This window comes from Perna viridis, chromosome 10 (assembly GCF_037379345.1).
Source record: "Perna viridis isolate PV_CMFRI_1.1 ecotype Kerala chromosome 10, ASM3737934v1, whole genome shotgun sequence".
NCBI classification, from domain to species: Eukaryota; Metazoa; Mollusca; class Bivalvia; order Mytilida; family Mytilidae; genus Perna; species Perna viridis.
The window spans coordinates 21,669,492-21,733,412 of NC_142454.1; the positions used below are offsets into that span (position 1 = coordinate 21,669,492).

The 63,921-nt window shown below is 32.7% G+C and overlaps 3 protein-coding genes and 1 long non-coding RNA gene across 7 annotated transcripts in view; all 4 read left to right on the plus strand.

Annotated features, from left to right (window-relative positions):
- The window catches only part of LOC148604951 (uncharacterized), a 3,912-nt gene extending 1,480 nt beyond the window's left edge, over positions 1 to 2,432 (plus strand). The window contains exons 2-3 of the mRNA XM_088549255.1: positions 418 to 741; positions 1,894 to 2,432. Coding sequence (XP_088405381.1) covers positions 437 to 741; positions 1,894 to 1,951 — 363 coding nt within the window. The 5' untranslated portion in view covers positions 418 to 436 and the 3' untranslated portion in view covers positions 1,952 to 2,432. The remainder of the gene's footprint in view (positions 1 to 417; positions 742 to 1,893) is intronic.
- A 126-nt stretch (positions 2,433 to 2,558) lies between these two features.
- LOC148604952 (uncharacterized) lies at positions 2,559 to 6,127 on the plus strand. Of its 2 annotated transcripts, none has more exons than XR_015916082.1 (2): positions 2,559 to 3,878; positions 6,038 to 6,127. It is a non-coding gene; the product is annotated as an uncharacterized LOC148604952 (long non-coding RNA). The 2 variants fall into 2 exon arrangements; XR_015916081.1 differs by lacking the exon at positions 2,559 to 3,878 and adding an exon at positions 4,715 to 4,996.
- A 10,524-nt stretch (positions 6,128 to 16,651) lies between these two features.
- Positions 16,652 to 47,164, plus strand: LOC148604953 (uncharacterized). 2 transcript variants are annotated; one of them, XM_088550513.1, is made up of 8 exons: positions 16,652 to 16,817; positions 33,240 to 33,286; positions 35,289 to 35,396; positions 37,471 to 37,569; positions 43,214 to 43,318; positions 45,273 to 45,431; positions 46,310 to 46,414; positions 46,795 to 47,164. In XM_088550513.1, exons 1-8 carry the CDS (start codon positions 16,797 to 16,799, stop codon positions 47,147 to 47,149), a joined length of 999 nt encoding a protein of 332 aa, XP_088406639.1. In that variant the 5' UTR covers positions 16,652 to 16,796; the 3' UTR covers positions 47,150 to 47,164. The 2 variants fall into 2 exon arrangements, with proteins under 2 accessions (XP_088406639.1, XP_088406638.1); XM_088550512.1 differs by lacking the exon at positions 16,652 to 16,817 and adding an exon at positions 30,335 to 30,466.
- A 1,175-nt stretch (positions 47,165 to 48,339) lies between these two features.
- On the plus strand, positions 48,340 to 60,324 carry LOC148604954 (uncharacterized). 2 transcript variants are annotated; one of them, XM_088550518.1, is made up of 12 exons: positions 48,340 to 48,432; positions 48,994 to 49,245; positions 49,771 to 49,863; positions 52,477 to 52,566; positions 53,530 to 53,640; positions 54,136 to 54,396; positions 55,393 to 55,506; positions 55,836 to 56,132; positions 57,768 to 57,875; positions 59,394 to 59,574; positions 59,817 to 59,903; positions 60,224 to 60,324. In XM_088550518.1, the coding sequence occupies exons 1-12, from the start codon at positions 48,350 to 48,352 to the stop codon at positions 60,305 to 60,307; spliced, it is 1,761 nt and encodes a 586-aa protein (XP_088406644.1). In that variant the 5' UTR covers positions 48,340 to 48,349; the 3' UTR covers positions 60,308 to 60,324. The 2 variants fall into 2 exon arrangements, with proteins under 2 accessions (XP_088406644.1, XP_088406645.1); XM_088550519.1 differs by lacking the exons at positions 53,530 to 53,640; positions 54,136 to 54,396.
- Positions 60,325 to 63,921: the final 3,597 nt, after the last annotated feature.

Sequence of the window (63,921 nt, forward strand, 5' to 3'; positions counted from 1 at the left end):
GATATGAAATAACTTATTTGCTTAAATATTCGACGGATAAGGCCTACTAAAGTCCGGCGTGTTATAAAAGTCGTAGGATAACTCATTGTTATATTTATTGCAATTGAAGGCCAAAATTTGGTGACAATCCGGCTCCTGAGAGCCTATTGTTAGTGGATACTTAAGAAAATTATGACAAATAATGAAAGTTCACTCCCACCCTCCTAAAACGTAATATTTAAGATCTGTAAACAACACACTTCTTAGGGCAATTTAATATTTAATAGCATTTGTTTTAAAGCATTAACATACATGTTTCAAGTAGAACCTTAGTAACTTCCGTCCTGTATTTTACTAATACACCACTTGCTACAATAACACTGTATTGCATGATCATATTAAATATTATGTTGTGCATGATATTTCAAAAATGAACAGGGCAAGTAAACAAGATGAAATGGTTAAAGATGGAAAAACCACCATTGACTACTACATAGCTGAAACCAAAAAGTACAAGGAATTAAGTGAAAAAGCAATCTCTGACAATCTTCAATTAAAAATGGAAAAAGAGGAATTACAAACGCTTGTCCAAAAACTGAGAGCTACTTCTAAGGATGAGAAGAAGAAAAATCAAAATGAAATCGACTCATATAATATCAAGATAAAAGCATTAGAACAAGAGAAAGACGAAATGGTGAAAACACTTGAGAATCAAACGGCGCAAATATCATTACTGAAGAACAAATATATGAAGGGCACCAGGTATTTATATGAGCTGTTGCAGAGAGGTTTGCTTTACATAATCCTGAACACTTATTCTGACAACAAAATGGCAATATTTTAATCTTTTTGTTTCAATTCATTTGTTTCTTATTTCCCTTGCTCTAAAAGGAGTTTGTATAAAGAGATCGCAATCATAAAATTTTCTAAAAGCGGAAGATTTGCTTATGTTTTGTTTTCTCGGCAAATTTGACGTTTGAACTAGAATCTAATTTCATTAGGAAAACTTCTGATGACATCGAATTCCATGAAAGATGACACAGAATGTTTTCCTATATAAGACCTAAAAATACATAAAAGATATGTCAACATCGTATGTGATATCAATCCCAATTAAGTTCTTGCGATATTTCAAAAGTGTGACCGCGATGTCCTAAATATGAAGGGGGTCTAAAACATGGATGATGTACATTATTTGAGCGTGTTTATTTTATTTTTTTTAATATTTGATATAATACCCGTTGGTCGAGACATCGCAATTAACAAAACTGCCGTGCTTCATCAATGAAGTTGTTGTGAGTATAAATTGTCAATCACAAGACTTGAATTAACAGAACTTCAGAAACACCTCTCTATTTGTTCTCAATTTCCTTCCTAAAATTGATGATTTTAAGAATTAATCAATGTTGCTGAAAAGATAAAAAAGCACTACTTTTAATGAACCCGTCACTATAAATTTGTGCTATTTAAAGAATTATATATTTTTCACTTTTATTAAATTTTTATATATTAAAACAAAACAAATTATTACTGCCGTTGTTTTATGTGTCTTATTTTATTTCATTTGTTCTTGCTCGTGAAATGAGCGAAAATGAATGGTTCAATAATTAAGTTGGCTTACAATACAAAACATGATCTACCTTAAGAGGTAAACAGTTAATGAAATAATAGTTTATGACTTTCAGACGAAAATACTCTGTAATATAACATAATGATAAACTTCAAATATATGTACTTAATTTGGACATTAACGGGTACAGATTGTGCACAATTCAGGATATTTTGCACTTTCGCCCATTTTATATTAACAGATTTTAAAAGATTATTCTGCTTAGTGTGATTTATTTATTTTTATTTTAAAGTGATGCAAATAGTTCAATTTTACTATTGATTTATTTTACAATGTTATTTCAGACTAGATGAAATAAAAGCTAGAGGATGCGAGTTATGTATTGAGTTTCACACAAGTTAATGATTACCGAATATGAATTGAAAGACGTTCAGAGAAGGTTTATAGTTTGCTTAAATTAGCCCTGTTTGCAATCCTTGTATTAAATAAATATTTGAAATAAGGCATTTCATAACTATATATTGTTTGAATGATACACTAAAGGATGTTTACATTGTATTTCCTACGATAACAAGGTTTCAGCATTTGTGGCACGTGGTATAGAACAAAGAAGAATCATTTTCTGTTGGATTGTTGGTTGGAAAAATGTATTTTCTATATGATTGTTATTTTTTCTGATTTTGTGTGTGTTAAAATACTTAGACGAAGAGTATCGTGAGTAGGACTGATGTTATTACAATAAGTTCCCTTAATCCAATGGTTAAATGCTAGATCTAATTTGAGTCCGAACATTTGGCATAAAGAACTCATATGAAAATGATTTCATTATGTTAGATTATTGCGTGACGAACCACAAAGTGCTTGAGCGTCGCTTTAAATTTTAAAAAAAAGGGAACCAAAGTTATAGCGGTAATCAAAAGAAAATAAACCAGGGACAAAGACCAGACATGGAAAACATACACAACAAAGTAGAGTAAGCGTCCTCAACTTGTGATGTAAAAGTGTTGTTGTATACCTCTCAACATAAATACTTACGCAACAGACACTTAATGTTGTAAGTCAAAGGATTCCTTTGTCACATAAATAAAGTATGGATCCTTACTTAGTCTATCGGTGTTGTGTAGAAGACATTCAGTTTCAACTTATATCTAAAAAGTCAAATAGACACAATTTACCAATCAGGCTGGCTCCTGCATGACACTCTGTTTCACACTCCTAATTGTCTTTCTTCGTCTGTCCCCTTCCCCTTCGACACTCTCTCCCTCTCTCTTGTATACCATCCCCAACGTCCTTAATCTTGACAACTAGTTAATGTCCGATGAAAAAGTATGATAAAATATGAGGTTGAAAATTGTTAGGGCATCATAACTAAAGCACTAGGAAACCATGTTTGGGGTACTAGAACTAATGAGGCTTAAAACACTAGGGCACAACGATTACGGCCGTAGGGCAATACACATGATCCAGTTCTACGACACATATAATTTAACTTAAACAAAACTGATGAAATCGAGAAATAGAATTAGAACAATGGGATTTTGTATCTAAATGTTCATAGTTATGAACATGAACTCCAAAATATACAAAAGAAAACGATAAAAAAATGCTGAAAATTTTCATTGACAACGTATTTTTCCAGTGTGGGATGGTAAAAGAAAACTCTCGACCAAACTATACGACAATTGCCATGACTTTGCATTCCATATTGTCAACTTTTATTTCATCCTAGTTTTCTTACAATTATGCTTCTGGAACAGGATTATGTCAAGATTAGTCATCGGTACAGAGGTTTTATGGTCGTCTTCATGACTTTGTGGAAATTTACGGTGTATCAGTCTGCACCATGAGAACAGATTTATTCATCGTGTCATTTCCTCTTACGTCTACCCTGGATTTGACTTTTTATGAGCAACTCGGTGGGTGTCTCAAGATATATTTAGTACGCTTACCCTACTGGTAAACGTGCTCCTAGTTTTTAGTGGTGTCCGGGTTGCTCATTTATTACGGTTGCTTTGTATGTATTGTTTAGGTTATTTAAGTTCTTTGTTGTTTGTGTCTATTTTACATATCTGATCTCTGGATTATATTCTCTTGATGTCAGCTAAAATCTTATTTCCCTTGATTGATCTCTCGCGCCACATAAATAAGACAAAATACAAGTACGACATTAAACACTATAACAAAAGAGGGAAATTAATACGAAAATTCACCACAATTGTATATTTATCATTAGGCTATCTGATGAAGAAAGGCGTACATGCATGAAATGCGATGAACTTGAATTGAAGTTGTCCGCAGCATACACAGAAATTCAAGAGTTAAATGATAGGTTTGTTGTCTTTTTTATGATTTCGTCAATTCATATTTGTTTTCATTAGATAAGCAGTGACTTCTTAATTTATAAATACGTTTTGATTGTAAACAACTTACTTCCATATGGGACGATGTTTCGTAACAATAAAAACACTACAAGGCAAAAAGCAAAATAATTACCCTTATTCTTATTAAAAACCGTTTTGACATTTTCCAGCAAAATAGTCGCAGGATATTTCAGGCACTTCAAGTGTATTTTATACAACGCAAAATAACAAAGTCATAAAATGCTACACTGTGATGTGCAATGTTGACGTCAGCGTCTGCAGGCGATTACAATTTTCCATAAACAGACACTTTTCGGAAATACTATCTAGAAACAATGGAAAATAAATAAATAAATAAAGGGTTTAAAGCATCACTTCAGTCTTCAGCTGAAATGTTCTTCAGAAATTTGCTTATTTCCACTTTATACGATTTTAGTAGGCGTGGCCTATTTTCCATATGTGGAAAACGGCGTAGTTTACAAGCTTGAACATCTCACGGAATCCCCTTTTAGTATTCTATACTCGGCGTCACATAAATAACATACTGTTAAAATTTGAATAAAAATATTTTCTACGACTTTATGGACACCTACCGTCGTTTAAATTGTCTTAAATGACTTGCTCATTCGTTTAGCCAAACGGCTTCTCCCTAAACATTGAATCGTTAAATTCCGGTCAGATTTTAACTCTCGGTGCCAATATTTACATTGTAAAAAGTCGGCCATGTTTACAGTGATCGGGTTGCAAGAAGATGTTGTTTACGTTTAAATGGTTTGTACAGAAACCGAAGAATCCAAAATGCATTTCGGCGTTATTTCGGATATCTCGGATTTATTTTACGCGAACAACGTACAATACCGAGAAGTTGATCAAGCAGACGATTGTCACCGGAGTTCGACGGGAACTTACGAACTTCGTTTGTAAACAAATCGTCCCGTAGAAACCAACATGGCGGATATTAGTATGGGATTTTCCCGTAAGGATTTATTACGCATGATTTAAGCTAATAAGCGACTCGTTGGTACTAACACGTCATGCATATTTGCGAACTATCTTCATATCAAATAAAAGAGAGACAACTCTAGCGGTAAGTCCCGACGGTTTAAAAAGTAGAGCTTCAATTCGAAAATGTGTTATATGTGACGTCGAGTATAGTATTTACTCGGTGTTTCATTTCTATGTGAATATTACCCACATGCTCATAATAGTCTATACATTTACAACACTAAGCACACACATGACATTATGGACAACAAGTGTATAAATGCAATAAAATGCATCCCCGTCACAACACATATATCAGTACTATAAATAGATCAATGAAATGTGCAGCACCATGCACACTTGTATATCAAACTTAAAGCATTCAGTGCGATACATTGGATAAGATATGAATGTGCACGGTTATAATAAAGCACACAAGTGAAAGAAACATCGGATATCGTACAACCCACTGTATCGCTTTATCTTGAATTTAAAGATAGATCCTCTGAGCGTTTGTAAACAAACGAGAAACGAAAGTTGGACACGTACTATGTCGGTTTTTCATCTCGCCAGACCGGTTCCACTCAATCGAATTTCTTGTGTCATACATCAATAGCATCGGAATAAAATAGAAAATCTATTTATGTCAACAAATCGTGTTGAATAATGGAACAAAATAATCTTTCGCCGACTTTGACAGATTAACAAATTTCACAATATGATTGACTTCGATATTCTGACGATTCGTTTCTTTTCCCAGCAAAATTAAGGACAAATACATTAATACAAATTATATTGCCAAATTTAAACAAATTTGATTCCGATTTACAGGTCTGGCAAAAGCATTTTATAGTTGAGTTTAAAGAAGTCAGGAAATGATCACGGGATTCACAAGGGAAAATCCCAATAAATCGAAAGTAGAAAAATCAAACAAACCTCATACAAAACAAATAATAGCAATTTTACTCATTTTAAAACAGTTTTTCTTTAGAATGCGACTTTACAGAATTTTGCTTTCATTTCACTTAAAACGGCATTAACCGTCCTGCGGTGTCTTAGATAATTAAAATAACATATCTTACTCTATATAAGTCTATCTGTGTAACAAATTTATTATTAGTACATAGTGTGCTTTCTTTTACAGGATGGACGATAGTATGAACTGTGCACAAGACATTACAACGAGAGATATATATGTTATTAGAGAGCAAATAAATTCAGACCAAATGCCCTAGCTATTTGTATTGTATAAACAGTTATATTGTTTAACACAACAGAGAGCTATAATAATGCAAAAGTCTTTGATAATAATAGATTTGAAGGGTTGATAAATAATGATTAACTGAAATCCAAATTATTAATTGCTTTATCATATGACTAGTCGGTTCTGACACTTTCATCTATCGAAAAACTAACATGCTCAACGGTGAAATTCAATACAGTTTATTATCCAAGTGTAAGCATCTTCGGACATTCCCCAAATACCATAAAATTGTTCATTTCATTTGTTAGATTCTTTTCGGATTGTGAGTTGGTGATTGTGTGTGTTTTGTATTTATTTTGTTCATTTATTTACAATGTACACCTGTTTATTACTCAACCTTTAAACGTACAATCAATTAATCAAATTAATCAAAACTTGATGATATATTTGGATACACGCTGAATCTTTAACAAGTGCTAAAAACCTCGCTCGACACTTTACCCGATTTTAATCAGAACATACAAAGGGCCATAAAGTACCAACATATCCAAATAACATCGTACTTTTAACAATCACATAATAGTATAGACTATTGAATGCTCTCATTGATGAATATAAATTGTTAATGGCAGGGACATTATATGAGAAAATGCTTATAACTTTGTATATTAAAGACGGCTAATAGAGGCATATGAAAATCGTAAATGCTTTTTTGTAAATCATTATGGATTTTAACATGACTTAATATACCATACCAATTCTCAACCCTAAGTCATGATATCAGCCCGGGAGCGCTTAGCTCTCATCGAGGAAAATATTGTCGAAGTTAAAAGATTTGCACAATTTTTAATACTGTGAAAGAATTGTTATTCATGGATACCAACTTTTGTGGATTAGGGATGAAACACAAGTTCGTGGATTCTTGAATTCGTAGTTTTGAGGTTTTTAGAAGACACATCAGTTAAAATCTTCTTTACGTTGGTAACCAAAATAATGTGTGTGTAAGGATTGCAACATTCGTACCGATTAAAGCTGCATTAGCTAGCATTTTCGTATTTTATTTTATTTATTTTTTTTTGCTCTGACTTTGAATTATTTCTATTAATTTGTACTATTCCCATATGATTTCATTTGATATCCACCAAACAAAAATACATTTAATACATGAAATAAATGTCCATACATTTATTGCCTTGCAAGACAAAAAGGCAACCTAGATAAATTCGTATGCATGATATTTCCTTTGACCTCAATCCGCGCATGCTCTGTAAGGGTCGATTAAAAAAAAGATGATTGCAAAGCGATATTGGTCAATCAACGGCAAGGAAGACCGACATGCCCCGACCGTAAAAGAAAAAAAGTTCGAATGTAACGCAATTATCCTTTTGAAATTGACATAATGTGGCACAAATATAGTCAGTGATTGTCATCATTAATTTGAAAACTAATACAAATGAAATGTAAACAAGACACGTGATTAACTGTATACCCATTATTCTCCAAGGTGAAATTGTTTTTAATAATTGTGTTTACCCGTCGGCAATTTTCGGAAGTAATGACAAAAAATAATTCGATCAGAGCTATCGATCTTTTTTATTTAAAAAAACGTTGTTTTCACAATATTCAGTAGGTATTATCGATCGACGTCTATTGTTTCAATTGCATTATTACAAACGTATTTTATTGAACCAGAAAGTCAGTAGAATCATAACTGAAAAAAAATTGAAAGCTAATGCAGCTTTAAGAAATTGCACACCAAGCGATTACGAATCAGGCGTGAGATATAAATCGAAAATATTTGGTCAATCCGGTAGAGTCCATATCAAAAGTCATATCAAAAGATAAATGTGTGTCATTATAGCTATTTTCTACAAGTATATGATGATATAATATAGTAAATATATACCATTGATAATATTTCTCCACCCATCATTTACTAGTTGTATACCAACATTCTCTGGTGAATACTTACAAAAAGAACAGTCATATATCATATATATTATATATCTATGTATTTTGTGCAACTATATAACGATATCGTATACCTAAACAGACAACATACAAAAGCAATGACCCGGAATGACCTACCAATCAATTCAATAAGATATCTTATCATTGAATGTTTACTACATATTGTTTGCACGTGTTCAATTGAAAATAAAGATACAGTTTCAAGAAGTCTCTCCGCCTTAAATATTGTATTGTCATCCTCTTTCTTTCACAGAATATTGAATGTGTTGCGTTAAGTAGCATTGGTATAAACCAACTGACAGTCTGTAACTTACTTAGTTAACAACAACTCCTGGGAGACTGTAAGAGCCACCATCGAAAATGATTTATCAGAAACATTTGTAGTTACTTGAAGGTACAACACCTACAATGAGATTAAATTTCCATATTATTTCTTATGTGTGAATTGTATTTAGACTATTATAAAAACCTATTATTCCTGTAGAAGTAAGCAATAAAAAACAAAAAGATTGGTAAACGGATTCTATTTTTGTTTCTCCTAATTTGATGTCAGAAGCATGAACTTCTTTTGTATGCCTAATTTCTCATTTTTTACCTGTTTATGATACATTCATTGGCATATTACTATTTACAATAGAAACATTACCAAATAATTAATACCAATGCCCAACATTATTGTTGGTTTTAATCAAATGTGGCTCCCAGAGCGCAACATGAACTTCGCTGTTGATTATATGGTGATATGGGTCTTCGCATTTTGTGACTACAAATCCTCAATAACTGCTCAGTAGATTTTTTAATTGAAACTTAAAGAGAATCCAAGTACATGACAAATCATTAATACAGGAAATAGACACTTTCTTCTACCAACACAAGTAAGGTGACTGAAAAAAATATATACAGTTTCAAGTAAAACTACGCAAAACAACTTATGCTTTATGCAGTTTATAGATGCACACATGATTCTACAGTTCAAATCACCATTCCAATTTTTCTAAATCTTAATTTTAATTATTATTCTTCGTCTTCCTATCGATAGATATCGCACTTGTGGAATGCAAGCCCACTCTGCCTGTTACGTATACGCTCTTTAATCAGAAGAGAATGTATACAATACAGCAGGTTTATACTAAAACTGTTTTTTTTAAGGTTTTTCTATGAAAATTCCTATAAATACCATTTGTTAAAAGTTTTTTTTTTTTATTCAGATATATTGCAGAGTAATCGACAGATATCTTGAATTAGAATTTCGTTGGTCTTAATTATTAAAATCGTTCTACAACCCAAGATATTTATATAAGAGAGTAATCAAGGGAACCAAGGTTATAGCGGCAATCAAAAGAATGTAATCCAGGGACAACGACCATACGTGGAAAACAGACATTCACAACAAAGAACATAAAGTAACTAAAATCATACATACAAAGTAACAAAAGTAAATGAGCAACTCGGACTCCACTAAAAACTGGGAGCATGGACCAGGTGCAACGGTAGGGTAAGCGTCCTATACATATAAATACATATAATTAGATATGTATACATAGAATACCTATAAATAGATTTTATTTTTCAATAATCCCATCTCAAAGGATCAAAAGTTGTGCACAATTTGGGCTCAGGAAAGATCTCTTCTGATTTAGACAAGACTTATGCAAATTGATGTTTTAGAGAATAAGTGAAATCGAAGCTCAGAGACATATATACTTAATAAAGTACACTTCTTAGACTAAACATTTGCTTCCACAATTTTCAATTCAATTCCCTTATGGACTTTAGCAGTAGAAGAAGGTCTAAGACTTTGTAACAACATAGTTTGCACAATGGACAAAATCATACTCATTGAAAAAGTATGATATTTGTTTAATAAATGAAGTAACAAACTTTGATGATGTCTTTTTATCATTTAACGTGTCAATGTTATTACATAAATAATAAACTAAACCTTTAAATAGCGCCTTTAACCATTAAAGCAAATTGCATTGGGATATGTTAGTTTCAGATCCGTTAACAATCCAGCGAACTAGAACTACACGTATAACCGGTGAACGATTCAAAACACATGATACTATTTTCGCTTTTACTTCCGTCATATGGCACAAAATATATAGGTTAAATATTGCAATTCAAATCTTTATTAACGAAGTCGTTGATGCCTGTTTGATTTATTAGGATACGTGGTCATATTGTTGTCTAACAACTCTCTTGTCTTCGATTTCTTACATTGTGTGGCCACTGATATATCTTAAGGGCAAGGACAACAAACTTGGAATTGTAGAAAGGAAATATTAGTCAGACACCTCAACCCGTTTTTCAACTATTTGATAGAATTTTGTTAATTGTGTCATTACAAATTATTTATACAATATTACCTAGACATTTGTAAAAAAAAAAAAATCAAGAATTAGAGTAAAATCAACGATTTATTAACCAAAAACAAATATTTTAAAAGTACATTATTGATGTTATAAATTATCAAATCAAAACGGCTATTCCTTATTTCAAATAAGTCGATGTTCATTCTTCTGCTTATTAAGTAATTGCTTTATTCTTAATTTAACCTATTTAAAAAAAAAAGAATATAAAGTAACTAATATAATACATGCAAAAGAACAAAAATAAATGAGCAGCTAAGACTTCATTAAAACTGTGAGCGTGGACGAGGTGCAAGGAAACGGTATTATTGATTGGAAATATTGAGAATTTGAGAATGCAGTCCAACATTAATTCAAATATTTGGGTAATCGTACTGAACGTTCTTGTAAGTCATCGTTTATATTATTACCAATAAGGCGGGAAATGGGTCTTTGACTTTACTCTAATAAGTCAAAGTTGGGAAATGGGTCTTTGACTTTACTTTAATGAGTCATATCTACGTTAACAGTAAAAAATTGGAGTATTCAAATCCTTGACCGAAAACAGTTTGTTTTCTAATCATTCAAGTCAAAGGTACCTTTAGTATCTTTTTGCTATTCCGCCTTACCGGTGTATATTTTTACCTTCTGAAGAGAAGTCAGCGTATACATGATATACTATCATGCAACTTTGTAAATACAATTTATATGTATGCCTTTTGTACACTAATTTCCTTGCTTTATTTCAAATAAGTATATATGTGTTTGCTATTGCAACGCCCTGCACCCTAATTGTTTATTTGTTTTGTTTGAATAAATTTGTTGAGAAGTAAAATTATCTTAACCATAAATTTATCTACATTACAATGTAAATATAAAAATGCGCAAATTTCTGTGCATGAGTTAAGTTTAAGTAGTACTCCAGAAAAGGATCATGCAAAATGTGATTCATGGGTAAAAAGCCTACATATTTTTATTTTTGATATTTTTGTTTGAAATGTCATAGTAAAGAGAAATTAACATGTGGTTTTTCAAATAACCCGTGCTCTTAGGAAATAAAAAGTGTATAGAATGCACTGTAGATTTCATAATTAAGGGAGATAACTCTGTAAATGACGCTCAAATACAATAGAATCTACTGGATTTTCAATGTTGATTATCTCCTAAGAGCAGACAGATTTGAATGAATAATTAAACATTTCATAGTATAGACCCATAAAACAACTAATAACAAAAGTAAAAATATGTAGCCTTTATTGGGGTGTATCACATTTTTCAGATTTTGCATGATTCTTACAAAGACAGCTACTTAATGCGTTCTTAGCACGAGTGTTCATATTTTGGTTATTCACGATGACCAATTGATTATCCTATTTATTATATGGATTTTCTCCATTATTCATTGCTATTTTTAACATAGATGTTAACGTATGTGTACAACAGATTGATATTCGTTCTGTGACATTTTGGCTGGAAAAAGTCTGAGGGTGAAATTACCGAATTTATTTCACAAAGTGAATTATCGAATTTTATTACACTGTGAACAGTCGATAAAACACTGAGATCAAAATAATGAATAGTATTAATGTATTGCCTTTTCCATATTCTCCAGTAACATGCCCAATCAATCAAATAGGCCATTATTTAGCGTCTTTGCCAGTATTAATTTCAAATGAGATGGAATCAATTCATATATAAATTCAGAAAAAAGACGAGAGTGGATTAGTTCTTACTTCACCTTTTATTATATAAGAATTTAACTTAATTTCACAGATAATACAGAAACGCTTTATATCTGTATACCAAGGTCAATATAATACGATTAGAGCATTAAATTCTTTCCAAGCGGCCTAACTACTAAAACTTTGTTACGTTTTTAACTGGTTATGTGTTTATCTCTGAAATGGTCAATTATGCCGTAAGCTATGAAAACATGACAAACGACCTCGTCTATTGTACACAGATGTCCTCTTTTCCTAACATGATCTTCTTCAAACAGGTGCAAACACAGGAATTGGTCATCCAATTTAACATTGAAGATTCTACTTCCCGGTATGTGTCACTAGATATTTACTGTTTACTTATTTTACTGTGTTTTGTTTCCATATAGTTTCTTTCGGCACTTATACATGTTTTATTTTTCGCATCTATAACAACTCCTAATTGTGTTTCAGAAAGATAATTGTCAACCTCTCATAATCATGGATTACCCTTTAGAGTAGGATAGCAAATGTTTAAAAAGTCTTCAAATAAGGAAGTTTAATGCACGGAAATATAATTCGGCTTTTTTTTTTTTTTTTTTTTTGTGTCATTTTTTTTTTTGAAAAATCATTCTACTTTAAATTAGAAATCGTACAAACGTATTGTGGTCACAATTTGTTAAATTTCCGTTTTATGAGGGAGCCCTGTTTTCCTCCACAAGTACAGGCTTTTAAAAAGTCAATTTTGATTATGAAAACATGAACAAAGTATGTTAAAGATCTAATTGCTTTTCAAAGAAAGCGTTAAGAATTACATATAGCTGTATATTGTCATGCAGAAAATATTGACTTGGTATTGCAGAACATATTTTTGTGCCAATTTTAAAGCCGATTTTCATCAATTGTATGCAACTCGTGCATGTTTATCGAACGCAGTGGGTTTAAATATATAGATTTTGTAATAAGGTACTTTCTGAATTAACTATCAATTCTGTGTAATGATAAGAAGTATTTCAATCAGTAAACAAAAAAGATCAATATCGGCGGTACAAGCTACCTTATAAATGCAGGATTTCACATGCTCTGTGTATACTCTGTCGCATATTGTGGCCAGTCAGAAACTAGTACGCGTAGTCAAAATTACACGCTAAAGTTGTTGTCTTTTGCTAATGATATGTTGTGTACTATTTATTCTGCTGGGCTTGCTTTGTTAAGGTTGCACGAAATTTCCGATAGAATTCTGCATTCTGTGTTTTTCTTTCGATATTCCCTTCTTTTGATATCAATGACATTTATAAGACTCGAACCAAATCTGGGTGGATAAATTTTAATTCCTCATTGTAATAGTCAATGTGCATAGACTTTCAAAGTTTCGACATATAGCACGAAGACTAATTTGAGAGATTTGAGAGATGATTTTAATATGTATTATAACAAATCTTAGTCAATAAAACATTTAGGTATATAACAGTATATAACAAGAGAGGATTGGATTAGCTAAAAAAGAAATTATAAGTGTGCCTAAACATTTTAAAAGGAGTACACATAATATGTGTTTACCTTTGGAACGGAACGGTGCAGAAACGATTTTTAAAACCGAAATCTAACAGAATATTTCAGAATTCCGCTGAAAAATTACGTGCTCCCTACTCTTCCGTTCCAAAAGTAACAAGCTCCGCCTACTCTCTATTACGGTTCAAAATGTCAACAAAACAGGGTCTCTCGTGGAAAATTATCGAAACTTCAATAATAAATGTAATTTTCTAGCAAATTTGGTATCAGCATAGAGGAAAATGATTCCAGAATCGAACTAAGTAGGTGTGACATGCACAATTTCAACTTGAAAGTCGTTACAAGCAGTTGAAGGGTGATACTCCGCGGTACCGCTAAATCTCCAACTTTTTGTATGACACATCGTTCTGACCCCAACCCAACTTTTCAATATCCAAATACAAAAGAGGAGGGTTGCGGGATCAGAGGAAATTCGGACTACGGTTGATTTGGAATATCGGACTCCAAAAGTCGTTTCATAATAGTATTATGTTTGTGGACTAAGAAAAAATTGATATTATTCTTATGATTCTGTTTCTCTGGGGACCCCCCTTTTTTTCGCTATATTACATTTGTTTGTAACCAGTGAAGAACAGGGATTACATATATATTAAATATCAGGGCTGAAATGATACCACTGCAATTTTTTTATTTGCATGCATATCTGTATAATATACCATAATACCGAATCTTATCTTATTTTTAAATCTAAAAAGAAACACAAGAAGTCTTGGTAATTTAAAAATTCTCTGCCACTTATGCATGCTGTAACCGATTGTAGTCAGGCTGAAATCGTGATATTGTTGTTTCACTTGATGCTATTTGTAGCAAACTCGATTTGCTTTATCATTAGACTCAAAGGAAATATAAACTAATCACGCAGAGTCAAACTAAGTAGTAGTTAGATTGACAATATTTAAATAGTTATATTTATCATGATAACACACACCCAAGGAGCATGTATTCATATCTATATTACTTATGTTTGGATGTCTCCACAAACATTTAAGCCACACCGAAGTCCCTTTCTTTGCTTTGGTTCGTTTGAAGCGGAAAACTTAATAAAACGACCTGCAAGGTCACAAAAACTATTCCAATATGAAATAAGTCAGGTTGGTATACGAAGGGGTAGAACAATTCGCTATCATCAATATTACCCTGCCAGGAGGCCGTTGCAATACAATTTAAATATCCTTTATTTTCTGCGATGATATTTTCTTACCTGACATGCATGCTTCAGATCAAAGCTACCCCAGTATCAAGTCATGAAATGTACTTTCATAACAGGTCTGTGTGAAAAAACGAGTTTACTAGCCAGAAAGTTCAATACTTGCACTCACTTTTAATTTATGGCAGCTTAAATCTGTTCAGAACCTATACTTTCGACACCTGGGCACTATTAGTTATAGTTATGTCTTTTGTCAAGAAAGAGTAATCAAGGGAACCAAGGTTATAGCGGTAATGAAAAGAATGTAATCCAGGGACAAAGACCAGACATGAAAAACAGACATACACAACAAAGAACATAAAGTAACTAAAATCATACATACAAAGTTACAAATTCAAATGAAAAACTCGCACTCCACTAACAACTGAGAGAGTATTCCAAGTCAATGTCTAATAACCTTTTAAAACCGAGAAAAACTTGTTGACACAAATAAACAAACTAGTCAGAAAAAGTGCCTTGCATTTTATGACCTTTCAAAAACCTGGTACCACTGTACAATAGTATGAATGGCTTTTTGCTTCATTCTTTCGGCTAGCACTGGCGTGTTTAAGACTAATATCGCCAATATGGAGTAAAAAAAATCAATTAGGATGCAATGCACTATTTCGTTGTGTGCACTAAAATCAACTTTGGCAAATAACAAAGTCTTGTTTCCGTTATTTTATTAGTTGCATTTATTGCATTATTGAAATTGTATTTTTTCATAATTAATACATGCTTTCCATTTCTCAACTAAACTGATAGTTTTCGTTGTTGCCAGTACGAAAAGAAAATATAGACATGTTAAGTGGTGTCCTGTTGCGTTTGCCATGCTTATCACAAATTTCAAGAATTGAGATGGTTATATGAAACTTAAGGGTACTTAACAATTTTGTTTAGTATTTTATAAATATCTTTGCAAATAGACAAAATATTCATAAAATGAACCAAATGGGAACTTGTATTTGAACTAATGCAGAAATGACACTTTCAAGGCTGCTATTTAAATAGAAAATTCGATATTTAACTGCAAATGTTAGGTATAAAAATAATGTCAGAATATGCTTTTTATATATTTAGTTTCTATAGATTCTAATTGTACATTCCGATACCTCAAACGTCAAAGGTCGGCCTCTCATTTCGGATCGTTAAAATTTAAAAGTTTTTGGCGTGTTTACACTGTTGCACTGACGGCACTCTATGGTAGTTTGTATTAAATATAGCTATTTATTCTTGTATGAGAATTTGATCTGATCTGATGTAAATAGTTTAGAATTTTTCTTACTAAAAAGGGAAGTAAGTCATACAAAAATGGTACATTTTTTCTTAAAAATGATAATTGACCTTTGACCCCATTTTGTTAGATACGTGACCACAATTGATGCGTACGACATCGATATTTCGATAGGGCTTAAAATAAGCTTTCCATCGATATAATTTAGCCGTATTATATTCCGGTGCATTAAATTATTAACATCTTTTAAGTTTAATGATTTTTTTCTCGTATATTCAATCCTTATACGTTAGTGCCCAAGTAAAATATGTCGATCATTTTTTTAAGTGGAAATTCATATTTTACTCACAACATTTGTTGGCTGATACTTTGATATTTTAACTGACCATGGCCTCACAAGATACCTTACATTGCAGTCATATAATTATCAGCGTAAATAAATTAAATTTAAATGTCTAAAAGACGTTTTTCGACCTCACCTGGCATATTTCTGTAAACAGATATAAATAGTGTGTATTTAAATAGACAATAACTTCACATAAAATATTACTGCATTATAATATTCGATCATGTAGGAAATTCCATTTATTAAACGAAAGTAGAAATTTTCTTTGTGTTTATTCACATATTGCGAATCAAATCTGTCAGGCAGTATTAGAAATTAATTTTTACAGCTGTAACAATTATGAAGAGAAGACTTAACAAGGTAGGCTATTAAAGAATATGTAAATGTAAAGATTATGTACGTGAGGCGAAATGATATTCTTTTTAAGGCAATTGAACTTGAATTGCTTTCAGTCTATGGCAATATCAATTTGTGGCATCCCACTGCAAATATATCTACCGGTCTAGCATGGTCTTTAGTGACAATAAGACTGACTATGCTGCTAAACCTTACATATTCAGGCTTTCATAATAGCACTGTAGCAAATGACGGTCTGGCAGTATGAGATATTATGTTTATGGATGTAAAGAGTTTGAAGAGAAGACAAGGATGTAATTATTGTGAGTTTACGACAAAGTGAGAGACTAATGTGTTGGAATAAAAAAAAAAACGTAGTATTAAACTAGTAAAGGTAGTTTGACCATTGTTCTGATAATGATTAGGGTATAAACATAGTGTTTAGGGTATACATGTATCATCGGAAATTTCATCTAAAACTTCAAAAGGTAGCAGGACAACAATTTACAGTTAACACATTAAGGTGCAATATTGAAAATTTAACTATTACTATACATCGTCTTACAATATGGAGAACATGTTCGCCAAACTCTAGCTTCTGTAATCACAAGTGCTTATTTTGTAACGAGCGCTGTGTTGTGCTTAGAACCCCACAAGACCTAACAATAAAGCATGCTTCGGCAGAGAAAATAAGTACTTTATAGTACAAATCTATTGTAATTGTCCTAGCGTCCTAACAATGGAACAAAATACTAGGTTGCAATTGTATATGATATAAGTCTCCCAAACCAAATTATACATGGATATAACACATGTCCAGTACATATTTATAGGGGACAAGCAGCTTGAGTGAAAATGAATGCATCTATTTGAAATAAGGTATCGTGTTCTCAAAGGCTGGATTGATGTTTGGGAATTGTTCTTATTGGGGAATAAGGTACTAAAAAGGGACTTGCAATTTTGGTCAAATTCTTTTCCTGTGTCAAATATTTAATCGCAAACAAAATGCAGAGCTGTATCAAACTTTAATGGTGTGTCCTACTAACAGAAAACTAATGATTGAATGATTGATTGTTGCGGTTTAACGTCCGAGCAGAAATATTTCAGCTATAAACAGACGATTAACATGAAATGAATAAAATGAAAAAAAGGATGGGACACAAGGATAACAGGGTCGAAAAATTTTGATTGCCACTACAAAAAGGGAGAGATGGGTAAGGTCGGGCAATTTAGCCTCCTGTGGCGGAGCGCAAAGGTCCTATCGAATACCACAGCAGTGTTTTTTAACGTGCGAGGAACGCGACATCTTTCCCAACACGGTGCACCACTATGGTTTGCGGTCAGGTTTTCCGTATGATAGGGATACCCCATTTCACCACCTGGGGCATACATCCCAGTTGCTCTGTGGGCAGAGCGCCTAGCCCCTGCTAGGTTTCTGAGCACTATTTAGTCGCCTTTTACAAGCTTAGCGCTGCTGCAGGCCTATTCTTAAAACACCCGGCAAACTATTTTCTGACTTGGGGTATGGAGGAACGGAATTCATACCTCTTACATTGTAGGAGTAGAGAGGGTCCATGATTGGCGAATAAAACCTTAAAATGTTATCCTAAACAAAACACATTTTATTAACTTTAATTTCTACATCACAAAACCAAAACAGCCGACAGAAAGTCGGGAAATAATAACAGTTGATCATTAGTCCCGCCGTGCAGGTCCGGGTGTTTTAAGAATAGGCCTGCAGCAGCGCTAAGCTTGTAAAAGGCGACTAAATAGTGCTCAGAAACCTAGCAGGGGCTAGGCGCTCTGCCCACAGAGCAACTGGGATGTATGCCCCAGGTGGTGAAATGGGGTATCCCTATCATACGGAAAACCTGACCGCAAACCATAGTGGTGCACCGTGTTGGGAAAGATGTCGCGTTCCTCGCACGTTAAAAAACACTGCTGTGGTATTCGATAGGACCTTTGCGCTCCGCCACAGGAGGCTAAATTGCCCGACCTTACCCATCTCTCCCTTTTTGTAGTGGCAATCAAAATTTTTCGACCCTGTTATCCTTGTGTCCCATCCTTTTTTTCATTTTATTCATTTCATGTTAATCGTCTGTTTATAGCTGAAATATTTCTGCTCGGACGTTAAACCGCAACAATCAATCATTCAATCATTAGTTTTCTGTTAGTAGGCATTATAAGTATCGTACTGCACTCAGTTGATTTTTTTCTTCTTTTCGGCGAATTTATATTTAAGTAAGCCGGATTTCGTCTGACTCTGCAACCCTTAAAAAATTATAATAAAATAAGGAGTTCCGACGTAATTTAATATTTAGCCAAGAAAACAAACGGAGTTATTTGCTCTTAGTATAATTTTGAATTTAAAATTCAGACTTCTGTAATTTACTTCCTAGTATCATAAAATAAACAAGACAAAACATGACAATTATCGTAGGGTTTAGAATGTGGATAGTACAAATGTTTGTGATGATGAAGTTGCAGCTAATTTGATCCTCAGGGGAGGGGAGGTATGTTTCCTACTTGTACGAATGCTTAATAATTAATCTGGACGCTTGTGAATGTATAATTGAGTTTTTCGAATATTAAATCGCGCCAAATTTACTAAACTAATAACATCTTTCCTTCTTTTCTAACTATTAACATATCGGGGGCGGATCCAGACACTTTCAAAAGGAAGGGTGCAAGCGGAGGTTCCTCAGGAAAAAAGGGGTGCTAGGACATTATTTGCCATTTTTGGTCCATTTTACACATGAGAATGGAGAATTTTCCGATAAAAAGAGGAGCTGTCAACCCCCTGAACTTCCTCTGGATTCCCCCGAGTTGGAAAGCAGCACAGAGATAGGAGAAAGGGCTTTAGGTGGCAAGCAGTTTTCGCTCGCCGGACATATCTACACTTTAGCAATTAACAAAATGAAAGTAAAATACTACTTAGATGCATCTATTCATTTTGTTCCATTCCGAGACTGCATGACTAAGGTTTTGAATTAAGAGAATTAAGCCATGTTCAGTCCTTATCAGGGGCGGATCCAGGATTTGAATTTAGGGGGTGGGCGTTTAAATGCCATGGAAAGCAAGGTAAAAAAAGATATTACGGGGTGAAACTTGTGGTAATTTTTTTTCTTACCGATTTAAGGGTGCGTACGCCGGGCACGCCAGTCCTTGGATCCGCGCCTGCTTACTTACGTACATAAACTATTCAATAATACATCAAAATCAATATACGTAACCTGAACGTAGAAACATGAAACAAATGCTATCTAAATACAAAATCTAGCGTACCGAATAAAATTGATACATGTAATACATATGATCTGAAGGTAAATTAAACAAGACGTATCACCCACAAAAAATATGAATAAAAAGTAATAAAGCACTAGCAAGATACACTCCCACAACAAAACGCGAATGTGATCAGATGCTCCGCTACTGGCACTCGACATATAGACTTGCTACAAGTCCCTCTTTATTATATATATGACCTAGAAAATTTAGGTAATTAACCTCTCTGTTAACACCACTACTAATTTCTGTGGTTTGCTATCAGAGGGATACATGCAATCAATAAACTTTTTCATATATTCTTTAATGTAAAGAGAGGTACATGTAGCAAGTCTACTCGACATATTGCTAACAAGTATAATCATGTAATTGTCTTGTCGTGGTTAACAATTTTTCAAACTCTTCTCCTCTGACACTCCTTGACCAATTGGAACCAAACTTGGTATGAATGTTTCTTGGGGTATCCTGCATAGAACTGATGCGGGAAATTTTTAACTGTCGAAAGACATTGCTGCCATGGCATTGCTAAGAACATTATCTTTTATAGAAATCATTTTATATGTTTCCTGTAGTTAAATATACTGCATGGTGGAAGTAGAACTTTCAAATTCAACGAAGCAGCAAAGTAAGACGACGTCCGTGATACACCATCCACGGATGATACGAAAAAAGGAATACCTATTAGCTAGGCACCGACATTTTTATCCTGAGGGAGCCTGGGTTTAGATGTAGGATAAGAATTTTTCCGCACAAGCGTAAATTTAAGAAATAAATCACGGAAATTCCATTTTATCATTGTTTAATATGGGCTTGCCAGATTTGTCGCATTGTTTTACCACGAGCAATATTGATCGATTTATATTTCAATTCAAATAGGACTAGTTTCTTCATACTATTGAATAGACGCAGTCAGTGTATGTGTTGCACGAAATGTTGCTCATGCGTTTATCACTTTTCATCATGGATGTAATTTAAAAAGCTCAAAAACACGTCATGTAATAATTCATACAAGTATTTATATTTCAGCAGCAGTCGAAATTTTATTTGAAAATCTGCATTGTTAAGTAATTGGGAAAATATCATCATGGATCATTATTTTTATTTTTTTTTCAATGGATAAGCAAAAATTATTTCCGCAAAATTTGAATTTTTTTTCTTCTAGAAGTTCCCAGCCCTCACCTCCTCGCCAATAAAGTTGTCGATGTCTTATTGTATAAATTATATAATTCACTTATAATTTTGTAAATTTCGGATGTTTGTCCACTATTTTCCAAATTGTCCGCTTGCAGCGTGTTACTTGATTACAAGTGAATGATTTCGCCCTAATAACAATGTGCCGACATACAAATGTATCTTCGTGTTATTTGACATTTTAGTTTATTTTGAACGAATGTCATCGTTCTCAGTGTTACCGTGGATTTTATTACTTTTGTGGTCGGGGTCTTCCAGAGCTTAATTGAAGGTGTGTTTACACTTATTGAAGATCTTTTTGGTGATCTCTGGAAGTATTTACTATTTTTATACGATCGATAGTGCATTTGTTCCATTTCACCATATCTGTTCCCTTTACTGTGTGTATTTCAAGTAAAGAGCAGCACTAATTGGATCTTTGGCACGTTAATATCTATATAAATGTGTCAAAGATCCAATTAGTGCTGCTCTTTTACTTGGACTTCCTAGTTTCAAAATATATTTTAAAAGTAGGAATGATGGACATTCATATGTCGTTAACAAACCACACATACACTAAATTCTCCTATTCAGTGCATAATTGAACTAATAACTACTTTTTGATCATTACCAATTTTTAAATTTTCAGGTCGAAATTCAATTTAAGTCACAATCATTGAAACAAATAACATCATTAGATACACGATCGTCTCCACTAGCTACATTTCTCAGTTGATAAGCATTATAGCTCAAGTGCTACAAGTTATTCCATAGATATATATGTGTCACGTAAAAAGCGCTTAGTTTCTGGATGCATAGTTCCAAAAACAGGTAAATTAACATACCCATAAACGAAAGAGCCTTAGAATATAATTTCAACAATGGTGTCTAGTGCAGGAACAGTAACCATGCACCTATATCTCTATTATAATAACATACAATCGCCAAAAGAGACTTTCATTATTGACCATTCGTTTTTTTTAATAAACCTACTAAACAGAGTAATCCGACTCTGGGACAACTGCACTTTACAAGATCCCAACTTACTAAAAATTGTTCAAATATAGAGGCGATACGTATTATATCTAGTCTTAGACAAACTACATCACTTCAAAAATTATACTTAGAACTACTTATTTGTAGAATAAAACAAACTGTTAACTCAACTTCAGCATTTGAACAACCGGTAAGAATCCAAAGCTGGTATCGTTGGCTTGATATATTCTGTGATTATATATTAGCACGGTAAAGATTTTCCACATCTTTACAAACAGAAATGTACTATCCTTCGTCTTTGACATGTTCTTTTGTACGTGCCTGTTTCATTTGGTACACCCAAAAGGTCAGTTCTCTCAAATAATTTCAGTTAAACGTGGAAATTCTTTCAAGACGTCCGGTGCCTGCATATTGTGCCAAAATGATCTTTTTTGTCTAAGCCCCTTGGTTTTACCATTTCCTGTACAAGATTTGGCTCCTTTACTTTTTTTTATAATATTCTTATATTTGTTACAAATACCTGCAACGATAAGTACAATGTCTACTACATATTTTAACATAGAATTAAGTAAAACATTGGCCAAAAATTGCCATTGCTTAAGGCGACCACTCGCGGACTCAACAACCCATCTGACTTTTGTAACTAACCTGGAGTCATTGCCATCAGATGTACGTGTGGTGTGTTGTTTTTCAGACTGTGAAAGGTAAGCGAGACCATCAACTTGGTACCCTAGGTCACGTAGGAGACTTAAAGAATTGCAGAAACCCCTATCCAGCACGCAACGGTGTTAAGGTGTTTTCCAGAAAATTCGACAAAAATCCTGTACAATTTTAAAAATGTTTCAACCTCCCAAAAAATCCTTTATTTGACATTTTGCATAAAAAAAACTACATATGTACATATTCTACGATATCAGTCCATCGATTCTTTGGGCGAATTTATTGATAAAAAACCGGTTCCAGTTCAGTTTCATGGTTTGAAACTAGTTTTCAAAAAGTTTGAAAAAGGTTTCAAACCAGTTTTGGTTTGGAGATTTTTTGGTAAATGAAACGTTTATAGATTTATTATGGCTGACATGGAGCTGGCATTGCTTGTTCATACATTATTACAGTCAGAGGAAGATATGTCTTCAACTTATCTTCAATTGATTGCAAATGAAAATGTAATTCCAATGATTAGTACTACAGCGCTCATGAAAAAAAAAGACAACACAGGAAGGCTCGGGTCACCAATTATGTCGAGACAATACTACCCCTTTATGGGATTGACGATTTCCGCGACAGATTCAGAATGAATAGAGATACTTTCGAGTCCTTAGTTACTAAGTTAGCTCCATTTTTGATACATGGGAATCAAAATGGTAACATGAAAACCACAGTGGAAAAACAGTCTGTGTCGACACAGCTTACAATACAGACACTTGCAGATATGTTTGGAGTGTGTGAAGCTACTGTTTTTAATCTGGTGAAACGTATTTCATCTATAATATTCTGTGAATTAATGCCACATCACATTAAATGGCCAACTGGGTATAGAGTACAACGTACAATAAATAAATTTCAACAGTTGAAAGGATTCCCCGGAGTACGTGGTGCGATAGATAGTTCTCACATTCCCATTCGAACGCCAACCAAATATCATGAAAATTACATAAATAGGAAGGGGTTGCATTCCTTTATACTCCAGGCTGTATGCGATGCAAGTATGCATTTTCTTGATGTTTATTGTGGCTGGCCAGGATCAGTACACAACTCAAGGGTGTTAAAAAATTCAAATATGTTTTTCTTAGCATGCAATACCGACACTTTGTTTCCTGGTAATACTCATTTACTAGGAGATTCTGCATACCCATTGCAAGACTGGCTCTTAACCCCATGTAAAGATTACGGAAATTTGAATGCTTCTCAGAAACGCTACAATTACATTCACAGTGCTACTCGTATGTCAGTCAATAGATCCTTTGGTTCCCTCAAAGGGCGATTTAGGCGGTTGAAATATATAGATATGATGGATATGGAACGCATAGTAAATGTCGTTTTGAGCAGTTGTACCCTCCATGAATTTTGTTTGGAACACTCTGACAGCTGTGAGGAATACATTCAAGATGGTGGAAGGGATGAGGAAAAAAATCAATCATTTCAGTATGTTTTGGGTGTTCCAGTGTCTGCCGAGCTAAAAAGAGAACACATCTGTTCTTAGTCCGAATATCCTCTTTTTAAAAAGAGGAGGGTTGCAGGGTCAGAGGAAATTCGGACTAATCTGTTCTGGTCTGAATGAATATAATTATGAAAATGTTGAATTATTTTGTTTGAATAACTCTGATAGTTGTGAATAATACTTTCCAGCAATAGCTGAACGAATTGTTTTTTTTTCAGTAAACATACAAACCAAAACCTATATACCCTCGAATCTTTTATTCTCGGGAGCATAAAACATCCTGTCTATGGATTTATGCAACATAAACAAGAGGCTCTTAAGAACCTGTATCGTTTACCGGAAAGTCTCCTAGTGTGTCGTCTGGCAACCTGCCAGACACATTTTATAAGGAGACCATAGTTTAACTGGTACTTTCAGGAAAAGATCTTTTTGTCCTTCTCCAAAAGGGTCCAATGATAGACTATGAAATGCGCTGGTAGTCACGCTTTATATAGCTGAAGGACCTTCCATACATCAATCCTGTAAGGTTTAGTTCAATTTGACAAATGGTTTCAGAGGAGATGATCAAAATATGTTTTTCCTATAGGGTCTAATGTTAAACTAAAATCTACGCTGGCGGCCCTGTTTTTGGCGGAACGGAAAGTATTGTACAATCTTGGTAAAGGACTTTCCATACATCATTCCTGTAAAGTTTGGTTCAATTTGCCCCAGTGCTTACAAAGGAGTTGATCAAAATGTGAAAAAATTACAGACAGACGGATGGACGACGGATGCCAAGTGATGACCATAGCTGTCACTGACCCTTTGGGTCAGGTGAGCTAAAAATGAACCAGTTTCATTCAAATGTCTCGGTGATATTTTTGGGGTTCATGTCTCACAGCTAATTCGCTATTCGAGAAAATGTGGTCGATACATTGACTTTCTTTACAAAGCTCAGCTGCTGACATACAAATTACTCGAAAAAAGGTATGTTGCTCAAAGGTTGAAGTCATTACTACTGAAGTTTTATGGACTACATCATGATTTAGATAATGGCTACGAGACATCGGTCTCTGAAATGAAAAGATATTTTACTTTGACAGCTTGCATACTTCCTTTTTACCAGATTTACTTACTAATCGGACTGACATGATCAATATAAGGAACAGGAGATGATTACCTTGTCGGTGCACCTGCTCTTACCCTTGGTTTTATAAGGGTTGTTTTGTTCATATAATTATGTACTTTTTAACGGTTTTTTTTGTGTCGAGTTTATGTTCTGTCTCCATTCTTGGTGCTTCCGATTTTGTCGCTGCCTTTGGATTTTCTCTTACTTATTGCTGATGGTTCGTTTCTTAATTACTTCAATGATAGCGCAAAGTAAGTAAATCAAAAACTACATATGTATATATTCTACGGTATCAGTCCATCGATTCTTTATGAAAAAAATTAACATTAATGCTAAAATAGAAATGAATCACGTGACCAACACATGCCTTCTTCATAAAGTATCAGAAACATCAAAAGTCCAGGAGGAAGCCGACCACATCCCATTTTGAAATTTAACATAATTTTTAAGTTACTTTGTACTATCCAAAAAGTGCTGTGACTAATTTACCTGAGATTGTAAACATATTAAAATTTTAGTCCAAAGCGGTGTTTTTACAAATTTCATCAAGATTTTGAACTTCATTTGCTTTTTTTCCTTATGTTAAAAAGTTAAGGGAAATTAGTCACTGTAATTTTTAAAACATTTAAATTTCCACTATCGATCCCACCATAAATGTAGTGAGTCTATTTAACTCTTCATCCTGGACTTTTGGATCAAAATAGAGTGGTATCGTATAATTATTTCATATCGTAATGGATGACGTAAATCGGCGGGTGTTTCTAGAAAAGCAGGGGATGCTTACCCTACCGGTGCACCTGGTCCATGCTCCCAGTTTTTAGTGGAGTCCGAGTTGCTCATTTACTTTTGTTACTTTGTATGTATGATTTTAGTTACTTTATGTTCTTTGTTATGTATGTCTGTTTTCCATGTCTTGTCTTGATTACCGCTATAACCTTGGTTCCCTTGAGTACTCAAAACGTTCAAGAGAATGACAATAGTAATGTAATATCAAAACGGACTACGGAAAAGAATGGAATGGACATTCCACATTGTACTGATGACATGACGTTAAAATATAGAAGTGGCACTACTGGTTAATTAATAAATTTTTATTTTAAAACATTTTGTTCTCATTTTATTAAAATATTTATAAAAAAATATATAATTTTAATGAACTAATTATAAAATAAATTAATCTTCAATATTACAAAGTCGAGACTTCTTTTTCGCACGGACTGTTGGGGTTTAACACCCGAGCAGCAATATTTCAGCTATATTCAGGCGATGAACACGAAGTGGACGATACAATGAACATGAAATGATGATGAAATGAAAAATGGGATGGGACACAAAATTAATGGGGTCGAGAAATTTTGATTGCCACTGGAAATATGGAGAGGTGGGTGTCTATTGAAGCACGTGTTTCAATGCAAGTACATGTACCTTATAATCAGATAAATGTCCAATGTTTAGGTAAAGGGTTATTGATAGGAGAATGATAATTGCTGCCAACTAGTGGAACTATAAAGCAACCCATAAGTAATGTATCTTAGTATCAACCAGCATTATCTTTAATGATACAATGAAAATAAAAAGAACAATTGAAGACAATAACATAATGTAAATTGGAAAGTAAATCCGATTTTACATCAGGCATTTTAATTTTAGTAACTAGTCGGGGTTTGCCTTGCGAGACCCAAGATTGGTGGATCTGTCTCTTGAATAACGCAGTAGTAAATTCGGAGGGACGGAGGGAACGTTCGGGCCCCCGTTTCTTTGTTGTCGGTTTTTTTTTAGTATGAAAACTTGATTTTCCACCAGTTTTCACCCCCACCCCCATTGTTTGACACGCTCGCTCGCTCATTAATGCCATTTTACCCGAACCCTGAAATATTCGCTCTGCTCTTGTTAAAAATGTAAACAACTTCATAAAAAAATCTGAAATTTGGTTAGCCCCCACCCCGGGTGACCATGATCTGGGTCCGACACTTAGTTTTGTTTGGACACTTACAGCGTATACATGTACGTACTATCCAATCAAATGCTAAATGAACTTTGAATTTTCTGACAGTGCCATCTGTAACACAATTAGCATACGATCAGATCAAAACGACTTAGAAAAAAACAATAACATGCACCTATTATTCATCTACAACTACGCAAATTATAGTGAAAAAGAGTTAGGCTCATTTGTCTTACTAGTTTTTAAACATAGCCATAATATTACATTAAAATGTAACAAATACATGTAATCGCATATGTGACACATTTTTTGTGCTCTCAACCACTTAAGCCAATGACATGTACACCAACCGTATTATGGGCTACATTTTCTTGGCTTTGATAAGGTGTTGTTTATGTCTAAATTAATACAAACTTGGAAGAGATACGAGTTGTTTTTGTAAAGAAGATACAAATGAAAGTATTTTTTTGTGTTTAGACTTGCCCATTCACAATAAAAAACAAATTTGTAAAAGGTTCAGATGAAAAAAAAAGATTTGTTTTTCCTTTGAATTATAAATTCTCACAATCTACAAGAAATATTTCAATATTCATATTGTTTGCTAAGGAGAAAACCTTGAAACAAGGGAATGGTGTAAGGTTCACTCCAAAAATAGTAATTGTTTTTCCCTAGGAATCATTTTTTTTACTCCCAGATTCAATTTTCGTGAATTTCTTTGCGATAAACACCGCTTTGACAGCTACAGATTTTAGTTACCGAATGATACTACATTTGAAAACCATTCATTTTCATATGTTACAGTACATGATTGACCTGTAATATTTGTTATATTCAAAAAAATCTTATTTTTGAATCCATGTCCCTTTTAGGGCACTGCAATAGATTTTAAGAATTCAAGCAAATAATCTTTATTTTCACCATATTTTGAAATAATTATCCTGTTTATTTTTGTCAATGCATGTATCTACATGTACATAGATGTTCTATACATGATGTGTAATTGTCTATGTATACATTGTAAATACCAATATCTCCTTTACAATTGGCTCTTTCACTCAATTTCTCCTCACACTTTATCTTATTATAAGCACAGAGATTTCTTTCTTGGTGTTTATCAACAGGAGCTTCGGGTATACTTCATTTGTCATTCATGTACATGTATATTCACACATTTAACACTCTTGATATCATGTAATCATGTGGGTCAAAACAGCTCTCCAGAGTAGAAACTTGCCATTATTTTGTTGATTCATTCATGATAAATGATTGGTGGTATGAACCAGAACCAAACAAAACCTTTGGTGCAACCTACAATGTTAAAGAAATAAAATGAATCACTTTCAATATTATGCATTTATAAAATAGGGATCAGCAACATTTCAGCTATATTCAGACGATGAACACGAAATGACGATGAAATGAAAAATGGGATAGGACACAAGGATAATATGATCGACAAATTTTGATTGCTTCTAGAAAAGGTTAGGGATTGTTAAGGTCGGGCAATTTAGCCTCCTGTGGCGGAGCGTAAAGGTTCCAACTCCTATCGAATACCATAGCAGGGTTCTTTAACGTGCGAGGAGCTTGGCATCTTTCCCAACGCGATGCGCCACTATGGTTTGCAGTCAGATTTTACGTATTATACCCTGACATATGGCAAGCCAAAGTGGACAAAAATGAGTATCTTCTAATATTAAAAAAGCTATTTTTTAATATAACAAATTCATTTTCTAATGTTACAAATTAAATTTCAGATATCACAAAGCACTGTTTTAATACTAAAAAATCATTTTTTAATATTAAAACTTCAATTGAATTTTTAATATTAAACAAAACGATTTTTTAATACTAGAAATTGATTTTCTAATATTAGAAAATGCATTTGTTGTCTTCAGTTACGATGTTTTAATATTAGAAAACATTTTGTAATATAAAAAATGTGACTGATTTTGCAATATTGCAAAGTGATTTTCTAATATTACAAATTCATTTTCTAATATTACAAAATGTGTGATGTTTTATAATATCAATAAATCAGGAATTTGTAATATTAGAAAATGAATTTTCAACATTACAAAATGAATTTCTAATATTAAAAAATCTTTTCTAATATTAAAAAAATGATTTTGTAATATTAACAGTTCATTTTCTAATATTACAAAATATTGATTTTTGTCCACTTTGGCTTGCCATACTGACAACCCCACCATGTAAACACGCCAGGGGTACCCCATGCCACAACCTGGGGCACACATCCCAGTTGCTCTGTGGGCAGAGCACCTAGCCCCCGGCTAGGTTTCTGAGTACTATTAGTCGCCTTTTACGACAAGCGTAGCGCTGCTGCAGGCATATTCTTTTGACATCCTAGCATGAAGGTACCAGTATCGTATTGCATATCCCTGAGCGGGTGTACGTCAAAACATGGATGCTATAAAAATATAGTGCATTTTCTTTTTGCCTCTCTACAAACTAATGTTTGGTCAAATGATATGAACAATGACTTAAAAAATAGAGCAAACATCACACTGTAAGATGAAGAACTTTTTTAAAAGAAAATCTAACATAATATCATAAAAATGTTCCACTAAAAAGGTTGGTTTGGTGAGTGCAAAACGAAAGTGAAAGTAGGGAAAATGGCTATTTATAGTTGAAGACTACTTTTCTGTTCAATCTTCGTGGACTAGCCCTATTTTCTTTGCGGGAAATTATTTTTGCACATGTCCTTAGAAATGCTACATAAGTGAAAGTTTTATTGAATCAATTTACATATTTTTTAAAAAATCCTAAAAATATGCACTTCACTATAGAAGTCTATGGGAAAATTAATACGATACTGAGACCTGAAGGGCCTATTGAGCTGTTCGTTGACATTTCACTCCCCTGTCTATGGGAAACCCTAAACATAGGTATGGGGCAACGGACACAATATCATATGCCTTAATATATATATTTTGGATCACAACATAAGTGTGACTTGTGCGAATATGATATTGAATGAATCAAATGTCGAGGTAATTTGATGTTTTGCTAATTCATTCAGTAAATTTCCCGAATTTAATTGTACGATGTATCGTAGTCTCACACTGTCACAGTGACATGATTCGCTGAGGCATTTTTCAATCTGACGTTTATATCAAAGGGAGCTCGAGACCACCATGCAAATTTAAAGTAAGCCTCCCATTAAAGCATAATGTTTGGATACCATTAAGTAAAACACCAGTCAGCACCCCATATAAAAGGCATTCATGGACGGAGAGCCTCTTCAGGCTAATCGTCCATGCATCCAGTTTGGGTCAATTACATATTTAATCGTGACGGAAATGGCCGATTTGTTATGGAAATGTTGTCGAACTTATCCACAAATGTACGACTACAGTTCTCTATTCGTTTCATATTCTAGCCAGGCTGCATATTTGATAGTGGGATGGATTTTATGTTTGTCAGACACAGAACAAGTTGCAGAAGTTATGATATCTGGTGACAAAGTTGATGCATTGTCTTTTTAATAACCAGATGTCTCAAAAAATTTGTAATAAAATCTTGGAGGAAAATGTAAATATCCTGCGTATTAAAAAGTACTTCAGTGGTGACGCATGGAATGTTCTTTAATAACGTGAACATGTTTCACATGTAAGGAGACCTAGACTCACTAGCTTGTGATTGCTGTCTGGAATGGCAGCATTATGAGTTTAAATGTGCCAGACTGAATCATGTGCCAAAACATTTTTTCTGGATGTGCAAACTTTCGGCTGTCATTTTCATCCCGGTAGGGTTGTTACACGCCATACCTAATAATTCATCTTAAATTTGTTTAAAATTGTCTTCCAAGTTTGTTAATTGTATAGTTTGTTTAATTCTGAATGATTATTAATCAATATTTGTTACATCAGACACGATTTAATGATGTTTATTGTATTTTTATCATTTTGTATATATTTGTATAGAAGGAATTTCTCAGAAATTTCCACATCACTGACGTTAATGGAGTGTTTCTGTCATGATCATGTGTGTTATTGTCTCAAACTAGATGAGTGAACAATTAGCCTGAAGAGGCTTGCCGTCTGTATGAGCTGTCTCCATTTATCAATTATATTGTCACAAAAAATAAACTGAAACATTTTTGTATCTTTTTGTCACTTTTTATACTTTGTTGAGACATGATTGTTTGTAAGGGGAATCCTGCGCAAAGTTTATACTTTGAATTTTGATCAATCGAAAAATATGGCTGCCATTTCTAAAAATAGAACAGAGGGGTCTAACAGCAGTTTTTTTACAAATATCTCAAAACCCATTAAGATTAGGCAAATTTTGGTAGGATGAAAGTGTTCAGCATGATTAGAGCTACCTGTGTGGCGATTAGGGAAAAAACTGTCAACTGACATTTGAGTAATTGCTTTTTTTTTCAACATTTTTGGCTATTTTTGATGTTATTTTTTCAAAAACCTTTTACTCTGTAACAACTATTCAGAATCAAATAAAACTCATTAAAATTGTTCCTTAGGGTATTCTGCACAAATTAATCATGAAAAGTTTTTGAAACTGAATAAACATCACTGCTGTTACTAAAAATTGAACATAGTGGTCATAATACATTTTTTTCAAAAACAACGTAACTCAAACACTGATGTATTTAGTGAAATTCTGATAGGAGAAATATTGTTCACCACCAAAAGATAGACCTATGCAGAAATTTTCAAAATGATTCCTCACCTGATGTAGGAGTTATGGGCCTTGAAACAGATTTTATTTTTGCTTTTCATGTGTACAACTTTGAAAACTTCTCTGAAACCATGTGACAAAACTTACTGAATGGTTGCACAATTGTTTTTTATGTATCCTGCACAAACTAAATGCGTAAAAGTTTTGATCGCTCAAAAAACATAGGCATGCTACGTTTAATAGAACATAGAAAGGGGAATGTGTACATTTGAATTGTGTACAGCTTGATTATGCTATAAATGACCATTTTCTTTAGTACAGGCTCAATTTTTAGTGGGGGTAAAGGATATTGTTTTATTTTCAACTAAATGGTTTTAAATAAGTTTAATTATGCATTACTTGGCTTATTAGAAAGCTTAGATGTTACATTAATGTATTCGATTATACAAGAATTGTTTTGAGGACAGTGTTTGAAAAAGAAATGCCAATTACAGGTCAAATGGAAGAAAATATGAATTTCCAAAAAATTCCCCTTTTTATAAAAAGTTATTATTGGTACTTTTGAACTGAAAATTAGTAGATGTATTGAATACATGGATAATTAAAACAATATTTCACCACATGTCTTTTTAACTTTGTTTTTATTCTAAAAATTAACATTTTGTTTCATGTTGAGGTATTTTTTCTGACATTATCTATCGAATGATACCGATTTTGAGACGTCAAATTTATGTGACTTTTTATGGGAAAATTGAAACTCAAATTTCTCTTTGTAAAAATATATGCTTAAACTGAAAAATAATCTGAGAATATTTTTTGGCGAGGAATTGATTTGGTAATGGTAGGTATAAAGGTACCTGAAAATAATTTATTGGTTGATTATTCGGGGTGCATAGTAGGTCCTCCCAGCTTTTGGGATAATTGCAGTTGTATCCAACTGTGCACCACATTTTATTCAAAATAAAAATGTAGAAAAACAAAAGTTGAAAACTACTTGGTTTTGTTGACTATGCTACTGTCTTTTCACATTTGATTGAAATAATTCAAATAATGAACATGTATCATGAATGATACAATGAAAATACAATTAAAAATATAAAACATGTATGTTCTGTCTTATTGCAGAATCAGGATGATTTGAAAACTTGTCTCAGATTTGAAGATGATGACCGGTAAGTAACATGATACTATGAATTTGTTTAATGGGAGAAATCATTTTTAGTCCACCTGTCATCTGCTGTTAATCTTTCTTCAAAAATATTTTCCTCTGAAACCAAAGGTTTGCACCAGCATCCTTGTGGTATCTACTTTAAAAAATATATTGATGTAACTGAAAACCTGGGAGAGTGAGTAAGTGAGAGACCTGACATCTTTTTGTTTGGGAGAAATTGTGTGACCAGTTTTTGAGCTAAAACTAGAAAATGATGATACTGAAAAATGATAAAATTTCTGTTGAACTTTTGTTGTTCTTAATAAGCAGCATCTATATTAAACCACCATTTTAAGTCGAGACTGATGTTTTGCTGATTTTAAAACACTTGAATTTGTTTCATAAATGTAACATGTCATGTCTTCTTGCATATTATAGAGCACATGACATTAATTGTTCAAGTCTGACCTCAGTCTAATATTTTTTTAACATGTTTATTCCTTCTGGCTTTGCATTACAATAATAATGTACTGATGTAGCCAGTAAATCTTTACTTATTTATTTTAATTTTGAGTTAAAAATATCATTTACTGCCACATTGGCTCAGAATATTTCTGTTCCACATTTTGTAGGTAGAAGGTCCTCCATTTGTGAAACTTGACACACCATTGTTACATACATCCTATTTTTTTTAATCAAAACAACCTTCTGATTATGAATATAAAAACTTAAGTGTTACAGTGTCATGGCCATTCATTTTGATTGTTTTGTCTCAATTATAATTGAGATGGTTAAAAGAATTAGTGTGAATTGCCATTCCATGGTAAAAATCTTATTTACTTGCATCACCAGGAATCATTTTGATTCTATTCATAGGAAAATTATGAGCATTTTATATTGCAGCTGTTTACAATGTCCTATTCAACCACAGGATGGCATATACATGTATATATCTGTATATACACTCCTTGAAACATTTAGGTTTCCCGCACGCACGCACACACGATACATAAATGCACACTAAACGCTCAATAAACTATTGATAAATGAATGCTTTTATCGTGCTTTTAAACGTACACTCCTGTCGTGCATTTAAATGCACGATAAACAAACATTCTATCATGTGTTTAAACGTAATCTCCTAGCATGCGTTTAAACGCACGATAGACGAAAGATGAAAAATAATAATATTAACAAAAGATGACGAAACAAAAAACAGAAAATTAATGAAAATATTGAAATAATAGCAAATAATATAAAAATAACTGTTGAATCAAGGAAATAATCAAAGTACAAAAATAAACAAACGCTTCTATCGTGTGTTCATCGTACATTTGAAGTTTTGAATTTCTTATATGACGTATTGGGTTTGCCGGTAAAGAAAAAATGCCATTCTGAACAATAATATTCTATTATTTCTGCAAACAAAATTAAGATCTGGTCTTTAAATGAACTGAAGATTTGAGGGACTCCTTTTTGACCCTGACAGATGTTTAAATAAAAAATTGCATTTAGAAGAAGTTCTTGCAGTAATCTGTCAAGAAACATTAAATGTACTAAGCATGTTCCATTAAAAACAATTATCAGTTGAAATCTCCCTCATATCATCTATATTTTATGATTAATGAATAGAAAGAGTAGAGCAGTGATTTTAACCAAGAAAAAAACAAGATCAAAAACCCCCAGTGCTAACAGTTTTTTTTTTTTTTTTTAACGCAAGTACATGCAGATATCCAATGAAATCTAGCATTTAAATAGAAGAATGCCTGTAAATGTATTAATTTTCAAGATTGCTAACTCTTTTAATTGAACATATTTGGTTGTATCAGTTTTTGCCGGTTATAAAGAATAAGAAGTGTTTATAGGGCTAAAAATCAATTTCAGTTGTATTATTTTTTAGGTTTTTGTCCACTTTGAAAAAATAGAAAATTAGTACATAGTAAATTGATATGCTTACAGTAACCATTTTTAACTTATTATGTGCAGTTATCATAAATGTACATCTTGAACATTCTTAACAACAGGGATCCTAAGCCCGAACATCGAGGTTCTGATGCAAAAGATGTCAACACCCAGTTGTATATAGAGAATGGAGAATTGAAGAAAGAAGTACAAGATCTTAGATTAAAGATGTATGTATATGTATTGTATTTATCAGCTTATATGATATTTGATGATTATTGCATTGCAATTTCCATATCTTATTGGTATGAGACTTCCATATCAGGCCCAATTAAGGACTGATTGATGGGACCAAACCGAACGATGCATGTCATAATCCTTTTATCACATACTGGAATCGTTCTAAGAATCTGTACAAGCACATGAGGATGTCTGTGTTAATAAAAGGGTCATTGCATTTATATTATATGTTAATAAATATATAATTTCATATTGGCCTTGTTATAGGTTTGAGGTCTGTCATATTGGTCCGGAGGCATCCCTGTGGGCCAGTATGGCAGTTGAGGCCAATAAGATTGACCAAAACCTGCAATATGATATCTGGTTGGGATAATATTTACCAATATAAATGCAATTACCCATTAGTATCACATGCTTTATTGGTGTCATATTGGGTATTCCTTGGTCTGTTCTAATGTATGTTAATTGGAAAAAAGTATGTGAACATCAACTATTTCTAGGTGTATAGGTAAATATAGTTTTGTGCACCATATGTCTCAATGCATATTGTATTTTTTTTAATATGCACAGAAAAAGAGTCTTACAAACTAGCCTTTTTTGTAAATGTATATATTGTTTTAAAATCATTACAGTTTAGGGAACACAATATCAATGTACATAGTACTGGCTTAATCTTTAATCTTTACCTTTGTTAAAATCCAAGAATATAAAGGTTTGAAAATAAATTCAAATATTAAATTTATATTCTGGATATCATTATCATGGGGATTTGTCATGATAGCTTTCTGCACTTTCTTTTCACAGAGACATTAGAACACTGTTCATTTATTTTGCTGTTTTTAATGTGATTTCTTTCAATAATTTTTTCCTCTGACACTACATGACCATCTGGAACCAAAGTTGGTATGAATGTTACCTGGGGTATACTGAAAAGAACTTATGTGTGGAATTTTGATTCGTTGAAAAACATGGCTGCTGTTACTGAAGTAGAATATACAGGGTCATACAGTTGTTTTTTGCATATATCTCCAAAATCATTAGGTTTAGCTAGCTTTTTATTTCTGAAATGATTCCATTAAGGCCTACAAAAGTCTCTAGGGATCAAATTTTTCAAATGACTTCTTGTAAGAGTTATTGCCCATGAAAGGTGAAAAATTTCGGTTTTTAGCAGTTTTCATCCAATATCTTGAAAACTATAATAGATAGAATGAAACTTTGAATTGATTAAATGATCCTTATGATAAGTCTTCATAGAATCAAAATTGTTGGACAGCTCCTTATTAGAGTTATTGCCCTTTAAAGACAAAATATTAACCAGGTGAGCGATTCAGGCTCTTGGGAGCCTCTTGTTGTTCTTTCACTATTATTGCAAACGATCCTAAACTATTTAGCAATATTTTCATCTTACATTTTAGTATTGATTGATGTTTGGGTTTTGAATACTGGCAACATCTCTCTTTATTTTCAGAGAATCATTGCAAGTCATTGAACAACAATACAATTATCAATATGAAGAAGTTGACAATTAAAATAAAAACATGCAGCCCTTAAATCTGAATTGAAAGTTTATTTTATCAGCAACGTTTCAGACCTACTTCAAACATATTGCATGTATTTCAGAATTGATAATGGGCAAATTGATTATCTTAACTCTTCTTTAACTCGTTCAACATTCTTAATCATTTTTGTAACATGACAGTACATGGAAGCATGCCAACTTTGCCACTTGGAAACACTATTCTTAGATGAGAATATAAATCTGTCTTTCTATATGGCCTCGACCTTAGTGTAAAAGAAGTGACTACTGATTTTAAAGTCCTTTAATTATTAAGGTTGAAACTTTGAACAGTTTATCACTAAGATTCAGTTGTTGATACAAGTCCATGTAAGTTAATGTGCATGTATATTACAACTTTTCATTGGACAGTTAAAATTATAGCAATATAATTAAGGCTGTCAGGTTTTGGTAAGCAAAATGCATAAGATTCATTAACATCTTGTATTCTATTACATTAGTTGCCAGGATTATCAGTGAGAAACAACATTTTACTATTTTTTTTTCAGAGAAAATGATAGTAGAGAAAAGAAACAATTAGAAAACCACATAAGAGTATTAGACAAAGAGATTGAAAGATTGAATTTAAATGAAAAAAGATCACAAAGGTATTCTTATTAATATGGTGTGACTCAACCACAGTGTGACGTGTACTTATGATTTTTATATGACCCCAAAAATTTGCAGTTGTATATTGGTATGGTGTTAATGTCTGTAGTCGTTGTTGTCTGTGTTGTTGTCTGTAGACACTGTGTTTTTGTACAATAAATTAAGTTGTGGTTGTACAGTTATTATGAAATTTTGAAATGCTTTTCTTACTACTGAAGGAAGATTCTTATTTAATTTGGAGTTTGTGATCCCTGCAGTTTTAGAAATGGGGGTCAAAAACGGTAAAAATATGTGTTTTATTAAAACCCATGTAGAATGTTTGTTTTTCATCCATTCTTGATAATTCCTTTTTAGTACCTGGACAAAGTCCTGGCTAGCTATTGCCATCACTTGGCGTCCGTCTTGTCTTCCGTCATCATTTCCAATTATTTTTAAAACTCTTCTCTTCTGAAGCTATTTGACCAATCAGAACCACACTTGGTATGAATGTTCTTTAGGGTATTCTGCATAGAACTGATGTGCTGATATTTTATCTGTTGATGAACCTGGCTACTGTTATTAAAAATACTACACAGGAGTCAGACAGAAGTTTTTCCCATTTATCTCCATAACTGTTATAAGGCTTACAAAAGTTGTCCTTGTTTGAGTTATTGCCCTCAAAAGGTGAAAAATATTGTTTTTTTTCCCAGTTTTCAGCAATGTCTTAAAAATATGATAGATACAAAGAAAATTCAATCGCTAAAATGATTCTTATGATAAAGCCTACAAAATGTGTGGAGATCAAAGTTGTCAGACGATTTTGATTGTTATAGAGATTGCCCCTGAAAAGGAAAAAAATTATATTTTTAAAAATTTCAGCCAATATCTTCAAAACTATGATAGATAGAATGAAACTTTCAATTAATGAAATAATTCTTATGATAAGTCTTACACTAAAGTCTTCCATGCGTGATAATGTTTTTACAACTTCTCGTTCAAGTTACTGCCCTTGGAAGGCCAAAAAATAACCAGGTGAGCGATTCAGGCTCCTTGGGGCCTCTTGTTTATTTTTGGTCCAATTTCAATGTTATTTTCATTGGATACCTTTTGAATATCCCTACATGCATTTTTCAATCAGATTTCAAATACCTTTTATAGTTTTCGAGTTTTAAGGTGTCAAAATGGCCACACCTCAAAAAATGGAATACTGTTTTGTGGTCTGATTTAAAAAAAAAATTATTGGTTCCTTATGAAAATCCCTGTTTGCATTTTTCCGATCAGAATTTCAGTCTTTTGTAGTTTTAAAGTTATAATAGGTCAAAGGGACTACACCTCCAAAAATAGACTTTCTATTTTTGGTATGATTTTGACAATTCTTATTTGAATTTGAAATTTTGTGCAATATAGTGTCCAAACCAGTTGTGTGTCCATATTGAATTGTAAGTCCCTATGCTTGAGTATGTCAAAAACCAATATTGTGTCCAAACTTTCCCCAACTGTTGAGGGTTCAACCACTGCAGTCGTACCATGTTGCACTCTGCAAAGCTTTTGATCATACATGTTGTATGGCTGTTATGATTACGTTATATATAAATGTCATTTAATCTGCAATTTTGCCTTATTTAGTCACCCTGTTACAAACTATTTCCCAGATTTGTTTCCTATTATATACCTTTAACTATATAGATGCTTGTCTTCTGCCACATGAATGTAACTAAAAGGTTACAAATAAAGTTGACATTGTTATCTTGCTGAGTTTTAATGAAATTATGTACCTTGTATATATACTGATTTCAGTTAACTTGAAATACTTTTAAAACTCAGAGGAAACCATTGTGTCAATCAATTTTGTACTGATTCAATTTATATCAATTGTTTCATTTTTTATGCTTAAGAAACTTCAAATTGAAAAAAATAGGGTTAAGATAAAAGTAAATAACCTGGCTGAGGCTGAGGATTGTTTTCAAACATATCTAAACACAAGTTTATTGTTTTAAATTATAAAAATTTACTCTTTTATTTAAATTCACCATTCTGATTACAATTTAGGATCAATTTATCTTTAAAATATCACATTAAAATTTAATTGGCACCACATGGTGCTCCAATTTGTGTGATATTTGGGTTTCTTGTCGATTTACATGTACATGGAACACCTAGATGAATGAACACAATATTCACTGACATCCTACTTAGTTGAACTACAAACTACTAGTCTGCCTATTTCAGTTTCTATGTTTTCAAGTTAAAATTCAATTCAGCAAACTCTAGATCAAAACTCTCAGTTAAATCATTCCAACTTGAACCACATTTTTTTAAATTAAACCTGTTACATGTACTTTTCATCTATAAAACTAATTTTCAGTTGATTAGCTATACCTTAAGTACTACAAATTGTCCCATAGACACCTACAAAGATTTTTACAGAATCAGTAACACAAAGTTGTTCTTTCATTATGTTTTTTTTTTTATTCAGAAAATTATGTGACGAAAATGCCTTCTGTGGCCATAATTATATAGTGTACGATTTCGACATAACTGTCTAATGCAAAGAAAGGCTCCATTTTTAGCTCACTTTGCATCTGTCGTCGTCGTCTGTCGTCGTCTTTAACAATATTTCAAAACTCTTCTCCTCTGACACCACTTGACCAATTGGAACCAAACTTGGAATGATGTTTCTTGGGGTATCCTACATAGAATTGATATGGGGATTTTTGATCTGTTGAAAAACATGGCGGCTGTTACTAAAAATAGAACATAGGGGTCAGACAGTAGTTTTTCACATATATCTCCAAAAGCGTTAGGTTTAGCAAAATTCTGTCAGGGTAAAAGTGTTTAGCATGATGAAATCTATCTGTGGTCAAATTTTTATTTTAGTCTGTTAAGCCATGTTTGAGTTATTGCCCTTTTTCAATGTTTTTGTTTTGCTATTTTGAATGTTATTTTCGTCAAAAATCTTCTCCTCTGACAACACTTGACCAATTGGAATCAAACTTAATATGAATGTTTCTTGGGGTATCCTACTGATAACTGATAACTGATGTGGGGATTTTTGATCCGTTGAAGATCATTGCCACCATCACTAAAAATAGAACATAGGGGTCAGACTGTGTTTTTAGCATAATCATTTCAGCTGCTGAAATGACCCTTACTATAAGGCCTTCAAAAGTCTTCAGGGATCAAAGTTCTCAGGCGACTCCTTCTAAAAGTTATTGCCCTTGAAAGATGGAAAATGCTTTTTTTACAGATTTGAGCCAATATCTTGAAAACTATAATAGATAGAAACTTTCAATCTCTGAAATAATCCTTAAGATAGTCCTACTAATGTCTTGTTGAGTCAAAATTGTTGGACAACTTCTTGCTCTTGAAAGACGAACTTTAACAAGGTGAGCGATTCAGTCTCCTGGGAGCCTCTAGTTACAAATGCTGCTGCTCTGAATTGCACGAAACAGTGGCGGATACATCAAAAATGTTTTCGGGGCTGGATTACCATTTTGTGAATGATTTTGTTTAAAATATGGCCAAAAATAAGAAAATAAGAATCTGGAACCACTTTCTTGATTGGAAAGACTACCCCCTTTTTGTTAATATTTGGATCTGCCTTGCCTGAAATGTGAAAGGTGTTCTTTCAATTTGTTTTTAACCCCTCTTAATATTTCCTATCTCATGATGGATGATTATTTATAATGTCATCTTTCCATCATTGGCTTATTGCGGGACTAATATTTATAGACTACTTGAATATCGAAAGTAAACGGCTATAAAGTACAGAAATGAGCTACAGGCACTGATGAAATTGTAAGAGGTTAGGGGACTTCTTGTTGTGAGTTCAAGCCAAATTAATCAGCATATTAAGTTCAGAAAAAAGATTTGTTTATTGGTGTAAGAAACATAAAATTAAACTTGATATTTTATAAATAACTGTAAAGATGTCCTATGTGTTTGCATTTAAATCTTAACAATATATGTTAATGAAACTATTTTCCTGTCAGTGTAAGAGATAGTTTCAGACGCTTAAAGGCTTAACAAATCTATAGTCTCTGATGACTGCTATACTGATTCTGATCTTCAACCGAAATTGATAATAATCATAAAAAAACCTGTTTTTATCTTAAGGAAGTAGAACTAGGGTAAGGAACAAAACTCATACAAATCATAGGAACAATTGTATTCAGCATTTTACATCAATCTCATGTAAGCCTCAAAGAAACTTGGACCTCTTCAAATATCTAAAGCACAGGAAATATGTCTGTCATTACTGTTTTTATGCCCCCGCAACAATAAGTTGGGGCATATTGTTTTACCCCTGTCCGTCTGTCTGTAATTCCGTCCGTAATTCTGTCCGTCACATAAGTTTTCTGCACTTTTGTTGAAAATTCTAGAAGATATTGAACTGATTTTGTGTATGTTAGTCTTTCATGATTAGTTACAGATCAAGTTAAAGTTTTGTTCCACTACGCTGAGTTTTACGAAAATTATGGGCCCTGAACTTGAAAAATTCCATGGAAATAACAGTTTTCGCACCTTTTTGGTAAACCCTTGAAGATATTGAACTGATTTTTTGTATGTGAGTCTGTCATGATTAGTTACAAATCGAGTATAAGTTTCATTTTTCTACGCTGAGTTTTACAAAATAATGGGCCCTGCACTTTAAACATTGTATTGAAATAATAGTTTTTCGCATTTTTTTTGTAAATGCTTGAAGATATTTGACTGGTTTTTGGTATGTGAATCTGTCATGATTAGTTACAGATTGAGTGTAAGTTTTGTTCAGTTATGCTGAGTTTTACTCAAAACCACATGCGGGGGCATCATTTGTGTCTCACAGACACAATAACACATCTGACAAAGTGCTTTTTACAATTATGAGTTATGATATAGCTGTATGAAGGTTAAATGCGGGGGCATCACTTTATCTATTTTGTTTTGTTTTGTTTTTTTTGCATTCATATAGAATTTTTTTGTTGTGTCATATGCCATTATGGTAATAGACTTTAGTTTCAAAAATGAAGCAAAAACTGTGCAAGGGTAAATTTCCTACTGAGCTAAAATTCAGAATGGAAAGACCTCAAGTTTTGGCACTTTAAAAGACTTGTCTAAGACCAGTTCCAGTGTAATTATAACTTTTATATGCATGCAAGACAAAAATAAACCCTTGTTGAGAAAAAAAAAATTCTAATTAATTATTATGACTATTTCCTTTTCCATGATTAGAACTGTCAAATTTGCAAGCAAAGTTTTGGTTGTTCCTTTGACAGGACTCAAACTTATACAACAGACAAATTTATGACAACATCGCTTGCACTAAGGCTAATGCCCAAGACTACTTGGCCAGTATGTTTATAAAATATGGCTTTTGCTGGTCCAGTTGATTCCTCATTGTAGGTTTAATATAGAACTGTGAACTAAGTACACAATATCTAGTAGTACAAGACATGCCATTCATCAAGGTGGTGTTGTAATGCAAGTCAGAGGATCAAAATAGGGATACATAATACATCTCAGACTGTGACAACTCTATTTGCTACACTGCTCTATCCAAATATAAAATAAGTATTTTTACTTGAACCATGCTTTCTTTCTATTGCTCTTGTTGAAAAGATTTGTATATATCTGCATGATTAAAGTTTAAGGTAACTGATATTCATGTGCTGTGTATTGTAGAGATGTCCAGAATGCTGTGTCCCTTAAAGTCCACATTGATCAATGCAGATCTGAACGAAACGAAGCAAGAGAAAACCACAAAAAACTTGTTGAAGACTTTAAACAGTGAGTATTGTTTATTGTTTTTTTATCACAACAAACACCCTGTCTGGCTGTCCATCCATCTGTCCACATTTGTTGTAAGTGCAACTCCCTCTTAAGTCCTCAAGGGATTTAAAGAAATTTGATATGAAGGAATGTGCATGAAGGAATATAGTTACTTTCTTGGACTCCAAAGAGAGATAATCCAATTTAAGGGTTTTACATGTTAATTCCTCATAAGCACAACTCCTCTCCTGAATCATTCAAGGGATTTTGATGAAACTTTATAGGAAGGTTTTGCAAGATATGTGGATATGCATAAAGGAATATAATTACTGTCTGGGACTCCAAAGGGAGATGATTCCACTTAAGAGATTTACATGCTAAAAACTCATAAGTACAACTCCTCTTAAACCATTCAAGGGATTTTGATGAATTTGTATTGGAACATTGAGCATCGTATGTAGATGTGCATAAAGAAATATTGTTACTGTTAGCAATTGCAATGGGAGAAAGTTGAATGCACTGGTTATTCATTCAAATGCATTTGAAGCAGAGGTGTTCTCTTTGTGAGCTTGCTTGCTGTATTTCTAGTTTTAAATTGCAGAAAAACAAGTACTATCCTTAAAAACAGATAGCCGACCCAGTAAAATTTGCTTATAACTTTGTACATTTCATTCAGGAATTAACACATGGCACACAATTTTCTATATAGTCTTTTTTTAATGCAACTAAGTTATCAGTATTTGGCCAATCAGGAAACAGAATTGTGATCTGGTGACTTGCGTTTCCATGGAAGAGCATCTTTAAGGTCAAAGGGTAAAAAGCGAAACTATACTGACTGCATCGGAAAAATAACTTTTTTATACTAGACATTATATAATGGTGACATGCTGTTATTGATAATTGTTGTCCTTGTCATCAGTTTAATAATGTTATATCATTTATGATAGTATTCAACATTTTGGCCCAATCTTTTTAAAAATAAGACGATTAAGTTGCTAAAAGGGAGAAAGTAGGTGTTACAACAGTTATAGTTTACAGTTATAGTCTATTGGTAATCTGATTTGGATTATTTCTGTTGAAATTTTGTTTTAAGAGTTTTTTTTTATTCTCCACAACACAAAGTGGTATTTAGTAAGGAGAGCCAAAGGGGTCAAAAAGGTAACATTCATTTATTTATGATAACTACTGTTAAACTTGTCTGATCTTATTGTAATTTTTACACATTGTTCCTATGGTCATGTCGTTGTTTCTAAGGATAAAATGATTTGTTGTTTCCTGATTGAACACTCAACAAATGTATTATTATACTTAACCATAACAATGCCTTCTTAATCAAGTCCAACTGTGATTGTTAATTGTTCTCTGATCATGCATTATTGAGATTTAACGTTGTTCAAAGATAAACCGAGAGAACAAATGAACTTTGATAAGCCAGTGAGAATTTGAGAATGAGAATCATGCTCTTGCCCTGGTCAATAGTAAAAACTGTTGACCTAGTAAACAGTTCAGGCCTTCAGGCGTTATAAGTTACAATGTTACACTTGATCAAAAATAAAAACAAATGTATACTTAAGTATGATAAATGTTTTTAAATTCATAGTTCTAACTGTCCCTCTTTCTTTGTGTATTGGTCTGTTTGGAACTTAATTTCTGTTATATGTTTTGCTACCACCCACTCATTACGTTCACTTTACATTATAAAAAAGCCCTTTATTGTTATGCATACTGCTGAGCACATTTGTAGACACAGCAAATTCAATGTTATTTTTGACAAGTTAATTTTTTTTAAGATTTTCTTACCTAATGGTTTATATACATATTTCATGTCACTGTTTGATTTTGCATGAACTAATCTGAGAAGTCACTTGATAAAACCTTCCCATAAGTAAGAAGTACAAATATTATCAAGTGCTCGCTTTGAGTAGTAATATCATATGCATATAAAGTTAAACTTGTGGTGTTGCTTTTACAGATATAAAGAAAAATGTGAACACAAAATTATCTGCATGCAGTATGAAAAGCAAAAACCAGAAGGAAAGGTCAAAAGTTTAATCAGTTGGCAGTTTGAAAGTGACGATGCTGAAGAAAAGATCAAAAGTTTACAAAATGATGCAACCTATCTTAGAAACAAGTAAGTCAGTGTTACGTTTGGATTAGTTAAGAAATTTGAGAATAATAGTTACCTATACCTGATGTGGCCAACCTTTTTGCCTGCTTTGGGAATATAGACGGTGATGTGTAGCTTGTTTAGCAATAAGAATGGATGTTTCCCCTTCATTTTTTTTTATTTTCTCTAAGTTTTCAGTTTATTTCATGCAGTAACATATGAAAGGAAAGTATAATGGATTGTGGTTGGGTCTTACATGCAGTGCCTGAATAGAACAAAAATACAGGTTTTATATTGGTAACATTTACAGAAGGTACACAGGCAAAACACATACAAATGTGCCACACATGAGAATCATATGGTTTGCATCATATGATTATCATATAAATCAAGCACCATATGATTATTATATGTTTTTCACAAACATATGATTGTCTTATGTTTTAAGCCAAAATTAACATATGATAATCATATTAATCAAGCACCATATGATTATCATGTGTGACACATTTGGCTGTGTATAAAGTGATCATGGTGCTTGTGCTTTCCTCTGTCTCCTCCTTTTTTGTTACATTTTTCTCTGCAACTACTAATCTGATAGCCACTTGATATTTTGACAGAAGTTTTATATTATTGTGCCACATTTTTGGGACATGTTTTCAGACTATTAACAACATCAACTACGTGTTATATGGCTTCATTAATAGGTGGGGTTTTATAACACAAAGTTGATGTTAAATACCAGGAAAACTATGAACAATTTAATTTAAATGACTTCTTGAAATATATATAGGTGTTTTTTGTTTTGCCCTGAGTAATTCAAAATTTATTTTTCATAGCATTTTAGTTAAATAGGTAAATTCCATGTACATTTCTACAGAGTAACTTGTAAACTATTTCAGACTTGAAGAACAAGAAGAGAGTCTGATGGCAATGACAGAATCAGTAGAGACATATAAAAGAGCTAATGACAACCAACAGAAATACATTTTAGAATTACAAAACAGGTTTTTAACATTGTTATTGTCTTCATGATATATACTTTTAATGATTACTGGACATTAGTTCAGAGGTTGATAAAAGGGGAATTGGGTTTTTTAGTGGAAGCTAAGAGCTTACTGAAAACATTTATGAAAGTTCACCCCACCTACGAAAAATGCAATATTCCAGATCTGTGAACTATACACTTTCTAGTTTAATTTGATATTGAAGCATTAATCTACTTGTTTCAAGTAGAATGTTGATGTTAACTGATGAGACTATTTTTTGAAGTGACTATTGTAACTTCTGTCCTGTATTTTACTAATGCACCACTTGCTACAATAACAGTGTATTGCATGTACTTTTTTTAAAATTGTGTTGTGCATGATATTTTAAAAATTAACAGGGCCAGTAAACAAGATGATGAAGTTGTAAAAGATGCAAAAACAGCCATTGTTCACTACACAGCTGAAACCAAAAAGTACAAAGAATTAAGTGCAAAAGCAAAATCTGACAATCATAGATTAAAAATGGAAAAAGAGGAGTTACAAACGCTTGTCCAAAAACTGAGGACTATTTCTAAGGAGGAGAAGGAGAAAAATGAAAATGAAATTGACTCATATAATATTAAGATAAAAACATTAGAACACAATAAAAAAGAAATGGTGAAAACCCTTGAGAAACAAACTGCAGAACTATCATTATTGAAGAACAAATGGAAAAATATGAAGGACACCAGGTATTTATTTGAGCTGTTATAGAGAGGAGTCATTTTTAGCTTTGTATTACCCTGAGCATATCAAGACCATCTGATATTTATATGAGCTGTTTTACAGAGAATTCTTTGTTGGCTGTGTATCATCCTAAGCACAGACAAAAGAATGACAATATATATTTGTCGTTTTCATTTTAATTCATTTGGTTTTGTTTTTGCAACATGTTTGAAGTTTCATTGAAACAATTTCTGACATTTCCTTCCTCTGAAAGATGACATGCAATATTTCCCTATATTAGAATGATAGTAATGGTTTTTATAAAAGCTTGAGATAAATTTGTTTTCAAGTATTGAAGTAATTTTTTACACTTTTTAGCCGAAAATTCAAATAAGACCAAGGAAATTTCCAAATGCTGCTAAACTTCCCTTTGGCATGGGCACATATGTTGTTGATAGTAGATTTATTTATGAAATATTGAGAGGCTCTTGCCGAATGTGGGAGACTAACATCTATGGTCTTTCCAACTGTTAGTTTTGACTTTTATTTTGTATATTTTAAGTTTTGTGTATATATTCAAATGTTAGTTAAAAGAGAAAATTTATATGTGTAGATGGAGGAGCAGCAGTATCATTTTGTGAGGTTTGCCCACTGTAATTTTAATTATCAAACATTCAACCATAAAGACTCATTCTTAGTGAATATGTTAAATAGCTTTGTTAAGGGTAGTTTGGGTTACATTTAATGGCTTCAATGCTTACGTAAGAAGTAAGACATTTGTTTCCCTTCAAGATATCTTTATCCTCTCTATAGTGAAACAATTAATCAAAATATCAATGGAAAACCTTACATTCTGATTTTCTACTTACATGAATTAAATGGAGCTTAGCTGTGGAATATTCATTTTTCATGTACAAGCACAAAAATGTTCAACAGTACAAAAATGGCTCCAGAAATATATACCCATAAAAGCCAATTTATGCCATAGCAAGATAGAGTGTAGTTATTAATGAAACGAGGAGCTGCATGTTTGTGTTGTGTGTTTACCATTAATTTGCATGATACGTTTGTCTGCCTTCTCATCTAATGAATTCTTGAACTCATCAACAGGTATATAAAACAAGTGAATGAATTAAATTTAACATATTTTTTTCATATTTGAAAGTAAAGATTTACAATTAAACCAGGAATATTCAGTTCAATACCCTCTTTTATAAACTCCTTTTTTACCACAGAGACCAACAAGAGATGAAACGACATGAGCAAGACCGTATTAAACTTAGAAAAGAAAATGAGGCTCTAGAGGATACATTGGGCAAAGCAGAAGATCAGTAAGTAATGCAAAATAATTATTTGATAAACAGGAATAACCCAGGTAGCTGCTTCAGATTTAAATAACTAGGAGCTAGCTATGAATATATTCATAAGTGAGTATTCATCAACTCTTTCAATAGCGACTGGTCATTTTAAATGTCCCAATAGCTTTGTCAATCCATTGAAATGTTAACCAGATTGGTAACAAAAGACTGTCATGGTTGTAGGAAAGTCACTGTAAAAGATCTAGCTGAACAATATTCTTTCCTTTGGATAAGATCAGCTACTAAGTCAGCTTAATAGAGTGAAGGAATAGGTCAGTGAATAGAGGAGCACAACTTTTTTCTATTGGAATGCCGACCCTTTGTTGAAAAATGTGCCAACCATGCTCAGGACAAATATGTCAATACAAAATTTTAGAATTATTAAAAAAAAATCTTCGATATATTTGGAAGATGGTTTGGAATCATTTTAAAGAAATCAATAATATAAATTCCAAAAAAATTTTGTTTTTCTTACTAATTTGTTGAATTATATTTCATTGACAACCCATGAAAATTACAGTCTTCATTTTGTAGACATGCTGCTGAAATCAGACAGCACATAGAATCTGAGAAGAAGTTAAATAATGAAATGATTCGCTATAGAAATGAACGGAACAGACAGCAAGAGAAAGTGAAGTCATTGGAAACTGAAGTTGGTAATATGTCATCTAAATTAAAGGAGCATCAGGTTTTGTCTACCTTGGAAAAAGAGAAACTACAGTCAAGTATCAAAAGATTGAGAAATCAGCTTGATTATACTGAAACATACCAAAATAATGAAATCAGGTAGAATATATTGATTAGTGTTCAAATTTTGATGTTTGATGTAAAAACTCTTTTAAAAAACAAATTATACAAAAAACTAAAGTATTATGATCAGAGATGGATTGAGATTAATATGACTTAAATGTATGCAAAAGTTTGCTTTGCAGTACATAATACTATCCAGAGGCAGTGTAAAAAAAATAAATGATGTGTGAAAAGATACCATTCATTTAATTTTAAGGCTCATTTAGAAAGTAAAAAATGTAGATTTTGACATCTAATAAACATGGTAGAAGTACCGGTGTTGTGTGATATTTTGACCTCACTGACCACCTCCATGGTCCATAAAAATGTTCAAATTCAGATCACACTTAACACAAAGAATATAAACATTATAGATACCAGGAATTGTTTATTGGATATAACATTTTTATCTATTGAAAAATAAATTTATGCTGGACAAGGTACAATGATAATTGTAATCTTGATGTTAATACATGTAAGCCAATACTCACTGATCTTTTCAAAAATTCATTTTACTTACAGATCTCGTGCATCAGATTATCAGAAGGAGGAACTGGATAAGAAAAATGAAGAGTTGGTCAGATTGACTAGGAAATTGTTTCTTGTGGAAGAGGAGTAGGTTTCAAATTTTTACATGTAATACTACATGTATTTAGTCATTAGGAACCAACATGGACGAAACTATTTTTTTTTTTTTAAAGTTTGGCGTTAATTTCTTATTTCTGATGTTAATTGCAAATTTAGAATTTTATTGACCATGCTTTTATTTTAAAATTAAAATAAAAATTAAAATAAATTGTTAATTATAATTCAAAATAAGAGTTTTTTTTTTATTAAGTTTAAATGATTGCACACAATTTTTCTTTGTGATCGTATTATTAGGCTCCCTCATGAAGAATTTTATCAATTTTGGCAAACTACAATGGCTGTTCATGAAATACAAAATTAACTGGAACTCAAAACCTGTATCATTTAATTGCAGTTACATGCAAGTCAGTAATACTAGAGATTAAGCTAAAATTGACAATTTAGATATCAAGGGCTCTATTTTTAATTATTTGAGACTACAGTCTTTTTTTTAGTTGAAACATTTTTATTTTAAGTCCCAAACAAAAATTGTTACAAGTATGATACATGAAGATCAAGGAAATAAACTCTTTGTGGGTGTATTACTTTAGATTAAAACCCTAGGATTTCTATTTAACCGAAAAAAAATTGTTTTCGGTCAAATAATGGTATCACCAAGTTATCATTGTTGTTGGCATAGTTGGAATCTGTTAACTTTTGGTTTTTTAACGACAACTTGAGTAAAAGTTATTCAAAATTTTTGAAATTTTAACACTTTGTACCTACCTAGTGACATGGCGGAACACCCTATAGTTTTAGGAGGTATTTGCTCTACACCTTTTGATATTAAGGGATTTAAAGGGGGAATAGGGTTTCATCATTAGAACTGACAGCATTCTGGTTTGAAAAGTTTTTACATGATTGACTTACATGTATCTATAACTATTTGAGAGTAAATGGGGTATGAAATTGGGCCACACCAGAAAAAAATTGCCTTTTTTATGTTTTGTCCATTTTAAAAATTTATTTTCTATTTTTGTACTTGGTTTCTTATGAAAATCCATACCTGCATTTTTATATCAGCTTTTGATATCTCTTTATGATTTTTTAGTTTTTATGGACCAAAGGGGCCACACCTGGAAAAAATCCAACTTTTTAGCTCACCTGTGAGCTATTGTCATCACAGGGCAGTAGTCATCTTGGTTGTTGTGGTACGTCAACATTGTTGTCTGTTGTCTTTAACAATTTTTCAAAACTCTTCTCTTCATATAGTACTAGACCAATTACAACTTGGTATGATTGTTGCTTAGGAAATTCTGCATATAAATATCGAGGAGATCTTCAATCTGTCAACTGACATGGTCGCCTTTAATAGAAATAGACTAGATGTCAGACAGGAGTTTTTTGCATAGATCTCAAAAACCTTTAAAGTTAGCCAAATTCTAACACTGGGAACAGTATCCAGCATGTTTAGATCTCTCTGTGTTGAAATTTTAATGAAATTTTGTTTTGCCATTTAGGAATTATTGCCTGTTTTGGACATTTTTCACTATTTTTAATTATATTTTAAAACAAAAATGGTCTCCACTGACACTAAAAGACCAATTAGAACAAAACTTGATATGAATGTTTCTTGGGATATTATGCATAGAACTGATTAGGGGATTTTTTATTCTTTGACAAACATGGCTGCCATTACTAAAAATAGAACATAGGGGTCAGACAACAATTTTTTTGCATACAACAATCTTCAAAACTATGATGAGATCTATCAGTGGTCAAATTTCATGTAAATCTGTTTAGCCATGATTGAGTTATTGCCCTTCTCAGACATCTTTGTTTTATTTTCAATGTTAATACTTAAAAAAAAAATTCTCCTCAGAAAATACTGGAAAGAATTTAATGAAAATTGTTGTGATTGTTCCTTAGGTATGAGCGTTAGGAATTTTCATTAAAAAGACATGGCCGCTTTTACAAAAATGTAATGTTACTTACCAAGCCAGGTGAGTCATTCAGGCTCTTTAGAGCCTCTAGTTTATATCCATTTGGTCCAATTTTTGGATTCATAATGATAATCTCTGCCTGTATTTATTGAATCAAGATTTTAGATATATCTTACAGTTTTCGAGATAAACTGTATTCGGGACCAAAGGGAATCACACCAAAAAAGTCATCTTTTGAATTCTTGGTCTCAGATGTAAAATTTTTGTTTTATTCCTTATTGAAATTCTTGCCTGTGTTTATTATTAAATTTAAGATGCCTACATTTTTTGGTTGCAAGAATCCAAGGCAAAGGTCTTTTATAAGCACCCTTTATGCAGAACTTTTTTTCACCTTTTATTCAATTTCAAATTTTGTGCTATTTTGTGTCCAGATCAGTTGCTGAGTCCTTACTGAATGTGAGCAGAACCTTTCTATACCAAATCCCCCTCTTAGAAACAATAAAGGAATATCATTATTGATAAAGAAATTCCGAGAGGTGTAATCCAACATGGGTTTTAGCTTTTTAATTTATGCGAAGTGAGGATATATTCTTTGTGAGCTTTCACACAGCGTTTCTAAAAATTTGCAGTGTTGGTTACATTTTTTTAAAGATAGTACTTGTTTTATACGTTGCCTTTTATTTTTATCAATTTTCAAATTAAATATTTTCTGTTTTAGGTTGGAGTCATGTAGAGAACGGATGGCTGCACTAGAGGAAAAAGCAGAGGAACAAACTCAAATTATCCTAAGATTGTCTGCAGAAGACAGGTATTATTTTGTAATAATTTTGTAAAGTACCTTTAACTTTTATGTTTTGTAAGATAGACCTTAAAAAAATATCAAGTTGAGATATTACTCAAATTTTCAATTTCAGGCGATCTGATTGGTCAAAATTTGAGTTCAGGAAGAATTTGAAAAATCTCAATTTGAGATGCGTTAGGAAACCAGGCCCTGATATTGTGTATTAATTGTGAAATTTGTATATGACCATAAAAAAATGTGCAGTCATAGAATGGTATCATGCTGTGGTTGTTGTCAGTAGATATTTCATGTCCAGACATTAACTTGAGTACTGATATATATATATATGTATAGATCTTTATGGAATTATACCACAAAACGAAGCCAGGGATTAATATTGGGAGTTGTGACTAACTGTTTCAGAATGAAAGGGGAGTGAAAAGTGACCAGACAAGCATTTTCATGATGCCTTGTCAATTTCTTGAGTAAATGGGAGTGTGTCTCTTTGAAATTGTACAGCTAGATGTCATACCACTCAAGAAAGGCTGGGAGTGATATTTGGAGTTGTGAGTTAAACTGATTAGGAATGACATGTCAAAAGGGGGCCAGAAAAAATTATTTTTGTGATGTCCAGGTATTAATTCTATTAAATATGAATGGATCTCTTTGTACCATAAGATACTATACCTTCTTTCCCCAATGAAAGCTTCAATTGATTTTGGACATTGTGCTCATTGAGGAATCGGAGGCCAAAAAGGGGCAACTTTCATCATTTCTTATCAAATTCTTTTCCTGTGATGAATAATTAATTGCAATAAAATTCAGAGCATTATTAAGCTTGAATGATGTGTCCATAATACTCTACAGTTCTGGATTCAACATCTGTGGTAATATCAAGCTGCACCCTGCTAAGCATTTTATTTTAATTGGGAAAGGTTTGTTGTGTCACAAAAAAACTAAGTTTTTGTATTTTTTCTTTCATATTAATAGGACAAGTTCAGCTAAAAGATTGTCAGACATCGAAAAAGAAAACTGGAGTTTAAAAAGAGAGCTGACTGAAGCTGTAAAGAGTTTAGATGGAGAAAGGAATTTGAAAGATCGGTAAAAGCATCTTGTGTTCTTATTGCTATGTTACTGATATTTTTTCATGTTATTTTTATGTTAAAAATTTTCTCTGAAAGAAATGAAACACTTTTATTTCCCTCCACAAGAAGTGGCAAGGTATTATGTGATACCATCCAAAAAGTTGCATGTCTGTCCATCCAATTGTGTGTTCATTTGTTTTTCCATCTGTATGTCCAATGACAGTTTCCAAATTATAGTTTTACAAGACATTGAAGGATCTTTTTCAAACTTTGTATAGTCATTAAGTATATAAAATTCAAATCAAGTTCAAATTTGAGTTTGATAAAATTATTTCACTCAAACAAAGGTGTATCCAGATGATTTTAAGAAAACGAAGATTCTGCTCACTGGCCCAAAAGGGGCTAACTCAAGTGAATTTCTGAATAATCAACCAATCTTTTACAGTGTAAGGGGTGTCCTTGGATATGCCTGTGATAAATCACGATTTTTTTACACTTTTTTTCACACCAGATATGACAGAGATTGTAACAGACTCAAAGAAGAAATTGAAAGATTAAAAAGAGTAGAAAAAGAAAAAGATTCGTTGGAAATAGACAATGATAGACTGAAAGACCAAATAAACCAGTTACAGATTCGATGGAACAAATTAAAGTCAGACAGGTTACAGAAGAAGGAGATTGCACAGGAAGTGATGAATCTGAAGGAACAAAAATTTAAACTGGAGAATGACAAACTTCTATTGAGACAGGAAATACTGTCTTTACAAGAAAAGTATAACTAATATACATTTTTTCTAATTTTATGCTGCTGATTAGTAATTTATGGTAAGAAATTCCTAATATAATGTGGCGGAGGCTTAGATGAAATGTTTCATGTTGAGACAATACACCTTTGTGTTCTCAGAGTAGCATTCTCACCTCTAATATGGGAGGTCGTAGGTTTGATTCCCCGTCGTACCACACCAGAGACATTAAAATTGGTAGTCACTTCTTCTCTGTCAAACATGTGGTATTTAAGGATATTCGCTTGCACAATTTTAAAATAAAAAGCTTTCTAAACTTTTGGTATAGATTTGTAAACAATTGTCTTGGGAACAAAAATACAAAATAAAATTGTAAGTCAATGACTTATTTTCAAGATATAAGGAGTTGAAAATTTGGTGGGAAAACAGACTCCTCTTGATTTTTCCTTGACTTTGCTTTAGGGCCTCTAAACCTTCTTTAAAATACTAAGAAATAACAAGGATTTGAAAATATTTTGTCACATTGATCATAACATTATATGTAATGAAATAGGAAAATAAAAACATAGGGTCATTGGACAAAAAATTTACAATGTAGTTGTGTAAAACCCAACAATCCTAAAACTCTTACAAAATCTGACAAAAATTCCAAAATTACAACATTGGACATCCTCAGGGAGATAGAATGATGATTGGTTAGCTCTAAGGCAAAATAATATGTGCAGGTGAGGTGGCATGCCTACCAACAGGCTGTTGCTTCTTTGAGCCAGCACAAGAAAGATCTGGCTCAGTGTGTCATACTAGTACAAACGATGGCCTGTTTAATTGGTCAATCTTTCTAGTCCTTTAATGCATGAAATATCAGGCATAAGACATTAAATTATAATCAATAAATCAATATATTGCTATATATATTATTAGTTAATACCTAATGATAATTAGTTGTTTGTAAATTGTGTGCTTTAATCAGAATTTGTTCAAATTTAGATTCAAATTAAATAATTTGTACATTTTTTTACCTGCAGAGTTAAGACAGCTGATGAATATCGTCATTCAAATGAAGTTCTTAGGTCTGAAATAGTGAGTCTGAATGCAACTATCAATGGACTGAAATCAGATATTAAACTAATGAAAGACAAGTAAGTCAGCAGTATTATCTGTTTTTTAACAATTTCTGCAATCAATCTACTTAGCACAGTTTTAATTTTGCAACCATCCCTCAAATCCTGATATAATGTTCTTTAAAGAAAATGTTTACTAGAGTTTAATATTCATGATACTGGTAAATACAGGAAAGTAGCAAAAACAAAATTGCTGCAAAAAATAGTTTAAAAAAAATTGTATATAAGTTGTGGACAAATTTGCTGTCAGAGTCTCTGTGATTTTAAAATTAGACAGTTTTTTTTATCTGTTTAAATAGATACTTCTAACAAATCTATTATTTGAGTATTTCTACTACCTACCTTAGATGTAAATCAGAAACAACTGCTAGAATGACAAGAGATGATCTGTCTAGTAAATACAAAGAAGACTGTGATCGTCTGAGGAAAGAAAGAAATACTGCCCAACATGAATTAGTTAAAGTAAATAGAGAAAGAGAAGAACTGGCAAATAGACTGAGAAGTGAAACTGAATCATTGAAGTTGGAGGTAGATAAAACCAGGAATGAGAAATCTGAACTTGGTGTCCTCTATAAGGCACAATTGAATAAGGACGCAGAAAAAATAAAGCAATTGGAAAAACAAAATGAAATTCTTCAGAAAAGGTATGTACTTAATGAAAAACACAAATTTCTTTATGAAGTATTAATACTAATTACTCATATGGTTTGCCACAATTTGAAAAGAAATTTCCAGTGCATGTAATCATAATATTTAAACTGTACGTTGGAGCATTGTCCTAAATTTTTCTTCAGTCAAAACTGTGAAAGTATTTCTATTTGTGGGTATGAATTTGTATGGTCTTTCAAGTTCGGTTGGTTCATTTGAATTAGTAAATTTTATAAGAGTATCAAAGTTTTCATTCAAAATGTAAAGTTTTGTTGGGAATTTGATTTTTTTTTGTCAGTCAGAACAACATGAATAAAAGCATACAATTTGTATTATTTCCTTAGAAACAAGAACAACTTATTTAGTATACAAGTCAGCTTTAACGAGATAATTAGTATGATTTGTTGTATTTATATTTGAATCAAACATCACTTTTCTCTGAAGCCAATACTCACTGATCTTTTCAAAAATGAATTTTACAATGTTCTACAATGTCCTATTCAACCACAGGATGGCATATACATGTATATATATCTGTATATACACTCCTTGAAACGTTTAGGTTTCCCGCACGCACGCACACACGATACATAAATGCACACTAAACGCTCAATAAACACATGATAAATGAATGCATTTATCGTGCTTTTAAATGTACACTCCTGTCGTGCATTTAAATGCACGCTAAACAAACATTCTATCATGTGTTTAAACGTAATCTCCTAGCGTGCGTTTAAACGCACGATAGACGAAAGATGAAAAATAATAATATTAACAAAAGATGACGAAACAAAAAACAGAAAATTAATGAAAATATTGAAATAATAGCAAATAATATAAAAATAACTGTTGAATCAAGGAAATAATCAAAGTACAAAAATAAACAAATGCTTTTATCGGTGTTTACAGGAACGCTTCTATCGTGTGTTCATCGTGCATTTGAAGTTTTGAATTTCTTATATGACATATTGGGTTTGCTGGTAAAGAAAAAATGCCATTCTGAACAATAATATTCTATTATTTCTGCAAACAAAATTAAGATCTGGTCTTTAAATGAACTGAGGATTTGAGGGACTCCTTTTTGACCCTGACAGATGTTTAAATAAAAAATTGCATTTAGAAGAAGTTCTTGCAGTAATCTGTCAAGAAACATTAAATGTACTAAGCATGTTCCATTTAAAACAATTATCAGTTGAAATCTCCCTCATATCATCTATATTTTATGATTAATGAATAGAAAGAGTAGAGCAGTGATTTTAACCCAAAAAAAAACAAGATCAAAAACCCCCAGTGCTAACAGTTTTTTTTTTTTTTTAACGCAAGTACATGCAGATATCCAATGAAATCTAACATTTAAATAGAAGAATGCCTGTAAATGTATTAATTTTCAAGATTGCTAACTCCTCTTTTAATGGAACATATTTGGTTGTATCAGTTTTTGCCGGTTATAAAGAATAAGAAGTGTTTATAGGGCTAAAAATCAATTTTAGTTGTATTATTTTTTAGTTTTTTTGTCCACTTTGAAAAAATAGAAAATTAGTACATAGTAAATTGATATGCTTACAGTAACCATTTTTAACTTATAATGTGCAGTTATCATAAATGTACATCTTGAACATTCTTAACAACAGGGATCCTAAGCCCGAACATCGAGGTTCTGATGCAAAAGATGTCAACACCCAGTTGTATATAGAGAATGGAGAATTGAAGAAAGAAGTACAAGATCTTAGATTAAAGATGTATGTATATGTATTGTATTTATCAGCTTATATGATATTTAATGATTATTGCATTGCAATTTCCATATCTTATTGGTATGAGACTTCCATATCATATAAAAACACAATGAAATAAGGAGCTGGTGATGACTAAATAGAAAATGCTGAAATGTTTAATCGACAACATATTTATTCAGTGTGCTGGACGCGTTTTCCAACAGTCAGCATTCCAATGGGAACAAATCGTGCTTCTCTACTCGCTGACCTATTCCTTCACTCTTATGAGGCTGACTTTTTAGAAGATCTGATCCGAAAGAAAGAATATCGTTTGGCTATTAATCTCCTTGTCCGCAATATAGATGACGTATTATCTTTAAACAATCCTAATTGATACATCACATCTACCCCAAATAACTTGAGATAAAGGATACCACAGACACTGTGAATTCGGCCTCATATCTTCATTTGTACCTAGAAATCGATGGTAAAGGAAAACTATCGATCGTTCAGAATTGTCAACTTTATTTACATCTACATCACATCTACCCCAAATAACTTGAGATAAAGGATACCACAGACACTGTGAATTCGGCCTCATATCTTCATTTGTACCTAGAAATCAGTGGTAAAGGAAAACTATCGATCATTCAGAATTGTCGACTTTATTTACATCTGTGGCAACATCCCTTCAGCACCTGCGTATGGAGTGTTCATATCACAACTCATACGTTATGCCAGAGCTTGTTTTTTGTATCGTGGTAGAATTCTAACAAATAGGCTTCTGGAACAGGGTTATAACAAGATTGAAGTCATCACTACAGAAGTTTTATGGTCATCATCATGAACTTGTGGATCGTTATGGTGTATCCATCTGTGCCATGAAAACTGATTTATTCAACGTGACATAGTTTTCCTTCCCTCGTTTGTCTACCCTGGACTTGACTTTTTATGAGCAACTGGGTGGGTCTTTCTAGAAAAGCAGAGGACGCTTACCCTACTGGTGCACCTGGTCCGTGCTTTCAGTTCAGTTGTGCATATGCTTTTGTTACTTTGTATGTATGATTTTAGTTACTTCATGTTCTTTTTTGTGTATGTCTGTTTTCCATGCCTGGTCATTGTCCCAGGATTGCATTCTTTTGATTACCGCTATAACTTTGGTTCCCTTGATATTCTTCAGCACCTACGTATTGTGTTTTCATATCACAATTCATACATTATGCCAGCACTTGCCGTAACTACACAGATTTCTTGTATCGCGCTATATTTCTTACAATTAGGCATGTTGAACAAGGTTTTGTTGCTACGAGACTGAAGTCATCACTACAAAAGTTTTATGGTAGTCATCATGAACTCGTGGATCGTTAGGATGTATCCATCTGCACCATGAAAACTGATTTGTCATTTTTTAAAACAACTCAGCGGGTGTTTCTAGAAAAGTCGACGACGCTTACCTCTACGGATGCACCTGGTCATTTTTAGTCATAGTAAAGTCCAATAAAAATCCCTAGTTCATTGCTGTCTATGTAATATTTCATATAGAAGTCAGAGTGAAGGAACAAATCCGTGTGACATTTCCACCTTGTGTGCTCCGGAAAGACCAAGCAGATTAGCTGAATCTTTTCAACAAATCTATGATTATTCTTGGAACAACGCATACCTTGATCTCAAGAAGTCAAGCCCAGGCATCAAAGTGATACAATATCTTTTGGGTGCAGTAAAGGTAAATTATGGTTATTTTAACAATATTTTAATGATGATAAATTTTCAATATAATTAATTTTGTTATTAATTTTGATTAACTTCATTGAAAACAAAAAATTAATTGATACATGTAAATGCATTTGAAATCATAACATGCGGAAGGCTGACTTACTGACGTGAAATATTATGCCACGAAATGAACTTTGTGTTGGAAATAACAATGAATATTTATATATAAGACAATGTAAATACATTTGACAGGAATCGTACCAGTTTGGAGAAAGAATTATTTCAGAATATGAAAGCGTTTTAGACAAGGCATTATTCGACCTTTCTCGTGGCAAAAAGGTATCTATCCCGTATGACATTGTAATTATGTGTTAAATTTATAACTAAAAGAACTACTTTGAAAAGAAAATGTTAAAATAATGAATATTCACTATTAATTATAGAAACAGGGAGAATAAAACAAACAACGCTACGGTATTTGCGACTTGCTTAATTCATACTGATTTGTTTTAGTTTTTTTTCAAGGGAATTCTTTTATAAACCAAATATTCTATTTTGACAACCCTATTTTGATCCTGTAATAATGTTATATTCTAAAATGAAAATGTTCTAATGTTTTTTTTAAGAATACGAATTCATGATCCTTATTGTCGTTTCAGATAAGCCATAACATTCAAAAAATGAACTCTGATCATGCTAGAAAGATTGCAAAGCTGGTTACAGGAGACATCAGTGAGGTATAATGCTTTTGTAAAGCAGTCGTTAGTTTTTATATCTGTCAATGATAAACGTGTATGTAATAGGGAAAGTCAATTAAGCCAGTAGTGGGTTATGAATGTTCCAATTCAAATATATTGAATGTTTTTTTTTTGTTTCGTCATAGTCGCAATCCTGTAATCTGGCTTAGAATATGATATATATATATATACATAGAAAGGTCTGAAAAATTCCCAACGATGTTAGAAATGTCAAATTTGCGATACAAATTTTTGGTCGTTCCCTCCACGGGACTCGAACTCGTACCGCTGTGACATCTATGGCTATATCCTAACTGGCCGAGTGGTCTAGGGCGCTGGACTTTGTCCATGTGGTGTTGCCATAGATGTCACAGCGGTACATATATATATACATATATTTATATATATATATATATATATGTATACATATATATGTACTTTTTTTACAGTTATTCCTGTTGACAGATGGAACAAAATACAACAGACAAAATTTGGCAGTTCAAATCTTTGTGAATGAAGTAGTTGTTTTATGTTGGCGGTTGATTAATCACAATCCACCACTCAAGTTATTATTTGACCCTCGTGTCACTACGTTTGATACAGAGTGGTTCGAAAAGTACGAACATGACGGAACATTTATTTCCTACATTGTGTGGCCTGCGATATATCGCGAAGATAATGACAATAAAATTGTCATTGCAAAGGGAATAGCAGAAGGAAATTGACGATTAGCAGATTTAAACTTAACGATCGCAAAATGATTAACCGTGTTATTTGTTAATTCATAAAAATGACCGTGAAAAATTGTACAGGGCTTTAGAAAAGTATGCACATCATTTTTTTTTTCAAAATGTTTCGGATGTTTGTCCACTAATTTCAATTTGTTTGAATGAGTTTGCCCTTATGTCAAGAGGTTTTTACATTTTTGAACATTAATGTGTCTACGTGTTGATTTTGACTTTTCAGTTTCTTCTGTAGACGTATCATTGGTCTTAATTACTTTTGTTTTCGGGGCTTCTCGGTGCTTACTTGAAGGTGTGTTTACAACTTTGTAAAGACCTGTTGGTGGTCTTTGTAAGTATTTACTCTGTATAGAGGTTATACGATGGTGCATTTCACCATATGTGATCCTTTCTCTTTCATTATAATTATTAAGAGCAGTTGTATCCAGAAATACTATTTTAAATTGTTGTAGCAATATTCAATTGTAGTATAACCACTGTGATATAATGTGCACGATACAATCTTGTTTGGGGGGGGGAGGGGGAGGGGGCCATCCAACTATAAAAAAGCAACAAAATTTCAGTTTGGTTACTTTCATACTAACAAATATCTGATGAAAAGTTTTAATGTGTTCATTATTTTTTTATTAAATTCTTCTTTATCTTTATACATGTTCTATTAGTTTAAATAATTTGCCTCCAGTCAATTTCACAAAGTATACTATGGACAACCCATGGGGTGTTTCAAGAAAAGCAAAGGACGCTTACCCTACCGGTGCCCCTAGTCCATGCTCCCAGTTTTAGTGGAGTCCGAGTTGCTCATTTACTTTTGTTACTTTGTATGTATTATTTAAGTTATTTTATGTTCCTTGTTGTGTATGTGTATTTTCCATGTCTGGTCTTTGTCTCTGGATTACATTTTTTTTAATTACCACAAGAACCTTGGTTTCCTTGTATCTCTCTCGCTTGCATGAATATACATTGAATTTGTCTTTCAAATGCAAATATATGGTGCTTACTTTTGTAGATTAATACCACAGCTATGAGTAAGTCAATTTCACAAAGTATACTATGGACAACTCATGGAGTGTATGTGTGTTTTCCATGTCTACTTTTGTAGATTAATACCACAGCTGTGAGTAAGTCAATTTCACACAGTATACTATGGACAACTCATGGGGTGTATGTGTGTTTTCCATGTCTACTTTTGTAGATTAATACCACAGCTGTGAGTAAGTCTTATTGAATGTATTAACAATTGGTTTTCCTTGGAACCTTCCTTTGGTAGATTAATACCACAGCTGTGAGTAAGTCAATTTCACAAAGTATACTATGGACAACTCATGGGGTGTATGTGTGTTTTCCTTGTCTACTTTTGTAGATTAATACCACAGCTGTGAGTAAGTCTTATTGAATGTATCAACAATTGGTTTTCCTTGGAACCTTACTTTTGTAGATTAATACCACAGCTGTGAGTAAGTCAATTTCACAAAGTATACTATGGACAACTCATGGGGTGTATGTGTGTTTTCCATGTCTACTTTTGTAGATTAATACCACAGCTGTGAGTAAGTCTTATTGAATGTATCAACAATTGGTTTTCCTTGGAACTTGTATTCAAGTTGGTGCTTCACTTGTAAGAAAGTAAAGTTCACTTCCGAATTTTTATTCTATTGCAGTCCTTACTCGTTCCAGACCGCTTGTTTGGAAATGTATGAAACTTTTATAAAATGAATACCATATTGAGTAATTCCATTGTGTAACTTTTTCTTAATTTTTCATTGAATCTATTTGTAGTTTCCACAAACTTCATATAGACTTTTCAATTAATTTGAAAGAACAGTTAGAGTATCTACTTTCAAAATATATCCTTTCGATTGTGACGGTATAAAGCAGTTTTCATAAAGAATGATAAACAAGATGTCTGCATTTTTCTCATTCCAATTTTTGTGTTATTTTAAAATGTTTTGTTTGCTGCACTTCAACAAACTATATTTGTTATTTGTGTCAACTTATAAAGATTTTTCACTAAATAGTTTCTTGAAATGATGTGTATACACAGTATGGTTTCATATTCTGCACCCTTTTAAAACTCAGTAAAAACCCATCACCTATAAGGAAGTTTAGAACAAGCACAAAATCATTACAGGTACCAAGAGGTCAACACAAGTGCAGAGTATGGAGGACAAACAAACATACCACTGCTATGTAAGAGAAGGGAGTGCATTGCAATGAAATTAGCCAAAAGATACCAGTATACTCAAAACCATTCAATGAATACTTGACTAAAGCAGATTTCATCAGGCAGACTTAAAAGACATAGACTTTGCCGAGAAAACATCATAAAACTTTACTGAAACAAGTCAATTCCGTAACTTTTACTGTAAATGATTTCTTTTGGTGAAGATAAACTGAGAAATATCAGTATTAAGACATCAATACCAAACCTTACTTCCCATCATGAACATTGTACTAGAAGAACATTACCAACCTGAATCTTGGATGAGATTATTCATTGATCTGATCAGCCACAAATGCAACAAAGACACACGAGCTAGTATATACATCTAATATTCCAACAGAGAGCAACGACATGAAACAATACCAATTGGCTAGCATTTTGCAACTACAAAACAGAATAAGCCATCATCCAGGCTGTACGTACCACCAAAAGTATTGACAATTACACAGCTCAAGTAGTTATTCCTGACAACAATTTGTTTTGCCAGCTTTGACAAACTAAGGATTACCATTATTAGAACAGGCGCGTATCCCTTCTCACTCTGGAGTTTGTGGTAATGATCAAGCGCACATGTAAGAAAAACATAGTGTTGTACCTAATGGAGGAAAATCAGGTCTGTCTAGCAGAGATGAGGACCATCATCAGATCTCTGTAAC

Coding starts and splice junctions, on each gene's coding strand:
- LOC148604953 (XM_088550512.1), top strand. CDS start 30,440: ATGATATTGAATGAATCAAATGTCGAG. Junction 35,397..37,470: donor CAAGATCTTAGATTAAAGAT/GTATGTATATGT, acceptor TTTTTTTTTCAG/AGAAAATGATAGTAGAGAAA. Junction 43,319..45,272: donor CTTGTTGAAGACTTTAAACA/GTGAGTATTGTT, acceptor TTGCTTTTACAG/ATATAAAGAAAAATGTGAAC.
- LOC148604954 (XM_088550518.1), top strand. CDS start 48,350: ATGAAACGACATGAGCAAGACCGTATTAAACTTAGAAAAGAAAATGAG. Junction 54,397..55,392: donor ATACTGTCTTTACAAGAAAA/GTATAACTAATA, acceptor TTTTACCTGCAG/AGTTAAGACAGCTGATGAAT. Junction 59,904..60,223: donor ACCTTTCTCGTGGCAAAAAG/GTATCTATCCCG, acceptor TTGTCGTTTCAG/ATAAGCCATAACATTCAAAA.